Source organism: Erythranthe guttata, chromosome 1 (assembly GCF_056151865.1).
Source record: "Erythranthe guttata isolate IM_541 chromosome 1, IM_541, whole genome shotgun sequence".
Taxonomy (NCBI): Eukaryota; Viridiplantae; Streptophyta; class Magnoliopsida; order Lamiales; family Phrymaceae; genus Erythranthe; species Erythranthe guttata.
In genome coordinates this window covers 12,850,354-12,922,442 of record NC_142533.1, presented here as the reverse complement: position 1 = coordinate 12,922,442, position 72,089 = coordinate 12,850,354, and the positions used below count along the sequence as shown (strand labels likewise).

The 72,089-nt window shown below is 38.4% G+C and overlaps 2 protein-coding genes, 1 long non-coding RNA gene and 1 pseudogene across 3 annotated transcripts; 3 read left to right on the top strand and 1 right to left on the bottom strand.

The window, feature by feature from the left end:
* Positions 1–44,261: 44,261 nt before the first annotated feature.
* LOC148772866 (uncharacterized) lies at positions 44,262–48,170 on the bottom strand (annotated as a pseudogene).
* Positions 48,171–56,451: 8,281 nt separating this feature from the next.
* On the top strand, positions 56,452–59,794 carry LOC148772865 (uncharacterized). Its single transcript, XR_016031909.1, has 3 exons — positions 56,452–56,779; positions 57,985–58,069; positions 59,525–59,794. It is a non-coding gene; the product is annotated as an uncharacterized LOC148772865 (long non-coding RNA).
* A 983-nt stretch (positions 59,795–60,777) lies between these two features.
* LOC105955371 (PKS-NRPS hybrid synthetase cheA-like) lies at positions 60,778–63,049 on the top strand. Its single transcript, XM_088821526.1, has 4 exons — positions 60,778–60,804; positions 61,167–61,906; positions 61,995–62,501; positions 62,611–63,049. The coding sequence occupies exons 1-4, from the start codon at positions 60,778–60,780 to the stop codon at positions 63,047–63,049; spliced, it is 1,713 nt and encodes a 570-aa protein (XP_088677652.1).
* Positions 63,050–63,079: 30 nt separating this feature from the next.
* LOC105966248 (uncharacterized) lies at positions 63,080–63,982 on the top strand. The gene has a single exon (XM_088821494.1). The coding sequence runs from the start codon at positions 63,080–63,082 to the stop codon at positions 63,980–63,982; it is 903 nt and encodes a 300-aa protein (XP_088677620.1).
* Positions 63,983–72,089: the final 8,107 nt, after the last annotated feature.

Genomic DNA, 72,089 nt, shown 5'->3' with positions numbered 1-72,089 from the left:
CAAATTACAATTCCTGATTATTAACCCGATACACTCAATTACTCATAACCCGCTGTCGCGTGTATTATGAATCTATTATTTATAACCGATTGACTATATGTCTATGCAAACCAATTATGAATAAAGCATTAAATAACAAGTCTTGTAAACGGCTACCTAAGGTATTATCTATATGTCTACGATAATACATGCAATTATCACACTCATCTAGTGAAGACTACTCAGAGGCTCTTCTATCCTTGTTCTTATTAATAAGTACAATTCTGACATGGCCGTGTCAAATTCCGAAACTTTTTGCCCACGTTCAATAGTTTGCACGGCCGTGCCAAAAATAGGCTTATTTTCACATGGCCGTGCCAGGCCATTTTCAGCTTCCAATTGTTTTCTTCCTCTTTTGTCCGTTTTTTACCCTTTTTCGCTCGTTTCATCCTTAAAATTCCCAAATCTTCAAATTGTACCTAAACTACAACAAACCAAGAATTAAGTACCATAAACTCAATAAAATTATACAAAAATCCTCGTAAAAAGGTATATATCGAGTGTAAAATATACACTCAACAAACCCCTCGAGGGATCTTTGTAGTAAGAACATTTCATTTAATAATAATTAGAATTATGATTACCTCTTTTTGCCAAACTTCTATATAATGCTTATCGGTTAGTTATATACTGTGTTCTGCCCTATTGTTTCATAATATGTATTGAATATACCTTCTGTATGGAATTGCATGTAATCTTACAGTGTCATAGGTCTTGTTACGGTCATTTTGGTAGGTTTTTTTGCATCATTTGGATAAGCCATGATTTTATTATAAATTATTTTCCATAACTGTATACACACAGAGTAATTTTACGACATGCAACAATATATGAAGTTTTTCTTACTAAAATGAATACATTTAACTTGGAATATGTTCCTTACTCAATTTTCTATCTTAGTATAAAATTTGGTAGTGTTTAGAAAAGTAGGGAATTTATAAACAATTTTCAAAGTTTCCTCCCCTGTTCTGGATTTTCAAACTGTACAGTTGCATGTGTTTTATTATTTCTCTCAAATGGCTTACGATATTTTAAAACTATTTTCGAGGAGTGATCACAACCCATATTAGAGTATGTGGTTAAATGTTTATAGTCTTTTCACGAAGGGTTTAAGAGAAAATAATTTTTGAAGTTTATCTATCTAATCTGTCCGAAATTCCTCTCTTTACTCTTGAGAATTTAAATTACTAGTCATGCATGTCTCTTTTGTGATAATTGGTTAAGTGTATATGGTATGGTTATATGTGGACACTCTTCCTTTGATTTGAAAAGAAAAATTTATACGTAACTTTCTATTTGTAAAAGTCTTCTGCTAGCATATTCTAAATCACTAAGTAAGTGTAATTAGAAAAGGTTGTCACACATACGTGGTATTAGAGCAACATTCCCCGAAAACTTCCATATGAACATAAAGATCTCCGAGATTCTCGAAGTACGACATCGACTAATTAAACACTCGGGCAGGAATCTATGTATATATATGCTTATGCTTAAATTTTTATTATGTTATTAGGATATATACATCATAGATATATAACTATGTTTAAATATTTTTTTATATATGTTTTGAGTATTTATAAAAAATATATAGAAATATATTATATTAAATTTTAAAAATCGATTTATTTCTGATTTATCACCGATTAATCACCGCCGTACATATTAATCGTGAGTTGGTGCCTGTTGGCGCCAGATTTCTACCGAGAAAGAAATCCGCCTCTCTTGGGAAGTAAAGATTGGCAAAAGATTTGTTCCCATGTTTATTTTGGAAATTTAGAGTCCTACCTTTGTAATTCTTTAGGACTTAGATTTATTTCCTTGTACTTTACTCTTGTTAGGAATCTTTTATAGTTATCTAGATTAGAACTAGATATTGACTAGGATTCTGTTTCCTAGTTATTTGGTTCCTTTAGAAGACAGGTCTTTGAAGGCCGATCTCAAGCCTATATAAGGCTCCTCACCTCACAAAGACTGTGACACTTTAGTTGGGAGAAAAATCACTCCATAGCTTTGAAGAATCGCTGAAACGTTCTGCTGAACAGAACTGTGCCATCGTTGGATGTGTCAACATATACAAATTTGCTGTATAGATCTCTTGAGAGATCAACCGCGTCACTGAAGGGAGTTCAGGACAGAAAGGAGTTCTAGGCACGCAGTGTGGAACTGCTGTTGGAAGAAACACGAAGTTCGAGTTGTGTGCAAGAACGGCATACTACATAAAGAGGAAGTCTTTAGTGTTTTTATTAAGTCCTATTAATGTACACTATAAATCTGAACTAGTGAAATCGTGTTTGCAGGTCCACGTGGATGTAGGGCACAATTGTGTCTGAACCACATTAATTCTTGTGTTCTGTTTATTTACTTTAAGTAGAGTATAACTGTGTCAACACAAGATTTACAGTTGTAACTGAATACTGTTTCCACAACTTAACTGTTACAACATAGGTTAATTGATTTCTATAGGAGTATAAATCAACAATTGGCATCAAGAGCCTCTCACTAGATATACATAGAGTGTGATTTTGGTAATTTGATTTATTTGCCATTTATTGTTCATAGGTACTATGAGTTCTCATATGGAAGGAGGTTCCACTACTCGCCCACCACTGCTCACGGGAACCAACTACTCCTATTGGAAAAGTAAGATGAAGATGTTCATAAAGTCAATGGATGAAGATGCATGGCGAACAGTGTTGGCTGGATGGAAGCGACCCGTTGCCACATATGAGAAAGGGATTGAAACTGAGAAGCATGAGAAAGACTGGAGCAAAGCCGAACAAATTGCAGCAAATATGCATTCCAAAGCCCTGAATGCTATATTCAATGGAATTGATATCAATCAATTCAAGATAATCTCGGCGTGTGAGTGTGTTAAAGAAGCATGGGAAAAACTCCAAACAACTTACGAGGGAACTGCTTCAGTCAGACTATCCAAACTTCAAATGCTTGCCACCCGGTTTGAAGATCTTCGTATGGAAGAAAATGAGACCGTGGGCGAGTTTAACTCCAAATTATATGACATATCAAATGAAGCTCATGGCCTCGGTGAAACTTATCCTGAAGTTAAACTTGTACGAAAAGTGCTCAGATCCATGCCAGACCGATTCGCGTACAAGATCACTGCCATAGAGGAAGCCAGTGATGTGGATTCATTGCGACTTGAAGATCTGATTGGAAATCTACAAACTTTTGATAACAAGTTGAACATTAGCAGAATGGACAAGGAGAGAAAAATTGCTCTGCAAACTGTATCGGACACCACAACATATGTGTCTACTGTTCCTATGACAGCACTTGAAGTCAAGCTCACAAAATCCATGTCCTTAATAGCAAAAAACTTTGGAAAATTCATGAAGAGAAATGGACATCCTACAAACTCTGAGAGAAAACCCAGGACCTCTACAGATAAGCCAGAAATCAAGAAGGGAATTCGATGTAGAGAGTGTCATGGTTATGGTCATATCCAGGCAGAATGTGCTAACACTCTGAAAATACAAGGAAAATCATTTGCCACAACCTAGAGTGATGACACCTCAGAGTCTGATGATGAGAGTGAAGCTAGTGACGATGATACAAACAATGATTTCTGTGGAACTTGCAGAATCACAGAAGACACACTCGAAGACATCACGTGCACAGAACCGCCACATCTCAGGTATGTCACACAGGAAAATGAAAATTAAGAAAATCGCACTGCATTTCTTCCCTCAAATAGATTAGATGAAATCATAAATGCTCATCCTTCAAATTCCAAAAGAATTGGGTTAGGGTATACTGATGGACAATCTAATTCTAACACTGGTTCAAACCAGAAAATCAGATTTGTCAATCCCACATCTTCTCATGTGAACAACCAAACCTATCCTACTAAGTTTATTCCTATCTGTCACTTCTATCACAAAGTAGGGCATGTCAGGCCTAAATGCTTTAAAAGATGGAAATTGATAAATAAACAGTTAGCATATCAGACATCCAATTCCGCTGCGTGGGTTAGTTACCCTCAAAGTAACAACTCTTATAAACAAAGGATGGCAAAGGATAGTACTAACTGCTGATCAGCTATTTTATCTTTAAATACATGTACTACTAACTCTTGGTATTTTTACAGTGGATGCTCCAAACACATGACAGGTGAAAGGAATTTCTTGTCAAATATGCATAACATGTCTAGTGGACAGGTTACTTTTGGAGATGGAAATAAGGCTTATGTAAAAGGAAAAGGGGACTTGAATGTTGGAGGATTGCCAAACCTGAACAATGTTCTGTATGTGGAAGGTTTGAAATCAAATCTTCTGAGTGTAAGTCAATTGTGTGACCTATACGACTCAGTAGTGTTCACAAAGCGTAAGTGTGAGTATTTGATGAAAACAAAAATTGTGTTCTAATTGGATACAGGTCATCAGATAATTGCTACAAAATTGATCAGATTGATAAGTCGGATCAATGTCATCACACTTCTTCTGACCTCACTGATCTCTGGCATCGGAAACTAGGTCACCTAAATTTTCATGATCTAATCCGTCTTATTAATGCAGGATGCGTGAAAGGGGTACCACAACTGAAGACTGACACACCTGAGTCATGTGGTGACTGTCTATTGGGAAACCAAGTACGGACATCTCACAAGAACAAAGATCATGCAGGGACTAGCAGAACCTTGGAACTCATTCACATGGATTTAATGGGACCAATGCATACCAAGAGCATTGGTGGAAAAAGGTATGTACTAGTTTGTGTTGATGATTTCTCAAGGTTCACTTGGGTATGTTTCATTAGGGAAAAGTCAGAGACCTTTTATGAGTTCAAAACTCTGTGCAAAAAATTGCGAATTGAAAAATTCAGCAATATTGGAAGAATTCGAAGCGATCATGGAAGAGAGTCTGAAAACTCTTCATTCACAAAATTTTGTGATAAACATGGTATCTCTCACGAATTCTCAACACCAAAGACACCACAGCAGAATGGTGTGGTAGAAAGAAAGAACAGAACTCTCCAAGAAATGACTCGCGTAATGCTCATCTCAGCAAGAGTGGCCACAAAGTTCTGGGCTGAAGCTATGAGCACTGCCTGCTACACCATAAACCGTGTACACCTCAGACCAGGTACCAAGAAAACTCCATATGAAGTATGGAAAGGTAAGAAACCGAACTTAAGTTACTTTCATGTCTTTGGGTGTGAATGTTACATCTTGAACGATAGAGAACAACTCGGTAAGTTCTTTGCAAGAGGAGATAAAGGTATTTTTCTTGGTTACTCTCTAAACAGCAGGGCATATCGCGTTTATAATGAACGTACAATGACTGTCATGGAATCCATTAATGTAAGCTTTAACGAATTTTTATCTGCAGGAATGGATGAGGAAGACTCTAGTCTTGGAAAAACCATTGTACCAGTACAAACGCCAGAAATCAGCACAGAAGAAGTGACAACGGTGAAGGAAAACACTGAAGGAGTGACAGCAGTGAAGGAAAGCACAGAAGAAAGAAAAAGGCCATCAAAACGAGTTGTAAAAAATCATCCTTCTGAACAGGTGATAGGAGAATTTGATGAAGGTATGAAAACTCGAAATAAGCCCAAAGTTGATTACCAAGAAATGGTCAGGTATGTTTGCTATACTTCTACTATAGAACCAAAAAACATCAAAGAAGCAATTCTTGATGAGTATTGGGTACAAGCTATGCAAGAGGAACTTGAACAGTTCACTCGACATGAAGTGTGGGAACTTGTTCCACGACCCGACCAGGTAAACGTTATAGGTACAAAATGGGTGTTCAAAAACAAAACGGACGAACTTGGTAATATAACTCGCAACAAAGCCCGTCATGTTGCTCAAGGATACACCCAAATTGAAGGAGTAGATTTCGATGAAACATTCGCTTCGGTAGCACGACTTGAGTCAATACGACTTTTACTCTCGGTAGCTTCTGCTTTAAAGTTTAAAATTTTTCAAATGGATGTAAAAAGTGCGTTTTTAAATGGGCTCTTAAATGAAGAAGTGTATGTCGAACAACCAAAAGGTTTCCAAGATCCACTCAAACCTCAATATGTCTATAAACTTAAAAAGGCCCTATATGGTCTCAAACAAACTCCTCGGGCTTGGTATGAGCGACTTACGACTTTTTTAGTTGAAAAAGGATACAGAAGAGGTGGGGTAGATAAAACACTATTTGTCAAAAATTTTAAAAACGAAATTCTTTTGGCCCAAATCTATGTGGACGATATTGTCCTTGGGTCAACTTCTGACCACAAAAAAGGATGAATTTATCTCTCAAATGTCAAAAGAATTTGAAATGAGTATGGTTGGAGAACTAACATACTTTCTTGGCTTGCAGGTAAAGCAGATGAAGGATGGAATTTTCATCACACAAATCAAGTATGCTAAGAATCTGGTAAGTAAATTTGGGTTAGATAATGCGAAGCCTCTAAAAACTCCAATGAGCCCTACTGAAAAGTTGGGACGAGACTGTGACGGCACAGACGTGGATCCCACATTATACAGGAGTATGATTGGAAGTTTACTTTATCTCACTGCTAGTAGACCTGACATTTGTTTCAGTGTAGGAGTATGTGCTAGGTACCAATCAAATCCTAAAGAAAGTCATTTAAGTGCAGTCAAGCGCATCATACGATACGTGAATGGAACTCTTGAACTAGGTATATGGTACTCCAAAGATACTAACACTTGCCTTGCAGGATACAGTGATGCTGACTGGGCAGGAGATGTGGATGACAGAAAAAGTACTACAGGAGGCTGTTTCTACATGGGTAACAACTTAGTATCTTGGTACAGTAAGACACAAAACTGCATTTCTTTATCAACAGCTGAATCTGAGTACATAGCTGCAGGTAGTTGTTGCACTCAACTTCTTTGGATGCAACATATGTTAAATGACTATGGCTTTCATGAAAAACTCCTGCATATATTCTGTGATAATGAAAGTGCCATAAATATCTCAAAAAACCCTGTCCAACATTCTCGAACCAAACACATAGATCTTCGACACCATTTCATCAGGCAATTAGTTGAGCATAAACGAGTGACTATAGATTATGTGTCCATAGACAATCAACTAGTTGATATTTTCACAAAGCCCCTTGATTTCCTTAGGTTTGATTCCTTGCGTAAAGCGCTTGGAATTTTCCATGTGCAAAACTGAAATTTCTATGATAGTGCAATTAATGTTTATGTCCGGATTGCACTTGAATTTTTAATCGGACATTATATGTGTCACCTACGAATGTGACATCTTTGCTTTTGGAATAGGAATGATAGGAGGTTCATTTTGACTAATTGTTTGTGTGTTAGTTTTTGTGAATTAATTTTTGTTTCCACAGTTAGCCATCATAGAAGTGTGTTGCCCCCTCTATCGGGAGTGATCAATGTCTATGACCTCATTCATCTCAAAGATTATACCTCTATTGGGAGAATTATGCTACCGCATATGCATCTCTGACTTCTATTTAAAAGCTATGTGGATTCTTAAGGGGGTTGCCCTCCTAATGTTTGCTTGAACATCATATCAAAAAAAAAAAAAAAAAAGGAGAGGAATGAGAAGCAAAATAGTCTGAATTCAAAAAAAAAAGGGGAAAAGTTGGGATGATATTCAAGCATATATTAGGAAATTCTCTTTGAAGTCCACGATCGAATTGCTGTGCTAATCGCATACGCATTCATAACCCTAATAACATTACCTAAATTATGGTTTCTTGAGTATGGTCATGGGGTTATAGTTATATCGTGCATCCAAGAGTTTGCTCGTTGGCCTTCTATTGTGATTCTCTTTAAGATTATCAAATTAATTCATGAAAACCAAGCCCTCAACTTTTAATCTTGTGATCTTCTTGATTTTCTTTTCCTTAAAAGATGTGATTTTTTTTTCTTTTTTCTTTTAAAACTTTTTTCTTAAATTTTTTATATATGGGCTTTGTGAATTGTTTTGGCTACTAGTTGTCTGTGGCCACATGGTTATGGCCATGTCACCTGCCTTCTCTATTTTTTGATGTTTCGTGTGGAGAATATCTTGTTTGTTATTGGTCGCGGATTTTGTGGGATCTTCTTCTGATTTGAAAATATCAAGTATCTGAAGAGTCCTCTCTTTTTCTGCCTCTTTTCTCGGTCCTTGTGCTTTAAATATCTGCCCCTTCTAGGGTTTTCTTCTCACACTTTATTCTCTCTCTTCTGCTCTACCGCCGTTCTTTTTCTTTTCCTCTCGTTTTCTCTGTGTTCACTATTCACCATGGGCAAGAATCGATCTGCTGAGGGCTCCAAGAAACGATGCCACACTCCCTCTGCCTCGCCTGCTGACAAGAAGTCCAGAAAAACCTCGAAGAAAGTTCGCCCTACTGCTGTGGAAGTGTCTCCTGTTCCCGTCGTCACGGATCTGGACCCCATCTCTACTTCCGTGGTTTCACCATCACCGAGTCTCAAGACAAGTGATGTGCCTGACCCTGTTGACACCGGCGTGTGTTAAGTGTATATTTTTACACTTTATCGTACCTTTTTATTTGAGCTTTTGGTGTGTTTTAACGATAATTGGTGCTTAAAAAGTTGATTTATTGTATTTTAGGTACAAATTGAAGAATTGGAAAAGTATGGGGTCGAAACTGCAATTTTGGAGAAAATATGGGCCAAAAGTGAAAAAATCAAAATTCTGAAGATTTAAAGCTCGGACCCCCGTCCGAGGTTTAGTGCATATTGTGGGACCCCCGTCCGAGACTCAGAAGTTGCGCAGTAAAGGGATTTTAATTGCACAAGGAAACTGCCTTCTTCCCCAAGTTCTTCACCCTATATAAGACCAAGCCAATCACACAACTGAGGATCTTTTTTTACGAAATTGGACACCAAAAAATGCGAGGAACGAAGATCAACGAAGACTCAAGCATAGTTTTTCTTATTTAATTTATTTATTTTATTTTCTTTACCATAAGAATCACGAGTAGCTAAGTCTTATTTCTAGGATTTTATTTCGAACCCTATGTGGGATTTGTGAACCCAATTCTATGATTTTATGCAAATTTTAATTCCCGATTATTTCTTCTACTTGTTTTATTAAGTTCATGAAACTGGCCACTTTATGTGCTTTTCATGTTATTGTTAATCGCATGAATCGGAAGATCGGGTTAATAATTAGAACTGTGATAGAAGAGCCTTTGTAGTATTAACATAGGAATATAGTTACTCTCTTAGGTATCCATTATTGAGATTTGTGCTTAATGTTGTGTTCTAGAATTAATTGCATATGAATATAGTAATTCAATCTAGAGTATTAGAATCGTAATACACGCGGAAGCGGGTTATGATTATTTTAGCATCTCAGGTTAATAATCCGGGTTAATTGCTTGCATAATTGAAGGAATTGGGGGAGTAATAATCACATAGGGGGAAGAATAAAATCCTAGGCTTGTTTAATTTGATAAATTTCCGTGTTTAATTTGTTTTCTTGCTTTATCGTTTTAATTTGCATTTTAATTTATTTTAGTTAATTCTCTCTAAAGTCGACTGTGTAGGGTGGGCTTGATAATAATTGGTAGAATTTAGCGTCTAGGATTAGATAATTAAATATTCCCTGTGGGTTCGATATCCGGACTTGATTGTCCACTATATTACTTGTACGATACGTGCACTTGCGTGTAGGTTTTCGGCCAACAAGTTTTTGGCGCCGTTGCCGGGGAATATTTTAATTATTTATTTTATTCTAGCTATAGATTTGAACAATTTTCACGATTCACCCAAATTAATTTTTATTTTTTCGTTTTAATTTTAAATATTTTTCTCTTTGGTTACATGTCGGGTTACAATTTTCGCGCAACTCAAACGGGATATGAATGGCTTCCGTCTGGCGAATACCACCAAAATACCTATAATATGCCGTTACTTTGCTCAATATGTGGTGGAGATCATTACGCTAACCAATGTTGGTATGCACCGAAGGCGAATAATTTCATAGATAATACCAACAACAGTTATTGGAACACATACACCAACACGCCACGAGAACCCACTGTCCAGGAGTGTTATTTGAACTCCGTCCTTGAAGAGTTTATGAAATCCACTCAAGCATCTATCCGAAGACTGGAGTTACAGTTGGAAGAATTCAAGCGCCAAAGGTCTCTTGAAAATATTTCAGACGATATCGAGAATGCTTGCAACAAAGAAAATCCGTCTGAAATTTGTGGTGAAAAAAATCCTTTAGACCTAGAAAATAGTGTCGATGAGAGAGAAAAAAAAATAACGAAGACGCTTAAGGATGATGAATATGACAATGCAATCGAGCTAAACTCCAAATATGTCTCGGAACAAGAGAAGAAGGAGATGGATGTGGTTAGTACAAATACTCAAATTGAGAATATTATCGTTGTTCATGACGAGGCTTTGAAGGCATCGATAGAGGTTGAAAAGAAGGCGAATGTGTTTGAATTGGAGGTTATACGCGGACGTGAGGTTTTTGTGTACCAATTTGAGGGAGCGGGTGATGAAGATCCCATCTTGGCTTCGTACCGATTGATTACAACCAAGAAAGATTACAAGCTAAAGTGGACCCTGACATATTGCAATCCTATCCCTGTATCGGTTGCAATTGAAGTGACAAAGCTCATGGATGAATGCGCAATCTACAAGGCTTTGGATTGGACATAAAAATTTCAAGAAGCAAAGTCCGGTTGAAGACTTAAAATTTAGCGCTTCTCGGGAGGCAACCCGAGCATTTATCGTTTTTTTTTCTCTCAATTTTTTACCGTATTTTTAGTTGTTTTTAATTTTCTTAGAATATATATAAGCGTGCAATCTAATAATTTAATCATGTTTGTATTTTTAGGTCGAAAAACGGACACAAAAAGCCCAGACGGGCGTCCGAAAATCAAGCCAAAACCCCAGACGGCCGTCCGGAGAAGTTACGACGAGTTTTGAAACTACTGTTTGTGGGACGGCCGTCCCAAAAACAGTGCAAAATGTGGGACGGCCGTCCGAACACCCCTGAATTTTTTTTTTTTTTTTTCCAAAAAAAAAGAAAAAAAAAAAAAAAAAAAGGTGTTTGCTTCAAAGAGGAAGAGATGGAGGGGTGCAACACGTGGAGGATGTTTCGACTAATCAAGGTGTATTCTTTCCTTAAACTTCGTTTTAATTACATTGAGGACAATGTAAATTTTAAGTTTGGGGGTGGAAAAACACTTTTTATGTGCTTTATATGTCTTAGATTGCATGCTTTAGGATTTTTCTTTTCCTTTTTAGTCGTTTTCGTTTATTTATTGTTTTCTTTGAAAAAAAAAATATTTGCTTGAGTCGAACGCATCGATGAGTTATGATGATGAGAGATGATCAATGTTTGATGATGAAATTGCTTGTTTTGTGTGATAAGGATTAGATGTTTGTTTAGCTTTCGATTCAACGGAACTTAGAAGCGAATTATTGCTAGGAATCACACTTTGTGCATTGCTTTGGCTGAATGTTTTGTATCTTAAATTTGGAATTAATTTGTGCTAGATCATGCTATGTTCGGTTTTGGAACTCACCTTAGGAAATTTATGATACGAAGTATTGAGTACTGAGTGATTAGGGATATGACTTGGGCCTTCTTTGAACCGTTTGAGCCTTTCAAGCCGACATTTTTATCGAAATTATCCTTAGAACCTTGATTTGAGCCTCGGAGAAAAGGTGTTCTTTCTTTTAGCCAATGTGTAAGGTAGAATAGGTGGAGATTCTTGAAAATTACCCCTTGGAGTTCGGTCGAAATTTTTTATAAGGTCCTTCTTCTTCTTCGAAAAAAAAAAGAAAAGAAAAAAAAAGAAGTCAAAAATCTATGCTTCTATATATATATATATATATATATATATATATATAAAGAAGAAGAAGAGACTAGAAGGGAGAAATAAGGACTAGTTGTTGAATTATTTTTGAAAACTCGACCCATTGCCTCAAAAGCAAAAGTGGAGACTTTTGAACTTTTGAAAATCGAGTTTATTAAAGTCCGTAGAGGTGAATTCATTGTTTCAAACGCCTATCTTTCAAATTTTGGCGTAACCACCTAAATTCAAGAAGAATAGCCACACATACCCATATTTCCTACCTCGAACCAAAGAGCCTAACAATTGAAAGCCACAAAGCCCCAATGATCCCAATAGCTTAATGTTCGATATTAGTAGAGTAGAATAATTTGGGGAGTATTTGGAGTCAAGCATATGCATGTAAGTATAAATTCTTTCTATCTTTAATTTGCAAATATTGGATGCTTGAAGCAATTGTATGAATTGTGGTTTTTGGTAATGGTGAGTGACCAAGTGTTGTTGAATTTTGAGCTTGCGAATGCCTAAGAATTGTCATTATAATTACAAGTTCTGAAAACGTGAAGTTGATCATTGATCTATGTGATGAGATGTTATCGTTGAGTTATTTGCTTATTGGTAGATTTTGCTTGAGGACAAGCAAAAGTTCAAGTTTGGGGGTGTGTTAAGTGTATATTTTTACACTTTATCGTACCTTTTTATTTGAGCTTTTGGTGTGTTTTAACGATAATTGGTGCTTAAAAAGTTGATTTATTGTATTTTAGGTACAAATTGAAGAATTGGAAAAGTATGGGGTCAAAACTGCAATTTTGGAGAAAATATGGGCCAAAAGTGAAAAAATCAAAATTCAGAAGATTTAAAGCTCGGACCCCCGTCCGAGTTTTAGTGCAAATTGTGGGACACCTGTCCGAGACTCCGAAGTTGCGCAGTAAAGGGATTTTAATTGCACAAGGAAACTGCCTTCTTCCCCAAGTTCTTCACCCTATATAAGACCAAGCCAATCACACAATTGAGGATCTTTTTTTACGAAATTGGACACCACAAAACGCGTGGAACGAAGATCAACGAAGACTCAAGCATAGTTTTTCTTATTTAATTTATTTATTTTATTTTCTTTATCATAAGAATCACGAGTAGCTAAGTCTTATTTCTAGGATTTTATTTGGAACCCTATGTGGGATTTATGAACCCAATTCTATGATTTTATGCAAGTTTTAATTCCTGATTATTTCTTCTACTTGTTTTATTGAGTTCATGAAACTGGCCACTTTATGTGCTTTTTATGTTATTGTTAATCGCATGAATCGGAAGATCGGGTTAATAATTAGAACTGTGATAGAAGAGCCTTTGTAGTATTAACATAGGAATATAGTTACTCTCTTAGGTATCAATTATTGAGATTTGTGCTTAATGCTGTGTTCTAGAATTAATTGCATAGGAATATAGTAATTGAATCTAGAGTATTAGAATCGTAATACACGCGGAAGCGGGTTATGATTATTTTAGCATCTCAGGTTAATAATCCGGGTTAATTGCTTGCATAATTGAAGGAATTGGGGGAGTAATAATCACATAGGGGGGAGAATAAAATCCTAGGCTTGTTTAATTTGATAAATCTTTGTGTTTAATTTGTTTTCTTGCTTTATCGTTTTAATTTGCATTTTAATTTATTTTAGTTAATTCTCTCTAAAGTCGACTGTGTAGGGTGGGCTTGATAATAATTGGTAGAATTTAGCGTCTAGGATTAGATAATTAAATATTCCCTGTGGGTTCGATATCCGGACTTGATTGTCCACTATATTACTTGTACGATACGTGCACTTGCGTGTAGGTTTTCGGCCAACAGCGTGGCTGATCTTGACGGTGACAGCCTCTCTGCAACCCCACAAGATGATCTGCCCTCAGATCCAGAGGTTGCCCCCCGCAACGTTGTGTTTCCTGCTCAACTCCGTCGCTCTAATCGAAAACATGAAGGCCCATCCGTCTCCACTCCTCTCTCTGAGTCTGAAGGTCATCAATCCTCTTCTTCTGAGCCTATTCCTGAGGATGACCCTTTGCGTTATGAATCCTCTGATTCATCTGTGGGCTCTCAACTCTCCGCTGGTAATTGTTTCTCAATCCTCTTTTATTCCGCACTTGCTAAAGAAAACTGGGATAGTATGAGTAAGCGTGCGTGCTCTCCTGAGCGTGTTTCGTCTAGGGCTGTGTTACCTCTGTCTGGGATTTTCCGTCTTCTTAAATCTCAAGGGTTGCTTGGCACTATTGTGAGTGCACAACCTTTCGAACGGTCTGTCATTGTTGAGTTTTATGCCAATCTTTCTGATCGTTTTTCTGTTGAGGGGTCTCGTGGGTATGGGAAAGTGTATGTGAGGGGTTTCTTCTATTCTGTGACTCCTGTCTTGATTAATGAGTTTTATAAATGTCCACACGAAGTTTCTTCCAAACCCTCTGTTTCAAAAGATATTATGGCCTCTGTTCTCACTGCCAAAGTGTTAAAAAAATGGCCCGGTCCGAAGTTCTCTTTTCATGTTTCTAAACTGACTCAGCTGTATTCGGTCCTGTTTAAGATAAGCATTTCCAAATGGTTTCCCACTACTCACAATGCTACTCTCAATCCCACCCAAGCTGAGTTTTTATGGTGCATCACTCATGACCTCAAAATCAATATTGGTGAATTGATTTTCAATCAGATTGGTGCGTTAGCCAATTCCCGAACCGAACATGAGCATCTGCCGTTTCCTTCTCTGATCTATCAGCTTCTGATCAAACAAGGCCTGCCCACTCGTGATGCCACTCTGTTGGATCCTCCTGGCCGTCCAATTACTATCCATTGTAAGGTCCTTTCTAAACATTTTTCTGATCTGCCTCCTGTCGATCCTTCTGTTGTTCAGACGGTCCCTCGTGCGAAGAAGGCTCCCATTGTCTCTGCCTCTGTTCGGCCGCCAGTTGATGTGGTCACCAAGGATGAGCTCACTCGTTTTCAGGAGACTGTCCAGGCTCAGCTAGCTCAGGGTTTTGCGTCTATTCAGGATCAGCTGCTTAGGACTTTGGCCCATTCTGGTCAGAAAGGGGGAGTAGCAACAACTCCAACTCCTGCGGCTTCAACCAAGACCAAAGATAAAGGCAAAAAGCAGGCATCCCTCCTCACTCCTCCAAAGCCCAGCTCTCGTGATGAGGATGATCTTTTCTCTGGCTTTAGTTACTAAAGCAGAGATTTATTTTCTTTTTGTGTGTTTTTATGTCTTTCATCCTAAACTCTTTGCTATTACCTTTGGTCTGTAATAACTAGTATTGCTTTCTTTCTCTGCATCTTAGACTCTATTTTTTATCTTTTTATCTGCATTGATAACTATTTTTTGAGTTAATTTTGGAGTGATACTATATCTCTCTCTTATTTGTCTCACTGATGCTAATACTTCTCACTGCAGGAAATTTTTATGTAGCCACTTCTATTGTGCTAACAGTATGTGCTATTATGTGCTAACAGTATGTGATGCAGGGGGAGTTTTTCTCTTTCCGTCTTATCTGCAGGGGGAGTTCTTGTTAAACATGGGTTCTGACCAAATCTATGCCAAAGGGGGAGATTGTTGGCGCCAGATTTCTACCGAGAAAGAAATCCGCCTCACTTGGGAAGTAAAGATTGGCAAAAGATTTGTTCCCACGTTTATTTTGGAAATTTAGAGTCCTACCTTTGTAATTCTTTAGGACTTTGATTTATTTCCTTGTACTTTACTCTTGTTAGGAATCTTTTATAGTTATCTAGATTAGAACTAGATATTGACTAGGATTCTGTTTCCTAGTTATTCAGTTCCTTTAGAAGACAGGTCTTTGGAGGCCGATCTCAAGCCTATATAAGGCTCCTCACCTCACAAAGACCGTGACACTTTTGTTGGGAGAAAAATCACTCCATAGCTTTGAAGAATCGCTGAAACGCTCTGCTGAACAGAACTGTGCCATCGTTGCATGTGTCAACATATACAGATTTGCTGTATAGATCTCTTGAGAGATCAACCGCGTCACTGAAGGGAGTTCAGGCCAGAAAGGAGTTCGAGGCACGCGGTGTGGAACTGCTGTTGGAAGAAACACGAAGTTCGAGTTGTGTGCAAGAACGGAATATTAAGAGAATGCAACAAATTTGCGAAAAAAATGAAATGATAATCTGTGAAATTACATTACATCTTTCGACATATTTGTGGTTTGGTTCCATAACTGAACATATTTACTCAAGATAATTGTTGGTGGATGCCTCAATTGCTACAAACAACAAAGCACATTAGTATTAATTTAAAGAGGCAATTTGCTATATGTCCCTTTATATTATAATTTATAGGAGAAATATAATTGGAGAAAAGAGAGAATGATATCTCTTACGTATATTAATCATATATATAGTTACATGTAGGAAACCCTAACCTACTACACAAGGTAACCTAATATACAAGGTAACTATAATAAATAAGAATAATAATAAGTATACGTAATATATAGAATATATATACGCTAATGTTAGAGTAGGTGACCGGCAAGCCAACTTGTGGCTGTGGTCTTTCTCTTTTCTTTGTAATAAAACAATCGTTTTTCGTTCGTAATAATAAAATATCTTATTTGGCATTCTATATCTGTTATCCCATGCAAGCAGCATAGATATAGTCCTAACGAGTTACTCTATTACTGTGAGTTGATCTAGTAGAATCGTGAGATAACTCAGCAATGTAATGTAACTGTTAAACCTTGTTCCTAGTCGATGGGTTACGCCAATAATGAGGATACCGGCCTTTCCCTTTTTGAGACTAGCACTTAGTGTATGTGTACTGCGTCTCATCAGTCCTCGGTGTTGTGACATCGGCATACTTGAGTGGGTGCTCATACTGGATGAGTTCACTGAACTCCCTCGCCCTAGAAATCTATAAGTGGTTCTCATTCATCGAGTTATAGGTTTCTAAGATATAGTTGTACACCATTAGTCCTTAAGACCCAGACATCACCGTGACTTCACTAGAGGACCGATTGTATCGTGACCTGTCCCTGAGTCCCACCGCGGACCGCTCCAAGGGCCAACGTTCGTGCAATCCGAAATCTAGTGTGAAGTCTGTGCATTGTAGTAGGGGATTCGAGCGCTTGAGTAGTCATGGATGTCCTGTGTGTTCTGACGGTTTATAATCCATGGAATCTCTGGCCAGAGTTGATAGTGGGGTGATTAGGGAAATGTGTTTCCCTAAGTCGCACACGAACGGATTTATAATACCTAGAACGTTCGCACGGTTATTGAACTTTATAAGAGGTCTCGGTGAACCAATGCCTCTAGTTCAATCGGGACATGTGCTACGAAAGGATCGTACTGTACGCTAACTATATCATAAGGTTCTTGCAGGCACTTCATTTGTATCTAGGGAATCATGATGCGTAGTTGCTAGACGCCAATCTTGATTCGTTGGGCACCGATTTGATCGGGATTAGATAAAATGAGTTTTACTCTAATCGGGACTCTTGGGAGGAGTTCGTATAAGAACAATATGTTGTTCGAATCACAAAGAGTTGTGAGCCCACGGCTAGCATACACCTGAACCATTGAGGGTCACACTTCTCGTGTAACATGGATCCTTGATAACAATGAGCATAGATTAATATGTTAATCTTTGCAAAGTTGGAGGTCAATATGATTGAGTCCAAGATTCGTGATTGTGGATTACGAGTCGGAATAAACGTAGAGAAAGAGATATGCGGAAATTAGTGAACTTTCTAAATTAGGAAGTTTCCCGATTTAGCAAGTCCACTGAAGTGGAAGTTTCCAATTTTGGAAATTGGAAATTTCGAAGAGGCACTCGTATCGACGAGGACTTTGAGCTCGTCACAAATATAATTTTGTTATAATTTTGTGGACGATCGTTTATTAGAAACGAGGCCGTAAAGGGAATGGACTTAATGCATCAGTGGGTCAAGCCCAATGACTTAAGCCCGCTAGGGTTGAAAACCCTAGATATAAATAGACCTCAAAAGGAGTTTTGAGATCAGATTTTCAGCACCAAAACCCTAGCCGCTCAGCCCCCCTCTCGGCCGTTGCTGCCCCGCCGCACCGCCGCCGTCCGCCGCCGGAATCCGCCGGTTTTTCCCTCTCCTTTCTCTATCGTATTCCCTTGTTATCTAACCCCTTTGTATCTAGTGCTACAGTAGGGGGAGATCCGTTTATTCGAGGTGAAACCTAATTGGAGAGGAGCTGCTGCCCCGACGGAATTGCCACACCGCCGCACGCGCTGCTGCACCGCCCACGCGCCGCCGCCGTTGTCACGCACGCTCCGCCGTCGCTCCACCTTCGGACTAGCTGCCGTTCGGTGGTGTTCCTGCAGCCCCGAGGATTGGTAATCGCAGCTTGTACGTGACTCGTTCTTGATTTCGATTCGTCGAAATCTCACGCTACAAGAGGTAAACAAATCGAAACTTTCGTAAATTAATTCGAGCATGTTTGTATGAATTATAATTTACGATTATGAGTAATATGTGATTACGTGTTTCGATTTCATTAAATGATGAATAAGCATGTTTCGTGATTTTCGGTTTTATGTATTTTTAATTAAATCGAAAATTACCATATGTATGGCGGAAGCGTTAAGGTACGTTGACTATATGATAAGTTTTGCATGTAATCGAAACTAGTTCGATATAAAATTTTTAAATTCCGCTGCGTATACATGCACGATCCCCAACAGTGGTATCAGAGCCATGGGTTAATCGTTTATTTGTCAACGTGTTTATCGTTTTCGAAAGCATGCTTCGATTTGTTTAATTGTTAAATTTTTGGTGTTATCAAATTGGGTGGTTTAATATTAATTAAATATTTTGAATATTTCAGAAAATATAAAAAATTTTAATTTTTGAAAAAAATCGTTTTTGCTGCTGTTTTTTCCCAGCTGACCGAACCGGTCCGGTCGAACCGGTCCGACCGGTCCGGTCAGCGCAAAACAAAAAAAAAAAAAAAAAAAAAAAAAAAAAAAAAAAAAAATTATTTGATTTTTCTAAGAATTAATATTAAAATTAATTGATTTTTAATTTTTGAAATTATTTATCAATTAAACCCAATTAGATAATTGATCCATTAATTTAATTTGAATTCAAAGAATAGTGTTGGATTAATTATTTAATTTAATCGTTAAATTAGTTTAATTAATGGAACACAAATTGGATGGCAAATAATTAATGGACTTCATTCTTATTTGATTGATTTATGAATGAAGGGAGTCCGTTAATTATATTTGCAATTTATCGTATTAATTAATTAATTCATGAGATGAATAATTGTGATTAAGTACGATGATGATCGTATGTCTCTCTTAGGATCAATATGCGTTTCCACATACCTAGAGAACATAGTTGTAGGAATCACAAACGATCATAACCTAAAACTTCCGATGAGCTAATAAGATTTAATAAATAAAATCCCTCATTCTTAATCAAGAATAATTATCAAGCTATAAAGAAAAACCAAATTGTTGAATTTTTCTTTCCTTCTACCAACAATTAAATTATGTGTAGCCTCTCATAATAGTGCAGTAAGCCGTGTTAGCGGGGAGTGCTATTGTGGGATAAGCTGTAATTTAATTGACATTAGATGGAGATACGGTCATAGATAAAATTATGTTGGATTAATGTGGTCGGCTAGATTAACTAGGGATTGCATTAGTTTGATATAGTTGGATCTATGACATCTCGTATTGGTAGGCTAGACTTGACACACGAAGATTTTGATATTCGCTAGATTAACTTAGGTCATTATCAAGTGTGAGGTAAATCGATCTTTAGGGTCACATAGTGATGTGATTGATAGTACTCTACCTTTAGGCTTATGTAATCGGGATAGATTAACTACGGGTTACATTAGCGCTATTGGACCTAAAGCCCATTAAAGAAAAATAAGTTTTCTCGATTGTCTGCTAGAGGGTGGTGGAATTCGATAAAATTAGTGGGAGAACAATTAAAACATAAAAGTCCAAAATTTTAATTGTAACGATTATTACGAACTAAACTCTAATTATTGTCTTCTTAAAATTTTCTCAGCAACAATGTCCAAACATCCCCTTTCCTCAATCCTCGACCAAAACAAACTCACCGGTCCAAACTATTTGGATTGGCTTCGCAATCTGAAACTTGTGCTCCAAGTCGAGGAGCGTCTCTATGTGCTCAATGAACGTCCCCCCGCTGCTCTTCCTGCGACTGCTACTGCTGACGAGACTGCCACTTTCGAGGCATGGAAGAAGGACGACCTCCATGCGAGGTGCTACATGCTAGCATCCATGGTGCCAGAGCTCGCGAGGAAGTATGAGTCTCACGTGCATGCTTATGATATCAAGCACCATCTTGAAAGCATGTACAGTGAGAATACTAGGGCATCGAGATACTCAGCTACCAAGGAGTTGATCACCATGAGGCTGCGTGAAGGGGCTTCGGTCCACGAGCACGGTCTCAAGATGATCACTCTCCTTGAGAAGCTGGTGAGCCTTGATGTCACCCTCCCGGCCGAGCTCTCGGTGGATTTGATCCTACTGTCCCTTCCTAGTTCTTATGAATCGTTCATAGTGAACTTCAACATGAACAAGCTCGATCCACCATTGGATGAGTTGTTGAACATGTTGGTCAGCTATGAGTCCACAATCAAGAAGGAGAAATCTGTTCTCCTAGTTGCTCCTTCTGTGAAGAAAGGTTCTTTCCAGAAGAAAAGGAAAGAAAGGAGTTTCGGCCCGAGCAAGAAACTTGAGAAGGGCGAGTCGAGCGGAGTGAAGAATGACAAGGTCACCAAGCAAGTTGATGACGCTTGCCATCATTGTGGAAAGAAGGGCCATTGGCGACGCAACTGCAAGGCTTACCTCGATCAGAAACGTTCTGAAAAGGGTACGTATTTAGTTGAAGTTAACTTGTCCGTTAAATCTTCTGCTTGGGTATTGGATACTGGTTGTGGCTCACATCTTTGTAATGATTTGCAGCTCATGACAAGAAGTAGGAAGCTTAATGTGGGTGAGACCTACCTGAGAATGGGCAACGGAGCAAGGGTTGCTGCTGAAGCCATTGGGACAATTTATCTTTCTGTTTTGGATTCTAGTTTTTCCATTGTTTTGAACAATTGTTTATTTGTTCCGTCACTTATTCGAAACCTTATTTCTATTCCTGTTTTGGATAATGAAGGTTTTACTTTTGTTTTTGGAAATTCGATTTGCATTATACAAAAGGAACAAAATATGATTTGTAAGGGACAACTTATAAACAACTTATATGAACTGAATCCAAGTGAAATACCTATTAACGTTATATCAGCAAAACGAAAAGATATAAGTCTTAACCCCGCACAACTTTGGCACGCTCGACTAGGTCACATTTCCTTGAGAAGGATGAACAAGTTTGTTAGTGAAGGAATGTTCTCCTTGGAGGACGTTAAATCACTTCAAACTTGTGTATCCTGCCTTAAAGGAAAAATGACCAAGACTCCCTTCAAAGGGAAGATGGAACGGGCCGAGGGTCTTTTGGATTTGATCCATTCAGACGTGTGTGGTCCACTAAGCGTTAGTGCTAGGGGTGGTTTTAACTACTTCGTTACCTTTACCGATGATTATTCTAGGTATGGTTTCGTGTACTTAATGAAGTATAAGTCTGAAACTTTTGAAAAGTTCAAAGATTTTAGACACCAAGTAGAAAACCAACTCGGTAGACGTATTAAGAAACTGCGATCCGATCGTGGTGGCGAATACTTAAGTACTGAGTTTATAGACTATCTTAAAGAGAATGGGATTCTGTCTCAATGGACTCCTCCTGGAACTCCTCAACTTAATGGAGTTTCCGAACGTCGGAATCGAACACTGTTAGACATGGTTCGATCTATGATGGGGTTCACCGAGCTACCGGCATACCTGTGGGGTCATGCACTCCTAACTGCCGTGTATTTGCTGAATAGGGTTAATACCAAAGCAGTTAACTCCACACCTTATGAACTTTGGCACTCCAAGAAACCCACGTTTAAACATATTAGGATATGGGGTTGTCCCGCTTACGTGAAGCGGCTAGTGGGAGACAAGTTGGATGGAAAATCCGACCTATGCTATTTTGTGGGGTATCCCGAGGATTCCATGGGATACGAATTCTACTATGTTTCCGAGGCAAAGGTGTTCGTCTCGAGAAATGCCGTGTTCCTTGAGAAGGAATTTCTATCGGATAGAAAGGGCAGTGTAGTTGATCTCGAAGAAGTTCGAGAACCACAATCTGAAGTTCAAGCACAACAATCAGATAATGAACCAATTCAACAAACCACTAACATACCTCCTGAACCGTCGTTGCGTAGATCCGAAAGAGTTCGGAGAGCGCCCGATAGGTTATTCCTCGTTGATGAAGTTGACCAAGGATGTGATCCTAGAACTTTCAACGAAGCTGTATCGGATACAGACAAGGGACATTGGCTAAATGCCATGAAATCCGAAATGGACTCTATGTACTCCAACAAGGTATGGACCTTGGTAGATCCACCCGAGGGAATCGTTCCCATAGGCTGCAAGTGGATCTATAAGAAGAAAATTGGAGTAGATGGAAAGGTATCGACCTACAAGGCTAGATTGGTAGCGAAGGGTTATACTCAAAAGCAAGGAGTTGACTATGAGGAAACCTTCTCTCCAGTTGCTATGCTTAAGTCCATTAGGATTTTGCTGGCCATCTCTGCGTGGTATGACTACGAGATATGGCAAATGGATGTGAAGACCGCTTTCCTTAATGGGGACATTGAGGAAGAAATTTACATGGCGCAGCCGGAAGGCTTCATATCTTCTGGAGATGAGCAAAAGGTTTGCAAACTCCAGCGATCCATTTATGGATTGAAACAAGCATCCCGTAGTTGGAACAAAAGGTTCGACACAACTATCAAAGAGTTTGAATTTGTGAAAAACCCGGAGGAACCTTGTGTCTACAAGAAGGTTAGTGGGAGTGCAGTGACTTTCCTTGTACTTTATGTTGATGACATACTACTCATTGGGAATGATGTAGGGATGTTGCAGTCAACTAAAGTATGGTTATCCACACGTTTCTCGATGAAGGATTTGGGAGAAGCATCCTACGTATTGGGAATACGGATCTATAGAGATAGATCGAGGAGATTGCTTGGCTTGTCCCAATCCATGTACATAGACACCGTTCTCAAACGGTTTAACATGGAAGAATCCAAGAAGGGATTCTTGCCAATGTCCCATGGGGTTCGTCTCTCGAAATCCATGCGTCCACAAACGCAAATGGAAATCGAGGAGATGAAAAGGACACCTTATGCATCCGCTATAGGAAGCATAATGTATGGCATGCTATGTACACGACCTGATATTGCGTATGCTGTGAGCGTCACAAGCAGATATCAGTCCGACCCCGGCCCAGCCCATTGGAAGGCTGTGAAGGACATTCTCAAGTACTTGCGAAGAACTCGAGATTTGTTTTTGGTCTATGGGGATACCGAATTGAAAATAGAAGGCTTCACGGATTCTAGTTTTCAATCGGACGTGGATGACTCGAAGTCAAACTCGGGGTATATATTCAAAGTCAACGGAGGTGCCGTGTGTTGGAAGAGTTCCAAACAAGGCACGACGGCTGATTCCACCACCGAGGCTGAATATATTGCAGCATCAGATGCTTCAAAGGAAGGGTCATGGATTAGGAAATTCATCCAAGAGTTGGGTGTATTTCCGAACGCTAGCGATCCAGTACGGCTGTACTGCGATAACAACGGAGCCGTAGCACAAGCTAAGGAACCAAGAGCTCATCAGAAGTCGAAGCACGTGTTGAGAAAATACCATGTGATCCGAGAGATCATAGAGAGAGGTGAAGTCAAGCTGGACAGAGTCACCTCGGAGGACAATATTGCAGATCCCTTCACCAAGCCATTGTCAGGATCAGTCCACGAGAAACATCGAGAGTCGATGGGACTTAGATTTATGAGTAGTTGGCTTTAGGTCAAGTGGGAGATTGTTAGAGTAGGTGACCGGCAAGCCAACTTGTGGCTGTGGTCTTTCTCTTTTCTTTGTAATAAAACAATCGTTTTTCGTTCGTAATAATAAAATATCTTATTTGGCATTCTATATCTGTTATCCCATGCAAGCAGCATAGATATAGTCCTAACGAGTTACTCTATTACTGTGAGTTGATCTAGTAGAATCGTGAGATAACTCAGCAATGTAATGTAACTGTTAAACCTTGTTCCTAGTCGATGGGTTACGCCAATAATGAGGATACCGGCCTTTCCCTTTTTGAGACTAGCACTTAGTGTATGTGTACTGCGTCTCATCAGTCCTCGGTGTTGTGACATCGGCATACTTGAGTGGGTGCTCATACTGGATGAGTTCACTGAACTCCCTCGCCCTAGAAATCTATAAGTGGTTCTCATTCATCGAGTAATAGGTTTCTAAGATATAGTTGTACATCATTAGTCCTTAAGACCCAGACATCACCGTGACTTCACTAGAGGACCGATTGTATCGTGACCTGTCCCTGAGTCCCACCGCGGACCGCTCCAAGGGCCAACGTTCGTGCAATCCGAAATCTAGTGTGAAGTCTGTGCATTGTAGTAGGGGATTCGAGCGCTTGAGTAGTCATGGATGTCCTGTGTGTTCTGACGGTTTATAATCCATGGAATCTCTGGCCAGAGTTGATAGTGGGGTGATTAGGGAAATGTGTTTCCCTAAGTCGCACACGAACGGATTTATAATACCTAGAACGTTCGCACGGTTATTGAACTTTATAAGAGGTCTCGGTGAACCAATGCCTCTAGTTCAATCGGGACATGTGCTACGAAAGGATCGTACTGTACGCTAACTATATCATAAGGTTCTTGCAGGCACTTCATTTGTATCTAGGGAATCATGATGCGTAGTTGCTAGACGCCAATCTTGATTCGTTGGGCACCGATTTGATCGGGATTAGATAAAATGAGTTTTACTCTAATCGGGACTCTTGGGAGGAGTTCGTATAAGAACAATATGTTGTTCGAATCACAAAGAGTTGTGAGCCCACGGCTAGCATACACCTGAACCATTGAGGGTCACACTTCTCGTGTAACATGGATCCTTGATAACAATGAGCATAGATTAATATGTTAATCTTTGCAAAGTTGGAGGTCAATATGATTGAGTCCAAGATTCGTGATTGTGGATTACGAGTCGGAATAAACGTAGAGAAAGAGATATGCGGAAATTAGTGAACTTTCTAAATTAGGAAGTTTCCCGATTTAGCAAGTCCACTGAAGTGGAAGTTTCCAATTTTGGAAATTGGAAATTTCGAAGAGGCACTCGTATCGACGAGGACTTTGAGCTCGTCACAAATATAATTTGGTTATAATTTTGTGGACGATCGTTTATTAGAAACGAGGCCGTAAAGGGAATGGACTTAATGCATCAGTGGGTCAAGCCCAATGACTTAAGCCCGCTAGGGTTGAAAACCCTAGATATAAATAGACCTCAAAAGGAGTTTTGAGATCAGATTTTCAGCACCAAAACCCTAGCCGCTCAGCCCCCCTCTCGGCCGTTGCTGCCCCGCCGCACCGCCGCCGTCCGCCGCCGGAATCCGCCGGTTTTTCCCTCTCCTTTCTCTATCGTATTCCCTTGTTATCTAACCCCTTTGTATCTAGTGCTACAGTAGGGGGAGATCCGTTTATTCGAGGTGAAACCTAATTGGAGAGGAGCTGCTGCCCCGACGGAATTGCCACACCGCCGCACGCGCTGCTGCACCGCCCACGCGCCGCCGCCGTTGTCACGCACGCGCCGCCGTCGCTCCACCTTCGGACCAGCTGCCGTTCGGTGGTGTTCCTGCAGCCCCGAGGATTGGTAATCGCAGCTTGTACGTGACTCGTTCTTGATTTCGATTCGTCGAAATCTCACGCTACAAGAGGTAAACAAATCGAAACTTTCGTAAATTAATTCGAGCATGTTTGTATGAATTATAATTTACGATTATGAGTAATATGTGATTACGTGTTTCGATTTCATTAAATGATGAATAAGCATGTTTCGTGATTTTCGGTTTTATGTATTTTTAATTAAATCGAAAATTACCATATGTATGGCGGAAGCGTTAAGGTACGTTGACTATATGATTAGTTTTGCATGTAATCGAAACTAGTTCGATATAAAATTTTTAAATTCCGCTGCGTATACATGCACGATCCCCAACAGCTAATACACCCTCGCAGTCGAAACGGGAAAGGAGAGAACGTGGAGACTGGAGACAAACTGTTGGAACAGTTGAGTAGGGAGTCCTTTCGTGAAGATATCAGCAAACTGGTAGGCGGATGGGACGTGAATAACTCGAACGTGTCCCAAAGCAACTTTGTCTCGGACAAAGTGTATATCGATCTCCACATGTTTCGTACGAGAGTGTTGAATAGGATTGCTGGATAGGTAGACGGCACTAACGTTGTCACAGTAGACAATAGTGGCTTTCGAAAGTGGGCAGAGCAACTCAGAAAGTAGATTGCGTAACCAAGTCGTTTCGGCGACGGCATTTGCGACAGCTCGGTATTCGGCCTCCGCACTCGATCGAGAAGTAGTGACCTGTCGTTTGGAGGACCAAGAGATGAGGTTGTTGCCGAGGAAAACACAATAGCCCGATGTCGAACGACGAGTGTCAGGGCAGCCACCCCAATCGGCGTCGGAGTAAGCGATAAAGGAGCGGTCCGGGTTGGGGGAGAGCTGAAGGCCGTGATCGAGAGTCCCACGAATGTAGCGAAGGATACGCTTGAGAGCAGCCATATGAGGTTCCCTCGGATCATGCATGAATAGACATATTTGTTGCACAGCATAGCAGATGTCAGGACAAGTAAACGTGAGGTATTGCAGTGCACCGGCAAGGCTGCGATAAAGAGTAGGGTCAGCAACGGGGGGTCTAGTGGTCGAAGACAACTTGCTCTTTGTGTTAGCCGGCGTAAGACAAGGGTTGCAGGAAGCCATGTGTGCACGCTTTAGTATCTCGTCGGCGTACTTGCGTTGAGAGAGAAATAGCCCATTCGACGAGCGAGTGACTGAGATGCCGAGAAAGTAGTGAAGATCGCCAAGATCCTTCATTGCGAACTCTTGATTAAGGGCGGCGATGATAGAGCGGAGCAATTCAGGTGTGGAGGCCGTAAGTACAATGTCATCGACATACAACAGAAGGTAGGCGCATGAACTGTTGCGACAGTCGCGTGAACTGCTGCGACAGTACACAAAGAGTGAAGTGTCGGACTTGCATTCTCTGAACCCCATGGTAGTAATGTGAGATGCAAAACGCTTGTACCAAGCACGTGGTGCCTCCTTGAGACCGTAGAGTGCTTTGTTGAGACGACACACGTGAGTGGGGCGAGATGTGGATCGACGAATCCAGGAGGTTGCTCGCAGTAGACTGTTTCAGAGAGATTGCCATGTAAGAAGGCATTTTTCACGTCAAGCTGGTGGATTGGCCATGATCGCGAGAGAGCAATACTGAGAACTGTTCGAACAGTGGCTGGTTTGACAACTGGGCTGAAAGTCTCGTCAAAGTCGATGCCAGCCTGCTGGTGAAACCCACGAACAACCCATCGTGCTTTTGTATCGCTCAAGGGAGCCATCAGACTTGAGTTTCTGTTTGTATATCCACTCACCAGAAATAGCATTAGTGGACGGGGGGCGGGGCACAACATTCCAAGTATTGTTTTTAATTAAAGCAGTATATTCCTCAATCATGGCGTTTCGCCAGTTTTGGTCAAGAAGAGCTTGGCGATAGTTGGTGGGAATGGAAGAGGCAGAGGATGCAACGAGAGAGAAAGGGACTTTGGGTTTGTGGATGCCCACTTTACTGCGAGTCACCATAGGGTGAGCAGTGGGAGGTGGGGGAGGTGTGGGAGTAGGAGAAGGAGATGTGGAAGTATGAGAAAGGGTTGTGAGTTGGTCGTGGTCGACAGGTGGTGCTGCAGGAGAAACAGTTGTTGGCTGTGTTATAGGACTGTTGGACGGACTTTTGGAACAGGGTGGTTCACTGTTGGAACAGTTGGAGGAACGGTTGCAACAGTTAGACGAAGTCTGAGGGAGGAGGAACAGAGAGGGTGTGTTTTCGTCCAAGGCAGAGGTAGGAAATGTGTTTTGGGGGGGAGTGGACTCAACAAAAGGAAAGTGAGTTTCGTCGAAGGTAACATGACGAGAAATTATGATTCGGCCAGTGGATCGATCAAGGCAACGATAGCCTTTGTAAGAGGAAGGGTGACCGAGATAGACACAAGGAGTAGAACGGGGGGCGAGTTTATGTGGTGTGGTGGCGGTGAGGTTGGGATAACAGAGACAGCCGAACACTCGAAGATGAGAGTATGTAGGTTTGATGAAGTAAAGAGCTTCGTGAGGAGTCCGATTTTGGGTGGTTTTGGTAGGTAAGATATTGAGTAGGTGTGTGGCCATATGAAGGGCTTCGACCCAATAGGTAAGAGAAAGGTGAGCTTGAAAGATGAGGGATTGAATCATGTTAGTTATAGTGCGGATCATTCGTTCTGCGTGTCCGTTTTGAGGGGAGGTGTGGGGACACGAAAAACGATTTAGGATGCCGTGTTTAGTGAAATAGGTTTAAAAATACGCATTTTTGAAATCACGACCATTATCACTTTTTAAGTCTTAAAGGGGATGTTGGAATTGAGTTTTGAGAAGCGTATGAAAATTGATAAAGGTTGTAAAAACGTCAGATTTATTTCGAAGAGGAAAAGTCCATAAATAATGGGTAAAATCATCAACTAACACAAGATAATATTTGAAACCCGTAAGACTAGAAACAGGAGAAGTCCATAAATCAGCATGAATAATTTGAAATGGAGCAACAGTAGTAGATTTTTGAGAAAAAAATGGTAGACGAAAATGTTTGCCTAATTGACAAGCATTACAAAGAGACTCCCTAAGGTCTTTATTATGGGAAAGAAAAGTGCTAGAAAATAAACGGGACATGACGTGTTTGCCGGGATGGCCTAGACGCCGATGCCAAAGAGTGCGAGACGAAGGTGTTGCGACAGTGAGGAAAGCAGCGGGAGGTGAGGTGGGGGGAGGGAAGCCAAATGGATATAGGTCACCGGAGCTATTGCACCTGAAAATCTGGACTCGACTCCGAAGATCCTTCACAGAAAAACCAAACGGGTCAAATTCAACCGAACATGAGTTATCGCGGGTGAACTTTCGAACAGATATAAGGTGTTTGACGATCTTGGGTGTGACATAGACATTTGTGAGGCGGAAATGAGTGGTGGGAAGAAATGTGTGGCCTATGCGGGTTATGGGGAGGGTGGAACCATTACCGACGACGACATGTTTGGGGAAATTACTGCCAGGATTAAATACAAAATTGAAATTACCTGAGTGTGGTGCCATATGAGAGGTCGCCCCGCTGTCCATGAACCACTGTGACTCGGTAGGCTGCTGAAGTGTCACCGTATTCAAACGGTTTGCGAGATCCACCACGTTGGCACTGTTGCAGGAGCTGTTGCAACTGTTGATGGAACTGTTAGAGGTGTGGCATGGTTGCTGCTGCGGATGAACCTTTGTAGGAGCCGAGTGACCGGTGTAGGGTTCAGGTGGTCCAGTAAAGTAGGCTTGAGCCGCTAGGTGGCCCGATGTATTTGGAGCGGATCCCAAAATTGACGGTTGTCGGTAAGGTGCGCGCCATAGTTGAGATGCGCCATGAGCACTATGGTAGCCGTAGTGCTGCATGGGGTGACGGTTGGTGCTGCGACCTCCGCGACGGTTGGATCGGCCACCCCTGCGCTGATAGCGCGAAGAACTACCTCCGCGGGAACTGTTGCAGGAACCGTTGCAACTGTTGAATGGACAGTTCGCGTTGGAGGCGTAGAAAAAAGCAGCGGTCTGCTCCGGATCAGAAATTCTTGTTTCTTCCAGCTGAAGGAGCGAACGAGTCTGTAGAAAGGTGGGAAGGGGATTCTGAAAGGAGATGAGATTGGCGACGGTCCCGTAATTTTTCGGAAGGCCGTGTAGGGTTTGTAGAACGAGTTGTTTGTCGGAGATTGGATTTCCGACATCGACCAAGCTATCCGACGTGGTCTTGATTATTTGGCAATAATCGTGAATGGAGAGAGTGCCTTTCTTGAGGGACTTGATTTTTTCTTCAAGTTGAATGGCTCGATAATCCTTATTGTCAGTGAAGAGAGAAGAGATAGCCGTCCATAGATCACTGGCGGTAGAGGTTTTGGAGAGAACCATGCTGGACAAATCATCGGAGATGGTACCGTAGATCCAAGATTGGAGGAGATAGTCGGCGCGTTGCCATTCATCGGCGCAGATTGAGTCTGGTCGGGGTTTTCCATGGAGAAGATCGGTGAGGCAGAAACGACTGACAGTAATTATAAAAAAATGGCTCCACTTTTGATAGTTGGGATTTTTCAGATCGAGGATAACGGGGATTAGAGATTTGATATTGGAGATGGCATGAGCGAGGTGGAAAGGATTGAGAGAGTCGGTGGAGGAAGAAGAAGTGTCGCCGGCCATGGAGAAGAGGAAGGGCGACGGCCGAGAAGGGGGGGGGGGGAGAGAGGTGGTGACGGCTAGGTTAACCTAGTGTCTGATACCATATAGGAGAAATATAATTGGAGAAAAGAGAGAATGATATCTCTTACGTATATTAATCATATATATGGTTACATGTAGGAAACCCTAACCTACTACACAAGGTAACCTAATATACAAGATAACCTAATATACAAGGTAACTATAATAAATAAAAATAATAATAAGTATACATAATATATAGAATATATATACGCTAATATAATTACTAGCATTTTCCCCCGTGCGATACACGGGATATTACTTAAATAGTGAAATTATAAGAAAATATAGTACACTAATATAGTAAAATTTAATAATGTAGTATAATTCATATTGAAATATAACCTAGTGTATGATACCATATAGGAGAAATATAATTGGAGAAAAGAGAGAATGATATCTCTTACGTATATTAATCATATATATGGTTACATGTAGGAAACCCTAACCTACTACACAAGGTAGCCTAATATACAAGGTAATCTAATATACAAGGTAACTATAATAAATAAAAATAATAATAAGTAGACATAATATATAGAATATATATACGCTAATATATTTACTAGCATTTTTCCCCCGTGCGATACACGGGATATTACTTAAATAGTGAAATTATAAGAAAATATAGTACACTAATATAGTAAAATTTGATAATGTAGTATAATTCATATTGAATTTCTAGCTTTATCTCTTAAGATTTGAGATATATTGATGAAAATTAGGAGATCAATAATTGTTGAAAATTATAGTTATAAAATTAGTACAGAAAAAAATATTAAAAATAAATAATTTCATAAGTAGCAATAAGGTAGGATTCTTCGTGGGTTAGTTTTAATTTTTGATAATTATTAAAAATTATAGTTAGAAATTAGTAGAGAAAAAATATTAAAAATAAATAATTACAGAAATACTATTAGGATACTTAGAAATTAGTAGAGAAAAAATATTAAAAATAAATAATTATAGAAATACCATTAGGGTTTTTTAGGGTTGCCAACGTTTCTTTCTTTTATATATAAGATGTGTGTAAGTCTAAATTTTCAAGTTTTAATAAATTAATAATATTTATTATGGCAAAATACCCTTAGTTAAATCAAATCAAATCCCAAAAAATATCTCAATCAAAACGACTGCCCTATTAACTAAAAATTAAATTAATTCATAAAAAATGACACTTTACAAATAAGCTCATCAATGGGTACTTAATTATTCATAAACGTGTTCAAACAAAAAACTAGTTTACAAAAAAGTCCACACATGGTCCAGAGGTTTGTAAAAAACTAAAATAGCCCCTCACTTTTTAATATGCTTTAATTTCATCCTTTAATTTAATATAACCTCAATTTGACCCCAAATTTCACCAATTATTCAATTTTGACCCGAAACATAATTTATGGTCAATTTCGTCCGCCGTCGCCGTTGATCGCCGTCTCCGGCGTTGACTTTTTTTTTTCCTGATTTTTCTGCCGGTTTCCGGCGCTGACTTTTTCGATTTTTTTTTCTTTAACATCCTTTTGCCCCCCGTTTAAACAATAATATTGTTGTGGTTGACAGTAATATTAACAATATTACTGTTAAACACAGTAAAATTAACTATACTACAGTTTAACACGGTAATTTTGCTATATTAATCTCTAGAACAGTAATATTAACACAACAAAAGTCATTATTATTGTGTAATAGAGTAATATTAATATGTTGACTGTTCAACAAAGGTAAACATAATAAAAAACCAAAAGAATTAGTATTATTGTGGTTGACCATAATATTATTGTAAGAAAAGTAATATTCGTTACTCTCTTAATAACTCAAACTAAACAAAAAAGCCAAAAGAATAATAATATTGATGTGGTTGACAATAATATTATTTTGTTTATAGTTATTTTATTGTCAACGACACTAATATATAATTACGTTGACTTGTCAACAAATCAAACAAAATGAACAAAAAAATAACCAAAAAAATAATAATAATGTCGTTGAATCTAATTGTACTGTCAACGACAGTACAATTACATAAATATACTGTCAACAACACTACAATTAAAAACAAATTCGAAAAGTCAACTCCAGAGACCGGCGTTGACCGCCGGTCAACGTCGGAAACCGGGGGCAAAAAAATAATTTATGAAAAAAAAAGTTTAAAAAAAAAGTCAAAATTGGACTTTTGTGGTCAAATTGATTAAATTGGGGGGTTACAATTAAGAATTTGGTGTAAAGGGTTGGGGGTAATTTTCTCATATACATTAATTTTTCCTTTATGTATAATATATATTAAATGGATGGGCTTATTGGTGAAAGAGATATAGCCCATGAACCTAAAATAATAAAGATGGTTGGTTAGGGACTTGTGCACAAAAACGCCAAAAAATATACAATTTATTTTAAAAATTCATTCTCTAAAAACGCCACCGCCCCCGCGCCTCTGCCGATGACTCCGTGAACTGCGACGCCTATGACACCGTGAACTGCAAATAGCAAATTGAAAATTATATTTTGTATTATTGAATTGCAAACAACAAAATATCTATGATTTCGACAAATGTAAACAACAAACTGGTTTTTTTTTTTTCCAGAATTGGTATTATTAAATTGCAAACAAAAAATTATGTATGACTTCGCCAAATGCAAACAACAAACTGAAGAAAAAAAATGCAACTTGCATTATTAAATTGCAAGCAATAAACTACCTATGACTTCACCAAATGCTAGCAACAAACTAAAAAAAAAATCGACATCATTAAAAACATCAACAAAAAAATTGTTTATGGAACACGTTGCAAACATCAAAAACATTAAATAAAGTATTTTTAAAATGTAGCTTAAGACATACCTTGCAAATTGTAAACCAGAAGAATCGAATCTCAACACCAAATGCAATTCTTCAAACAACAAATGAAGTTAAACCAACCTGCAAACAGAAATTGCTAACAACAAACGATGGGAAAGTTCTACATACGGAAGACACAATGCGAATTTTTGCCTAGGATTTTGGATTTCTGAAAAAAAAAATGGGAGAGGGGAGGGGATGTCAGTTGTCCTCTTTTATTCTTTCACTAAGAAATCATCTCATAATCTAAAAAGATCCTTTTTTTTTCCTTCTCTATACTATTTCTTCATAAAAAAATAAGAAGAAAATAATACAGAGAAGCACGAGAGAGAGAGAGAGAGAGAGAGAGAGAGAGAGAGAGAGAGAGAGAGAGAGAGAGAGAGAGAGAGAGAGAGAGAGAGAGAGAGAGAGAGAGAGAGAGAGAGAGAGAGAGAGAGAGAGAGAGAGAGAGAGAGAGGGAGGGAGGGAGGGAGGGAGGGAGGGAGGGAGGGAGGAGAGAGAGAGAGAGAGAGAGAGAGAGAGAGAGAGAGAGAGAGAGAGAGAGAGAGAGAGAGAGAGAGAGAGAGAGAGAGAGAGAGAGAGAGAGAGAGAGAGAGAGAGAGAGAGAGAGAGAGAGAGAGAGAGAGAGAGAGAGAGAGAGAGAGAGAGAGAGAGAGGGATTAAATATAGGCAGAGAAAAAACGTGAGATTGGACAGAGATGAATAAATAAAATGATGACCTTTACTACCAACGGCGACGGCATGTCGTTATTAATGGGTCTAAATCTCGGTATCCAAATCGCAAAAAACCTAATTACCGCAAGATTTAAAGCATTGTTTGCAAGAAGAAGACCTCATCTGCCGCTTGAGTTTTTTACTACCGCACAAAGATCGCACAACGAGCGGTGGAGGCAAAGGAAAGGGCATGGCGGCGATGGAGATGGAAGAGAAGGGGAGCCGATGGTAGATAGAGAAGAGAGGCAGCAGTAATTATGGAGAAATTAGAATTTGAGATTAAAAAAAATAAGGAAGAAAAGAACCAGAGAGACGGCTATGACGAGAGTTTGGCTAGGTTCAAAGAAATTGAGAAAGAACGAAATAGATTATTAATAATATAATTTACTCAATAAAATACAATTGGATTTATCTAAAAAAGGAGAAGTAAAAAAGAATTTATCCAAATGATACAATGCATATGAGGGTTTTTCTCAAATAATCCCTAATATTTAATATTTAATGAAGGTTACTTTAATCAATTAACTAATTTATGTTAACGGTGTTAGCTAAAAGTTATAAAGAAATAATATAACTAGAAACCTGGGCTGAACGTTTAAGAGGCAAGGTGCCCCCACCTTATTTTAAATTATTTTTTTCTTATTTATATTTTTCATGTTCTTCATTTTGATATTTTAAAAACTGGTTTTATTTTTATTTTTTATTTTTTTTTCTTAATTCCAATTTATTTAATTGGTTTTTTTTTTTAATTTTTTCCCATTTTTTTTAATAAACAAATGTTTTGTTCAAATTGAAATCCGCTACATATTATCGAAATCTGCTACGTATTATTAAAATCCACTAAATATTTATCGAAATCCGCTACATATTATTGAAATCAACTACATATTTATCGAAATCCACTATAAATTTATCGAAATCACGGTCTCTAAAATTAACTCGAAATCAACTATAAATTTATTGAAATCCACTCTGAAATTAAAGTACTCCAAAAATAAAATTAAAGTAATCCACTACACTATATCATTAACATAACCAACTACGAAAAAGGTAATCCGCTACGCAATTGACATAAACCACTGTAAAATAAACGCAAATCCACTATTAAAAAAAAATAATCACTACTTAATAAATGTAATTCATTATAAAGTGTTTTGCCAGAAAAAATAAAACGACTACAAAATTTAACAAAGACAACAAAAATACCCATTTCCATAAAAAACCACCATGAATTCTAACAAAGAAACATTAATAAAACAAAGTCCCGAGGGAATAACATTGAGAGTGAATGCCATTGTTTACTGTGTAAAGCAGTTGCCCGAAAAAAATGTGTTCAAACAACAGCATAACCAAGCAAAAGCACAACAATTGGGCATATTAAATATTGTAACCGATTTGTACTTAGAGGAAGATAAATGTTTATAGTAAGTTAATGGAAAAGCTATTGAGATCCATAACTTCCTTGGCCAGAAGAAGGTGAGGAAGGTGAACAAGCAACATCTTAAAGAACTCACTTTCCAGCCACTCGCCGGAATCCACCATTTTTCTATATCTATAATCCCCGAAAAGCAAAACCTCCATTTTCGGGTGCACCAAATTCAAATACTTTGATTTCAAGAAAACCCCAAATAAACAATTTGTCTTTCTCTTGAGAAAGCGAACCCTATTCACCGAACCCATCTTATTAAACTCCTCAAATAAGAAAATTCGACGTTGATTTCTCTCTCCGGGCAAACAATGACCAACTTGAAGACCAGTCTCTCCCACCGCACGACCCTTCGCAATACCGAAATCGAGCAGCCCCTCATCCGTGCCACCACCCACCATGGCTCCTCCTTCGACTACCGCAATTATTGTCGATGCAAGGCCTCCACTGTCGTGGGGTGGTAGCAGATGGCGGCATCCGCCTAGAACTGAACCCTACCACTGCCTCACCTCTCACCATAGAGGACGCCCACTGTCTCACCTCTCGCCATAGAGGACGCCGATTCCACCGAATTCGAATCGAATGCCTCGGGTCTGAAACCCCAGTCACCATCTTCAGCCTATCGTAATGCTACAGTAGAGGCTAAATTGCAAGAAGAATCGTCGAAGAGAATAGAGAGGCGGAAGAGATATTTGTGGGTTGATTGGGACCCCTAATATACGTTCAATTAAAATAAGGGTATAATGGTGATATTTAGTTATCTTATTAATAAAAGTAAAGTTGCTCCTGGTAAACCCTAGCAAGTTTTTCCCGCTCTTTTGATAGTTTAACTGTAATTTATTTAATTAATTATTATTATTTTGATTTTATTTTATATAATCAAGTTTAATAAATCCATTAAGTATCCATATTTTTTGGCCCTAAAGCTACGTATTTTTTTCTCACTAAAATTATCATTTTACTTAATATTATTTTTATGAAAATATTATTTAATAATTTAGAAAACATTTGGTTCTTTTCTTAAATTACATCTTATTAATAAAAGTAAAGTTACTCCTGGTAACTCCTAGGAAATTCTTTCTGCTCATCTGAGAGTTACAATTGCCATTTATTTAAGTAGCTAAATTTATTGCTTTATTTCATTTATATAATCAAGTTTAATAAATCTATTAAGTATCCTCATTTCTTGGCCTCACATCTATGTATCTTTGCCCACTAAAACTATCGTTTTACTTAATATTAGTTTTATGGGAAAGTTATTTAATTATTTAAAAAAAATATTTGGATCTTATCTTATATTATTAAATTACTCCTGACAAATCCTTAAGATTTAATGACATCATTGATTTACAGTTTACTGAAACTCTATTATGGGTGATGAAGAAGAAGATTAATTAGACTTCTACCTTAACTGAAATAAGATAAACATCCAACTATATTACATGAAAAACATAAAGTTAAATTAATAAATATGGCAAAAATAGCTTATGGATGAGGGATTATCATCAATACATATAGTAAACATCAAAATGAACTGAAAACTCAATTTTGTCGCTTAAATTGAACTTTACATTGTATTAGTTTTACACCAATCACGTGAATCGCATGGGCCAAAAATTTAGTATTTTTATTAATAAAAGGTGTTTTGGATTTACCTTTAAACGGCAATGTAAATTTGGATTCATTGTAACTACACATATGTGATGGGGGGTTTTTATCAAATAATCCCAGCTTTTATTTAGTATTATTTATCGGATTTTTTTTATTTACAAATGTTTATGTATGGGCCCACATTAAAAAGTAAATTAATATTTCCACCTTTTAATATAACTTTCTAGTACAATTAATTGTATAAAATATTTTTCACAATCCTAATCCCTAGTCGCTTTTAAAATCACGAGAACAAAAATTATATAACATAAAAAAGAAAGTAGTTTTTTTCTTTCTTCTCAATGTTTAAACTTTTCAATCTATCGAATTTCTATGTATACTATTTAGTTGAATAAATTGTGAAGCCAATGAGCCAATGGAAATTCGTATGAGGTTCCAAATTAGCCGGTTTTATTTTTAAATAGCATGCATAGATTTGATTTAGTTAAAGCAGAATAAATCTAATTTCTAGACTTGCGTTTCCGAGAGCAGATCCAAACTATATTTGGCGCACGAACGAGGACCTCCCACCACTCCTTGCTTCTCGAAAATTGCAGAGTTTAAAACCCCTAATCTTTTATTGTATATTCCGGATTTATTTTTCTACGATTGTGGGATCGTGCCTAGATAAATATATAACTCTTCAATCTAAGAAAACAACGAAAAAGAAGAGAGCATATTTTTTCTTATTTTCTTGCAAAAAATCGGGCACAACTATGTTATGGAACAAGATATTTTTTTTCTTCAATCCTTCTCCTTGGTCCAACTCTAGCTTAGGGGGCGGAAATTTGAGACCTAAAGGACCAATTTCCTTCATCTTATCTCTAAAGATTCTAGAAGAGTTGAAGTAGGAAAAAAAATCCAAGGAAAAATTCCTTCTCTTAACTCTCTTGCTTTGGCCGAAAATTATAGGCTAAGAATAACCAAGTAATTTCCGATTTATCCTTCACCTCATTTACTTGATTTTATTCTATTTTCTCAATTAATAAGAATTATCCATTTGGGCTACAATAGGGACTAAAGGAGAAAATGCAATAAGGGAATTCAATAATTAATTAAATCCAAATTATAAAAAGAATGCATTTAATTAAATATTAAATAATTATTTATTTTCCACTATCAAATAATAATTGACTCCCAATTATATTCTCAAAATTATATTTCGAGCTCCCGTTTATCATTACTTATTTTTTCCTCGCATTAAGATAATCAAATGACTACTGATATGCGTTTTCCTCACGTATAAATTACCGCAAGTATACAGTATCGCATTTTGCAGAACAGTGGTTCCGGATATCGATCCACAGGGACCTTGTAGATTCACATGCTGAGTAGTGTAATTATATCATCGTTATATTATCTAGCCGATCGTAAATATTTGGAAAGTTGAGAAACCCTAATTTAAAAGCATGCAAGATCGTAAACATCCAAATATAGAATGTACGTAAATAAAGTAACGACAACTCAACGCGGGGGAACTTCGATTTAAAGGGGACTTCTAGGGCCAAATCCACCTTTGTATAATCAACAACGATCGACAAATCCGCTATCTAAAATCATGTTCCTATTCGTTAACCCAGACGCTAATGTACTCTAACCCCCGTCTCCAGTGTAGTTAGAGTCTACCCACAGGTCCGACGTCTCCGTTCAGAACCTGCTATTAAGAGAGCATTTAGGTCAAGTCCTTAAGGGCTACCCGAAGTGCATCACGTCTCCGTTTCCACACCCCGAGCTATGTTTTCCTAACTTCAAACAAGAAATCCTCTCTCGAGTTCATTCCTATTTAATATCAATCCGAGAGCTGATCAACACAATCAGAAGCATTTAATACAGTAAAACATAAACAAACTCAAAACACGACAAATAGATAACAGAAATAACGATCGAAATCAATATATACAAGGCTTCATTGCCCTAGAAGAAAATGTTCTTAGTTCATAACAAACATAGTATCAAAAGAATGTACAAAGGAAATGAAGAACAAAACTTAAAGAAATTGCGTAAGAAAAACCCAAGTCGGAACCCCCGTTGATGATTCCCGCGAAGAACTGTCGAAAACCGTAAAAAGTCCAAAAAGAACGAAGAGTGAGGGCTTGCTTTTATTTATAGTAAATTGCAAAGCTTCCTCAAGAAGCTTTGCTTTTTAAAATATCTGCCCTCGAAAATCGTGCCAGATCGCGATCCAATAAAGTCAGATCGCGATCTGGCTTCTTGAAAACACGTGAACCGCCATCCCAGATCGCGATCCAGGAAGTGCGGATCGCGATCTGCCCCAAAATCACGGTGCTACTGGAATTTGTCACCAGATCGCGATCCGACATTCCTAGATCGCGATCTGGGTCTGAACTTGCTTGCTACTGGAATTTGCATCCAGATCGCGATCCGACTTTCCTGGATCGCGATCTGGGTCTTGATGACCACTTTCTCGGCTTGAAAAATCGGTTTCGCTTCCAAATGGCTTCGACTTGGCAACAAAAGCTAACAAAACCTAAAAAAGGAAATAAAACAAGAAACGCAATAATATATACAAATAAAGCCGAAACTCGGACGAACGAAGACCAAAACTCGAAGATTTGATAAGCAAAAATCGTGCAAAAGGAACACTTATCACACCCTCAAACTTAGATCTTTACTCGTCCCGAGTAAATCAAAACGAAACTACAACGAAAATGAAATAAAAACAACAAACTAAACTAGGCCACTAACGTAGGGAAACACGATTGCATTTAGCGTATGCAACAAGCCATTGAACCCCTGGGTACCCCCAAAGGACGAGTTGTGTCTCGTGAGGGTTTTCAGACAACACACCCACAAAGTTGCCGGATTGTTCAAAGCATTGCAATTAATTCCAAAGATAAAATGAGCTAGATAACCTAAAATCTCAGAATGGCCCACGGCTTTAAGGTATTCGACTTTCCTACCAACACCAAAATGAAAGATAGACTCAAGAATCCGTAATTAAACAATAAACACAATCATCGAGGGTTTTGAGTAGAAATGTGGGTGAAAAGTAAGTTTTGATTCTGAAATTCAAAAACTCGAGTTGGGCATAAGTAGGTCTATTTATTCAATAAGAAATAACAACTACAATATATTGTGATTTTCATCACCATTTTTTTTTCTTTTTTCTATTTTTTTTTATCGACAATAAACGTAAAGACCATAGATAGACTTTTTTGCCAACAACTGGAAATCGTGAACACATAATTCAATTCTAACTCGCCCCCCAAACCTCAGGCTATTATACCCCTCAGAAAAATGCGCTCAAGCTTAATCGGAAAGGATTCGAAAGGCTATCCACACAAGTTGCAAAAACGCAGTCGGAAGGTTCATCTATAATTAGCCGGTGATCCATAATTTCAATTTTAAAATCAACTAGCCCATATACTAATTCATTAATTGCTTTGCTTCAATAGAACCCGGAAATGCAAATTACACTCGATCCTAAATGAAATGCATGTGACAAACAAAACACAATAACGGAAATCAAAATACATAAACGAAACTTAATTATATGATATGCATGCAAAAGACCAAATCAAAATAAGATAAATAAAATAAAATAAAAACAAAGTCTAGCAAAGATACATCGTAAACGAAATATCAATCCAACGACTTATCCCAAAACAAACGAACTAAAAACAAACAGGTTCAACACGCACCACCCTCAAACTTAAACTCTAGCATAGTCCCTATGCTCAAAAGCAGAATAAAAAATAAAAGGAATAGAAAACACAACGTCCCCTAGTTGTCTTGATCGTCCTCGTTGGCTCCTCCCTCCTCTTCCTGTCGTCCCCGCTCGTGCTCCTCCCAGGCCTGTGCCACTAGTGTAGTGGCTGCCGCTTGTGCTGGTTCGTCGGCAGCGGAGGTTGATGCTCCGTCATATCGAGGCCGTGGTGGGAACGGCCGTGGCTCGACAATGTCATCGGTCCTGCACTGAAGCGCTCCAGCCATGGCCTTCATCATTTTCTTGAACCATCCCACATTTTCCTCCATAACATCCATCCATTGGCCGACATACTCCGGGAGCTGTGGTTCTGCTTCTTGTCTGCCTCTTATGCCCCTTTGTTCTGGTCGAGCTGCATGAACACCTGAGGGACCCGCATCTGGTAAGTCTGAGTCGCTCTCGCCCAGGAGTCCACTCGCTGGCTGGAGCTTGTGGTAAGGGAAGATAGGTTGTGGTGACCTGGTGAGCCGGTCATTAGCGTATGTGGGGACCCCTGCACAATCACACAGTGTAGTGATGAGGGAAGGGAACATCAGACCTAGAGAGGTATCACCTAAGCATCGTCGGATCTCAGCGTGTATTATCGCGCCCACATTCACAGGTGTCCTCTTCATAATGGCATACATCATTGTAAGACATGGGGCATAGGTCTTGGCCGTCGACTTTGTGGGCATGAGCCTGCTACTGACGAAGTACATCCATACCTTCGCTTCTCTTGAAAGTTCCCCACGACGGAACCAGGGCTCTCATTTTTTCCACCTCGAGCCCCTAGGGCAAAGAGTCTGAATCAGCTCCTCATAGGTCGTTGCCATCTTCAGTTGTTGAAACGGCTCGGTCGGGACTTCGAGTATGTGGAAAAACTTGTTGATTGTAGCAGCGTCATAGTGCACCTCTTTGTCTCGAAGAACGACCACCGACCCCGCGTGAAAACCGCCATTGGCATAGAAAAGCCTCACTAGATTCTCGTTGTAGTCCTCCGGTCGTTTGGCCAAGTACTCCCATTTTCGACGATCAAAGTTTGTTCTGATCGATTCTTTTTCCATGGCATAGATATCTAATTCTCTTTCTGGAACAAACGGTCGGCTATGGCGACGTATAAATTCTCTCTTGGCCTCGACGTTCACGTACAAAAACTCATCGCCCGGTTCGAGGACTACGTGGTCAAGGATGGTGTGTTGATTAGCACGGGAGCCCATCTCAAGTTGCACGTTTCCCGTGCGTGGGGTTTGTTGCTCTTCCGGCACCTCAGATGGTGGTGGTGCGCTCGAAGTGCCTTCTTGGCTTCCCGTGCCTCGGGAAGTTGCCTTTTTCTTCGGTGCGGCTTTTCCCTTTGCCGGAGCCTTCTCCTTGACATTTGGTTGGGCTTTTTTTGTGGTTTCGCCCGTCTTTAAGAGTTTCTTGGCCGGCGATGTCATTTCGTTCGAATTTGTGCGAGATGGAGGGTCAAAAGATTTTGGAAGTTCGTTCGGGAATTTTGTCGAACACTTGGCGTGCCCAACTTGGTAAGCCTTTTGGTTTCCACTGGTTGTTCGGTACCTATCCCTCCTTTTCTTGAAGATTCACCCACAAATTCTTGGAGTAAATGTGCAAATCGTGAATTTGGGATGATCAAGTGTGTGATTGATGTGCTTTTTATGAAAGAAATTGAAGATTTTGAAGTTGGGGAGGGGTTAGGGTTTGGAATTAGAAAAAGGGGGAATAAGAAAATGAAGGGGGGTTTGTGACTTTTGAACTGTTTTTCGACCCCAGATCGCGATCCAAAATACCCGGATCGCGACCTGGAGACTTACCTTGCAGCTTCTGGAAAAAGGCCACAGATCGCGATCCAACTTACCTGGATCGCGATCCGGCCCTTAAAATCGCAGTTTCTGGAAAAACGTCCCAGATCGCGATCCGACTTACCTGGATCGCGATCCGGTCCCAAAATTGGTGGCTACTGGAAAAACACCCCAGATCGCGATCCGACCTACCTGGATCGCGATCCGGGCCCAAAACTCGCTGCTACTGGAAAAACACCCCATATCGCGATCCGACTTACCTGGATCGCGATCCGGGACACCTAAAACCTGCCAAAACGAAAATTTAAATGGGTGAGATAGAGATGTTGAACCCTAAAATATAAAAATGCATGAAAAAGCTAAAAAAATAAAAACGAAAACGAGAACAAAATGAAAATGACAGATAATGAGCAACAATGGGTTGCCTCCCATTTAGCGCCTGTTTTACAGTCGACGGCTCGACTTCTTTTGGATTTATTGGGAGAAAATTAGTGCGACACGCTCCACTTCCTCGGGAGCACCATTCGGGTAGTAATGCTTAACTCGTTGCCCATTCACTTTGAACGACGGACCGTCTCGTCCTCGTATTTCGATAACTCCTTGTGGGGTTGCGCTCAGGACTACGAATGGTCCCGACCAACGGGACTTGAGCTTTCCCGGAAATAGTCGTAGCCGAGAATTGAATAGCAGGACTTGGTCACCTGCCCGGAACTCTCGCTTTGTAATTCTTTTGTCATGCCACTTTTTCGTCTTTTCTTTGTAAATCTTGGCATTTTCGTAAGCATCATTTCTGAACTCCTCCATTTCGTTGAGTTGAAGCAATCGACGATCGCCGGTAGTTGTTTGATCGAAATTGAGCTTTTTGACTGCCCAATAAGCTCGGTGCTCCAATTCCACTGGCAGGTGGCACGCTTTCCCATACACGAGTTTGTACGGAGGCATCCCAATCAGTGTCTTGAATGCGGTTCGATAGGCCCAAAGTGCATCATCGAGCTTCAATGCCCAATCTTTTAGGTTCGTGCTCACGGTCTTCTCCAGAATCTGTTTGATTTCTCGGTTTGACAACTCAGCAAGGCCATTTGTCTGTGGTTGATAGGCTAACGCAATTTTGTGTCGGATCCCCAACTTATTCGTGAGATTAGTGAGCATTTTGTTGCAGAAGTGAGATCCTTCATCGCTAATGATTGCCCTGGGTGTCCCAAACCTTGAGAATATGTTCTTGTGGAAGAATTTGAGGACCGTACGAGCATCGTTGGCTGTGGTGGCAATTGCTTCGACCCATTTGGACACGTAGTCCACGGCAAGCAGAATGTATAACTTCCCGTTCGAAGAAGGGAATGGTCCCATGAAGTCTATGCCCCAAACATCGAAAAGCTCCACCTCTTGCATGTTGTTCAAAGGCATTTGTCTTTTGTTGGATAGGTTCCCTGTTCGTTGGCATCGATCACATCGTTTCACGAACTCGTAACTATCTCGGAATAGGGTTGGCCAAAAGAAGCCTGACTGCAAAACCTTGGCGGCTGTGCGAGATTCCCCGTGATGCCCGCCACAAGGTGAAGAGTGGCAATGGGTGAGAATCTCACGTACTTCTGTTTCCGGAACACATCTTCGGATGACACGATCGGGGCCGGTTCTGAAAAGCAACGGCTCGTCCTAAAGATAGAAACGACTGTCGTGAAGGAATTTTTTCTTTTGGTGATAAGATAGATCGTCAGGAATAATTCCACTGGCCAAGAAGTTGGCCACATCAGCATACCACGGAGTGTGAGTACTAATGGCGAGCAGTTGCTCGTCTGGGAATGATTCCTGAATATTTCCTTCGGCTGGAACTTCTTCTAGTATGATCTGCTACCACATTCTCGCTCCCTTTTTTGTCTCTGATTTCCAAGTCGAACTCCTGGAGTAGGAGTACCCATCTGATGAGTCAGGGCTTGGCGTCCTTCTTTGCGAACAAGTATCGAATAGCTGCGTGGTCGGTGTAAATGATCACCTGAGACCCCAAAATATACGGTCTGAACTTGTCAACGGCATAAACGACAACAAGCATTTCCTTTTCGGTCGTTGAATAGTTCTTATGTGCCTGGTCAAGTGTACGACTCGAATAGTAGATGGCTTTGAAGATTTTGTCTTTGTCCCAATACTGCACCTACGGCATAGTCGCTCGCATCGCACATGATCTCGAATGGTTCTTCCCAATTGGGAGTAATCATAATCGGTGATTGGGTTAGCTTCTCCTTAAGAAACGTGAAAGCCTGCAAACAAGCAGAATCAAAATCAAAGACAGCTTCCTTCTCAAGCAAATGACATAATGGTTTTACTATTTTCGAAAAATCTTTAATGAATCTACGGTAAAACCCAGCATGCCCTAAAAAACTTCTAACTCCCTTGACATCCTTCGGTGGAGGCAATTTTTCAATCGTTTCGATTTTTGCCCTATCCACCTCAAGACCCTTTTTCGAGACCTTGTGACCTTGAAAAATACCTTCACGAACCATAAAATGACATTTTTCCCAATTTAAAACAAGGTTCGTTTATGTACATCTTTTCAAAACAAGTTCTAGATTGTGCACACAATGATCGAAAGACGATCCAAACACAAAAAAATCATCCATAAACACCTCAAGAAACTCTTCTACCATATCGTGAAATATAGACATCATACATCATTGATAGGTAGCAGGCGCATTACACAAACCGAAAGGCATCCTACAAAATGCAAAAGTACCGTAGGGGCAAGTAAAAGTAGTTTTCTCTTGGTCTTCCGGGGCGATTGAAATTTGATTGTACCCAGAATAACCATCAAGAAAACAGTAGTACTCGAAACCTCCTAGCCTATCTAGCATTTGATCGATAAAGGGAAGTGGGAAATGGTCTTTTCTAGTGGCTGCATTCAATAATCGGTAATCGAAGCTACACGCCACCCAGTGACTGTTCTAGACGGAATAAGTTCATTTTTGTCATTCACAATAACCGTCATCCCACCCCTTTTTGGCACAACCTGCACCGGACTGACCCACGGACTGTCAGAAATTGCATAAATCATACCAGCGCCTAACAGTTTTAAGACTTCTTTTTTGATTACCTCTTTTATTGACAGGTTTAACCGCCTCTGAGGTTGGACTCTCGGTTTATAGACGTCTTCCATTAGAATTTTGTGTTGAACAATAGACGGGCTAATTCCCTTAATATCCTCAATAGACCAACCTATAGCTGACCTATATTCTCTAAGGACCTCCAGCAGTGTGTTTGTTTCGGACTCGCTCAAACTAGAAGAAATAATCACCGGATAAGTCTTGTCTGCTCCAAGAAAAGCATAACAAAGATAATCCAGTAATTGCTTCAATTCCAGTACGGGGGCCGTTTTCACACTAACTGGTATCTCGGGGACGTTTTCTACCTCGTCTATGCCTAAAATCTCGGCACACTCAAGAAACAACACACAATCAAGCATATCATTTTCAATAGGAGTTTCAGGGGAGGCAGAATGCAAATCAATAGAGTTAACAATGCAGTGCTCAACAGAATCACATAATTCATACAAATCAAAAAAGGAGGAAACACAGTCCTCGATCACGTCTATTCTACTGCAATGCTCAACATGCTCAGAGTGTTTAAATGCATCTGTCAAATTAAAAACAACTTCTTCCCCATTTACCCTAAGCATTAAAGATCCTAATTCCATATCAATCATCGCCTTACCAGTGGCTAAGAATGGACGACCTAAAATGATTGGTGCTTCATCATCTTCAGGCATTTCAAGTACCACAAAATCAACAGGCAAAATGAATTTATCTACTTTAACTAGCACATCTTCTACAATCCCATCGGGATATTTCAATGAACGATCAGCTAGTTGTAAAGTCATGCGAGTGCGGTTCAAATTTCCTAAGCCCAGTTTTAGAAACACAGACATAGGCATCAAATTAATACTTGCCCCCAAATCACATAAAGCTTTATCGAAAGTAGAATTGCCAATAATACAAGGAATAGTGTAACTCCCTGGATCTTTCATTTTCGGTGGTAGATTCGACTGAAGAATGGCATTGCAAGTTGCCGTGAGTGTCACTGGTATGTCTTCTTCGATCCGAATTTTCTTGGATAGGACTTCCTTCATGAACTTGGTGTAGTTTGGCATTACCTCCAAGGCTTCTGCAAAAAGGATGTTGATTCGAATCTGCTTGATCTTTTCAATGAACTTCTTCAATTGATCCTTGAACTTCTTCTTCTTCTGTCTTTCTGGAAAAGGAATAGGAGTTACCATAAGAGGGGGATTATCAGGAAAAGAAATGTTATTGGGCTTACTAGCCTCTTTTGTACCACTCCCTGAGATGGTGATTTCTGGCTCGACCGGGGTCGGTTGTACAGCTGGCCTTGGTGACTCGTCTGTCGGATAATGAGGATCGGTCATTTGCAAACCACTTCGGGTGGTTATGGCTTGACAACTTTCTTTTGGATTGACTTCGGTATTGCTCGGAAATCCACCCTTTGCCATTGTGGACATGGATTGGGCGATTTGCCCTATTTGCTTCTCCATGTTCTTCATTGTTGATTTCAGGCCCTCCATTTCATGTTCTTGTCGGTGAAGACGCTCGTCATACGTTGGCCCTCGTTGCTCTCTTTGATGGTTGAAATCGGGAGGTGGTTGTAGAGCATTCTTTGGATTGGCATAGGAGAAGTTCTCGTGATTCCGAATTCCCGGGTGGTAATGAGTAGGTTTTTGGTTCTGATTGTTGGTTCCCCGGAAATTGTTGAATCGGTGGTTCATAAAGTGTGCCTGCTCCCAATCGTCGTTGGTGGCTTGTGAAGTACTTGCTGCTGCTACTCGTTCGGTCTGTGGCCCTAGAACTGATAATTGGGCGACCTGATTTGATAGAGTAGCTAATTGTGCTGAAACTGCGGCTAAAGGATCGAGTTGGTGGACTCCGGCCACCTTTTGTACACCACTCCATTCGGACGGCCAATGGTAAGCATTCTCACACATTCGCTCGACAATGTCTCGAGCGTCTATGGGAGTCTTGTTTTGCAATGATCCACCTGAGGCAGCATCGACTAGAGATCGGGATGGTTGATCGAGCCCATTGTAGAATAACTCCATTTGATCCCACGGGTTGAATCCGTGTTGAGGGCATTGTCGTAATAAGTCCTTGAATCTCTCCCAAGACTCGTGCATCGGCTCTTGGCTCATCTGTCTGAAGTTGCCTACATCTCTTCGTAGTTGTGCGGTCTTCGAGGGTGGAAAGAATCGTGCCAGAAAGGCTTGTGATAATTCTTCCCAACAGGTGAGTGATCCTGGATTAAGACTCAGAAGCCAACTCTTCGCTTTGTCTCTGACAGAAAATGAGAATAGCTTCAACCGAATGGCATCATCAGAAACGCCGTTAACTTTGATCGTGTCACAAATCTCCAAGAAATTGGCAAGATGGAGATTCGGATCCGCAGTGGCTGCTCCGGAGAATTGGTTCGCCATGACCATGTTGATTAGCCCCGTCTTCAGCTCGAAGTTGTTTGCGGCTATCGTCGGTTTCCTGATTCCCGAATAATTCTCATTCACAGCTGGAGTTCGGTATTCTCGCATTGTTCGCTCGGGTGGCAGGTTCGGTCTTGGCTGCTCGTGATCTCGTCCTGGCTCTCGATCGTACTCAAAGGCCAGGTGCTCTGGATTTCCTTGATCGTTGGCCATTGGTTCACTTTTTTGGTTGCGCGTGGCCCTTAGTCTACGAAATGTCCTTTCAATCTCGGGATCGTAAGGTATGATTTCTAAATTTCGACGCATGGGCATAAACAAAGTGATCGGTTAAAATCAATTCAAAAATCGAAAATAAAGCAGGTAAATAGCTAAAGTAATAGTCAGATAATTGGTAACACTATCAACAAAGATAAAATCAAATTGGTCCCCGGCAGCGGCGCCAAAAACTTGATACGCGTTTTCCTCACGTATAAATTACTGCAAGTATACAGTATCGCATTTTGCAGAACAGTGGTTCCGGATATCGATCCACAGGGACCTTGTAGATTCACATGCTGAGTAGTGTAATTATATTATCGTTATATTATCTAGCCGATCGTAAATATTTGGAAAGGTGAGAAACCCTAATTTAAAAGCATGCAAGATCGTAAACATGCAAATATAGAATGTACGTAAATAAAGTAACGACAACTCAACGCGGGGGGACTTCGATTTAAAGGGGACTTCTAGGGCCAAATCCACCTATGTATAATCAACAACGATCGACAAATCCGCTATCTAAAATCACGTTCCTATTCGTTAACCCAGACGCTAATGTACTCTAACCCCCGTCTCCAGTGTAGTTAGAGTCTACCCACAGGTCCGACGTCTCCGTTCAGAACCTGCTATTAAGAGAGCATTTAGGTCAAGTCCTTAAGGGCTACCCGAAGTGCATCACGTCTCTGTTTCCACACCCCGAGCTATGTTTTCCTAACTTCAAACAAGAAATCCTCTCTCGAGTTCATTCCTATTTAATATCAATCCGAGAGCTGATCAACACAATCAGAAGCATTTAATACAGGAAAACATAAACGAACTCAAAACACGACAAATAGATAACAGAAATGACGATCGAAATCAATTTATACAAGGCTTCATTGCCCTAGAAGAAAATGTTCTTAGTTCATAACAAACATAGTATCAAAAGAATGTACAAAGGAAATAAAGAACAAAACGTAAAGAAATTGCGTAAGAAAAACCCAAGTCGGAACCCCCGTTGACGATTCCCGCGAAGAACTGTCGAAAACCGTAAAAAGTCCAAAAAGAACGAAGAGTGAGGGCTTGCGTCTATTTATAGTAAATTGCAAAGCTTCCTCAAGAAGCTTTGCTTTTTAAAATATCTGCCCTCGAAAATCGTGCCAGATCGCGATCCAATAAAGTCAGATCGCGATCTGGCTTCTTGAAAAAACGTGAACCGCCATCCCAGATCGCGATCTAGGAAGTGCGGATCGCGATCTGCCCCAAAATCACGATGCTACTGGAATTTGTCACCAGATCGCGATCCGACATTCCTGGATCGCGATCTGGGTCTGAACTTGCTTGCTACTGGAATTTGCATCCAGATCGCGATCCGACTTTCCTGGATCGCGATCTGGGTCTTGATGACCACTTTCTCGGCTTCAAAAATCGGTTTCGCTTCCAAATGGCTTCGACTTGGCAACAAAAGCTAACAAAACCTAAAAAAAGAAATAAAACAAGAAACACAATAATATATACAAATAAAGCCGAAACTCGGACGAACGAAGACCAAAACTCGAAGATTTGATAAGCAAAAATCGTGCAAAACGAACACTTATCGACTACCAATTAATTTATTTTCTGAAAAATAAAATAACTTGGCATATTATCTGGAGTCTTTTCCGCTTAACTTATTTGTGTATGTTGGATACGAAATCCACTCGGCCAAGAATCTGACATAAACAAAACTCATACGCTACTCAAGGGCTGTTAATCAATCTCATACTTCAGAGATGCGAATTCCTTTCGACAATTCATTTCCACCTATTAATTCTTAGTGACTTCACCCAACGCATTGGGGCTCATTTGACTTAATATAGGAATCTCTTCCATTGTGACATCAAAGTGGAGATCACCAATTAAATGTGTACGTTGATTATGTAGGGATTCAAAGGTTAAGTAATTTCTTGTAAACCTAGAAATAATACAGTTTCATATTTAATCAGTGATGTAAGAATTATTTCACTTTGTCTTGTTCAACACATGCCGTGTGTGCTAGCACAATAAATCAAAATGATAAGTACAAAAGTTATTCTTTGTTTACCGTGATCAAGACCAATCATTAAAATATTGTGCTACAATCATTAACCAATGGTTAGTCCAATTCCATCAAGATCGTGAACGTTTAATCTTTATATTCTAAACGAACTTTCGAAATGATCTTTCTATGCGTCGTACCATTTCGAATTCTATTAGCATAATAGACTCGTATGTTTAATTTATTGACAATTAATCAATACCTTATTAAAGGTACTCAAAACACACATACATGCATTGATAAATAGTTCATATAGATAAAATCGAGGCTTTCAATCTACAAACCTAACAAAATGAACACCCGCGACCTACACGCAAAAGGTAGTAAGTCCATGTGTAAACAAAAAATGAAAACCAACAACCTGCACGCAAAAGGTAGCAGGTTCATGGGTAAACAAAAAAAGAAAACCCGTGACCTGCATGCCAAAGGTAGTAGGTACACGCCAAAGGTAGTAGGACCATGTGATAGCAAAAAATGAAAACCCACGACCCGCACGCAAAAGGTAGCAGGTCCATGGGTGAACAAAAAATGATCACCCGCGACCTACAAACAAAAGGTAGTAGGTCCATGGGTAAACAAAATGAAAACCAGCAACATGCACAGAAAAGGTAGCAGGTCCATGGGTAAACAAAAAATGTACACCCGCGACCTACATGCAAAAGGTAGTAGGTCAATGGGTAAACAAAAATGAATATCCGCAAACTACACGGAAAATGTATTCGATCAATGGGTTAAAAAAATGAATATTTGCAACCAGCAAGCACACAAAAGGTAGTAGGTCCATTGGTAAACAAAATAATAAAAACCCACGAAATGCACGCAAAAAAAAAAAGCAGTACCATGGGTGAACAAAAAATAAAAACCTGCGACCTGCAAGTAAAATTTAGTAGGTCCATCGGGAAACAAAAACTGAAAACCCCTGACCTGCACGGGAAAGGTAGTTGGTCCACGGGTAAACAAAAAATTAAAATCGGCGACCTGCACGCAAAAGTTAGCAGGTCCATGAGAAAACAAAAAATGAACACCATCGACCTACACGCAAAAAGTAGTAGGTCCATGCGTATACAAAAAAAAAAAAAAAAAACCGCGACCTACACGCAAAAGATAGTAGGTCCATGATTGGAAAAAAAAAAAGCGGCGACCTGCACCCAAAAGGTAGTAGATCCATGTGTATAAAAAATGAAAAAATCCGCGACATACAAGCACACAAACGGTAGCAGGTCTATGGGTAAACAAGACAATGAAAACCCGCAACACGCGAGCAAAATCTAGCAGGACCATGGGTAAACAAAAAATAAAAACCAGCGACTTACACGCAAAATTTAGTAGGTCCGGGGAAAAAAAAAGTGAAAACCCGTGACAAATGGTAGTAGGTCCATGGGTAAACAAGAAATCGAAACCGGCTGCGTGCACGCAAAAGTTATCAGATCCTTGTGTAAACGAAAAAATGAAAGCCCTCGACCTACACGAATAAAGTAGTAGGTCCATGGGTATACAAAAACTGAAAACCCGCAACCTACCCGCAAAATGTAGTAGGTCCATGAGTGAAAGAAAATGAAAATCCACGACCAGAACGCAAATATTAGTAGGTGCATGAGTTAATAAAAAATTTAAATCCGCGACTTGCACGCAAAAGTTAGCAGGTCCATGGGTAAACAAAAAATGAAAACCCTCGACTACGCGCAAAAAGTAGTAGGTCCATGGGTATACAAAAAATGAAAATCCGCGACCTACACTCAAAAGGCAGTAGGTCCATGGGTGAAAAAAAAAATGAAAACCCACGACCTACACGCAAAAGGTAGTAAGTCCATGGGTTAACAAAAAATGAAAACCGACGACCTGCACGTAAAAGGTAGCAGGTCCATGGGTATACAAAACCTAAACATCCGCGACCTACATGTAAAAGGTAGTAGGTCCATGGGTAAACAAAAATGAAAACCCGCGAGCTACACGCAAAATGTAATAGATCCATGGGTGAAAAAAAAAATCCGCGACCTGCAAGCACGCAAACGGTAGGAGGTCCATGGGTAAACAAAAAATGAAAACCCGCGACCTACATGCAAAACTTAGTAGGTCCATTGGGAAAGAAAAAATGAAAACGCGTGACTTGCACGAAAAAGCTAACAGGTCAATGGGTAAACACAAAATGAAAACCGACGACCAGTACGAAAAAGTTAGCAGGTCCATGGTAAACGAAAAATGAAAACACTCAACATACACGCAAGAAGTAGTAGGTCCATGGGTATACAAAAAATGAAAACCCACGACCTACCCGCAAAAGGTAGTAATTCGCGACCTGAATACAAAAGGTAGTAATTGAATGGGTTAACAAGAAAAGGAAACCCGCGATCTGCATACAAAAAGTAGCAAGTCCATTGGTAAACAAAAAATGAACACCCACGACCTACACGCAAAAGGTAGTAGGTTCATGTGTAAGCAAAAAATTAAAACCAGCGACCTGCAAGCGAAAGGTGTCAGGTTCATGGGTAAACAAAAAATGAACATCCGTGACCTGCACGCCAAATGTAGTAGAACCATAGGATGACAAAAAATAAAAACTTGCGACCTGCACGCAAAAGGTAGCATCTCTATGGGTAAACAAAAAATGAACACTCGCGACCTACACACAAAAGGTAGTAGGTCCATGGGTAAACAAAATGAAAACCAGCGAACTACACGCAAAAGGTAGTAGATCCATGGGTATAAACAATGAAAATCAGCGATATGCATGCACACAAATGGTACCAGGTCCATGGGTAAATAAAAAAATGAAAACCCGCAATATGCACGCAAAAGATAGCAGGACCATGGGTAAACAAAAAATAAAAACCCGCGACCTACACACAAAATTTAGTAGCTCCATGGGGAAGCAAAAAGTGAAAACACGTGACCTACACGAAAAAGGTAGCAGGTCCATGGGTAAACAAAAAATTAAAACTTGCAACCTGCGTGCAAAAGTTAGTAGGTCCATGGTTGAACAAAAAATGAAAACCCTCGACATACACACGCAAAAAGTAGTAGATCCATAGGTATACAAAAACTGAAAATCCGCGACCTACACGCAAAAGGTAGTAGGTCCATGGGAAAAAAAAATGAAAACATGCGACCTGCACGCAAAAGGTAGTAGGCCCATGGGTTAACAAAAAATGAAAACCTGCGACATGCACGCAACAGGTAGCAGGTCATGGGTAAACAGAAAATGGACACCCGTGACCTACAGACAAAAGGTAACAGGTCCATGTGTAAAAAAACATGAAAACGAGTGACTTGCCTGCAAAAGGTAGGAGGTCTATGGATAAAACAACATGAAAACCAGCGGCCTACAAGCAAAAGGCAGGACCATGGGTAAACAAAAAATAAAAACCCGAACATGCACGCAAAAGGTAGAAGTTAGTGGGTAAACAAAAACTGAACAGTCACGACCTACACCAGAAAGCTAGTAGGTCCATGGTAAATAAAAAATAAAAACTAGCGACATGCACGCAAAAGGTAACAGATACATGAGGAAACAAAAAATGAACACACGCGATGATCTGCACGCAAAATGTAGTTTGTCCACGGGTAAACAAAAAATTAAAAACTCGCGACTTGCATGCAAAAGTTAGCAGGTCATGGGCTAAACAAAAATTGAAAATCCGCGACCTACACACAAAAGGTAGTATGTCCATGGGTGAGAAAAAATGAAAACCTACGACCTGCATGCAAAAGATTGTAGGTCCTTCGGTTAACAAGAAATGAAAATCCGCGACCTTCACGCAAGAGGTAGCAGGTCCATCGGTAAACAAAAAATGAACACCAGTGAAATACACGCAAAAGATAGTAAGTCCATGCGTAAACAAAAAATGAAAACCAGCAACATGCACACAAAATGTAGCAGGTCCATCGGTAAACAAAAAATAAACACCCGCGACCTGCAAGCAAAATGTAGGAGGTCCATGGGTAAACCAAAAGAAAAAGCCGCGACCTGCAAGCAAAAGGTTGGACCATGGGTAATAAAAAAAAAAACCCACTACCTGCACGCAAAAGGTACCAGGTCCATGGGTTAACAAAAAATTAACACCCACGACCTACACCCAAAAGGTTATAGGTTCATGGGTAAACAAAAAATGAAAACCAGCGACCTGCACGCTAAAGGTAGCAGGTACATGGGTAAACAAAAAATGAACAACCTGCGCACAAAAGATAATAAGTCAAGGGTAAACAAAAAATGAAAACCCGCAACCTGCACGCAAAAGTTAGCAGGTCCATCGATAACAAATATTGAAAACCTGGGACCTACATGCAAAAAATAGTAGGTCCATGGATGAATAAAAAATGAAAGCCCGCGACCTACACGCCAAACGTCGTAGGTCCATGGGTGAAAAAAAAAACGAAAAATCCGGGACATGCACGCAAAAGGTAGTAGGTCCATGGGTAAGAAAAAAATGAAAACTCAAGACCTGCACACAAAAGGTAGCAGGTCCATTGGTAATCAAATAATGAAAAGCCCCGGATTACACGCGAAAGGTAGCAGGTCCATGGATAATAAAAAAATAAACCCCCGATTTACACGCAAAAGGTAGCAGGTCCATGGGTAAACAAAAAATGACAACCCACGACGTAAATGCAAAAGATAGCAGTTCCATGGTTAAATAAAAAATAGAAGGCCGCGACTTACACGTTAAGGTTGAAAACCCTAGGAATCCTCGCGACGAAAATAATGGTAGCGGGTCCGCGAGGTAAACCTCAAAAGCACTCGCTTGAAAATATTTGTACGTCAAACTGAAATACTTGAAACAAATCGAGACGGAATAAAAAATAAAAAGTATGACACGTATCGCCAAAGTCACATGTGCGATTAATCAAAATGCGTGTTACAAAATGAAAAAGAAAGACAACATATATATATATATATATATATATATATATATATATATATATATATATATATATATATATATATATATATATATATATATATATATCACATGGATTTTCTAGCGGTCAAGGGAGTTAGGCTTGGAATGAGGTCTTGAGGGTGTAGATCCTACACCATCATCATCAGGCAACTCTCTTTTCACAACTCCGGCTGCGAAGAGATAGATTTTGCGTCATGTCGCTAGCGACATTAGGGGGTACGATTCGGCGAAAGAAGCAATTTGGATCAATTGTGGTGGACTCCGCTGTTGTGCGATGGAATTTCCGGTGAGATGGGGTAAGGGGGATAGGTCGGCGGCTTATTTGGGGGAAAAACTGTGTTGGTTACAGATTCCTTTTGGAATTAATTAGGTTTAAGGCTTTTGGAAAATAGCAATTCGACCTTCTTTCGTTTCCGTGATTTTGAAGACATATTCAAATTCATTTTTTTTTTCGAGTTTTTAAATGCTGAGTCGGGGCATATTTTTTTAGGCTAATTTGTGTTCAATAATTAGTATAATCGATGCTCGTTTTTTTGAAATTGTGTTGGTGTGTTATTTACAGAGTTGCAGTTGTTTTCGCTATTGTTGTAGTTGATTTCATTAATCAACTAAATTTTATAGTTATTTTCGATATTTTGTTGTTGATATTGATTATTTTATAATTGATTTCAATTTTTTTTGTTAATTTCATTCATTTGTAGTTGTTTTATTTTTTGTAAACATGCTCTTGTAAACTACTATTTTTTTCGTAATTGCTTTACAGTATAATTGATTTTTGATAAAACTTGAACGAAAAAATAGTTGGTTTTCCGTAATTTTGTAGTTGATTATGAATAAAAAAAAAGGCAAGAAAAAATTGGAGAATTAAAATAAATAAAAATACGAAAAAAATGAAATTAAAAAAAAAAACGAAATTATAGTTTGTTTCGTTAGTTGGTTTCATATTTTATGTAGTTGTTTTTTGGGTCCATTACAAATAAGCCCACCATGAGATACTTATTCATAAGGGGATCCAGGTAAAAAAACTCTTTTACCAGTAAAGTCTAGACATTGTGCAGAGGTTTGTAAAACACTAAAATACCCCCTCACATTTTAATATGCTCTAGTTTCATCCTTTAATTCAATTTAATCTTTTGAGTACAATTTCGCCTGTCGCCGCCCTTGACTGTTGGTGTAATACCCCGTAATTTATTCTTATGAAATTCCTTGAAGAGTTTATTGTACTTAATAATGAGGTTGGGGCTAATGTGTTATTATGAGATAATATTGGGGCATGAGCGTAAATAATAATACTATAATTGAAAACTTGGCAATCAAGTTTATGAAATAGGCAGATAACTGAGAAAGTCTTGGTCATCTTCATCCGATTAATAGCATCTTCCAACTTCACTTCTGCCTAAAAATTACCCATTCTCGTTGATAGAATCATCATCCACAAATCACGTAGAACTCCAAGAAATTGAGTGATTAATCAGAGGAATAGTTTGAGAGAGAAATCAACAATATGAGAAATGAGCTATGGAGTTTCAACGATCGGGATTTATCATTGGAAAGCCCTCGACTCGATGAGAAGTCCAGCCTGCCGCTGAAGTTTTAAGAGCCGATTTGAGGTACTTAGGCTTCGAATTTCGTATTTATTTCTCCCGGGAACTTTAGAACAGACTAAATACTATAGGAATATCGATTTTCCCCGAATTTATACCTCTGTACAAAGTTGATTTTTATCTGACAACTGTGACAACAATTTCTGAAATTTCTGCAATTAATAAACCTTATGCCGCTCCTGTTTTCGGGGCAGATTTTGGGGGTTTTGGGATTTGAATTTTAAAGCAGTTCCTTCTTATAAATCGTAGATAGTATGGAGAAATTTAAGGATAATCTGAATCTTGCCTGGTTTGATCGAGTTTTAAGGTTTTTTTGAAGGGGGGAAACAGGGTAGTTCCATCTGCAAATTCTGGCAGTTCAGATGACTTATCTTTCGAGACTCTTTCCTATGTATTCGAGTCATAATTGGAGGTCAGTGTCTTCTGTTCAGTTGTAGGTGAATACGTTATGTTCGATTTGGTATATGATTTGTCAAAATTGGATAATATTTCGAATTATTATGATTTTTCAAAACATACTGCCAAAATGAATTTGTCAAATCCTGGCAGTTTCTGTTATCATTTTCTTGGGCTGTTTTAGCTATGTTTCACTCATAATTTGAAAGTGGTGTCTTCAGTGAACTTGTAGATCTTGTTGTTAAGCTTTATATTGGCATATCAATTGGTCTGTTTTGATATACGTGCAGTTTGTTATGGTTTTTCAAATAAGCTGTACCAGAATTAATCTTTCCGAAATCCTGGCAATTCTGTAATGATGGTTTGAGGCTGTTTCTACTATTTTTGGTTCAGAATTGGGACTAAAGCCTTCTGTGAACTCGTAGGATTTTCTGTTAGCTTTCATTTGACGTATCGTGTGATCAATTTGGATTAGCGTGCTAATTGTTATGATTTTTCAAACAAACTGTGCCAACAACGAATTTTCCGAAAACATGGCAGTTTCATGTACTCATCTTCCGGGGCTGTTATTGATGTGTTTTGTTGATGATTTGGTCTCAGGGTCCAAAGTGAACCTGTAGATATAGATGTTAGCTTTAATATGATATATCATTTAGGTTATTCGGATAAGTAAGGTGATCGTAACGATTGTTCGAATAAGCTGTGGCAGCAAGACATTCGTAATAAATGTTTCAAGAAATTGACTATGTGATATAGTGGAATAATACGGTTATATTAGTATTTGGAATCTTGTTAAGTGATGAATATTTTTATAGGTGTCGAGCGTACTAAAGCTCTCATTCAAGACTTGAGCATGACTCGAGAGTAAGGTGTTTTTATAGCACTTGCATTGGACTTCACGTGAGGATCCCTATCCCTTGCCTATTCTTTATGAAAAACAGGATATTTGCCGAGCACTCGTATCGTTCGGTTTATTATTGTTATTGTTCGTCGTTTAAATTCAATATATATTTATTGTCGCCTATCTTGTGAACTAATTTGATTTCCGAGAATTGTTGATTCTTGAGCTATTACAATCTTTGATCGATTCGAAATCCTTTTCCTGGAACTTAATAAGTTCTCATCTTGATTCGGGAATTATTCCAATAATTTCTCTTCTCGATTCCTTGACTACTCAATTGAGTTCATTTATCGACCTTGAATAATTCAACGAGTTTCAATATGATTCTCTATCAATTTTGAGTCGTTTGACATCTTGACTTGTATACTAGTTGGAACCACTTCTTCTATTATGATTCAATATGATTTGTTTCTACAGTAGTTCATTGAACGCAAATCATTATTTTCCCGACTCTTGGACCATTTCGGATTATTGTTATTATCCATTAAATCATTCGTTTCGTACCTACTGTGAATTGATGGATCGTTCATATCTTGACTTCTCATTGATCCATACAACTACGGATTGAATTTTAACCGTAGACTATTGTTGATTGAGATCCATCTTCATCAATTGTTGTACGATCTTGAATTGTTGCCACTCTCTTATTGAAACCATTGATCGTACATTTCTCAACTTGTGATTTCGTGACCAAAAATATTGATTCATTCCAAAGTGGAATTCATTATTGGAATTCAAACGGTAAATTGAGATAGTCGGAAGCATATCCGATATCTATATATAATTGATTCCTTTGGGGACGCCCTAAGGATAATTGACCAGTTGGGTCCGGAGCTGTTTGAAAAGCACTACTGGGCGGTATTGGGCCGACGGTGGATGGTCTCTTCGACAGTACCCATATTGGATCTAGACCATTGGCATAGTTGGAGGTTAACTATGCTAATGGATGGATCGACATGCGCCCGTGCATGCCTATTGATTGATTAGCAGGGTCATTCCCTGATCGGTGTATAAGGTAGTAATGGCTAAAGGGAGTCATAAGGCAGGTACATGTACATGAACAAATTGTTACCATTGGAATCTCCATGGTCTTCCTATTTGATATCCAAAATTATTACCATGGGAATCTCCGTGGAATTCTTATGTGATATCTAGAAATGTAACCGTGAGAATCTCCACGAAGTTCATAATTGATATCCGAGAATTTTCCGTTGAAATTGTTCTCTACGGGTACACATTGATTGTATTGCTTACTCTGATCAGATTGTTGTGCTCTTATACTTTGGCTTTGTATCTTACGAAATGATCCTTCTCTAGATGGTCCAATTCCAATATCATGTCCGACTTGTCCATTGTTTTGTTATTGTCCTTATTATCTGTTTCCACTGTTTTTTCCTTGGACTCCTCACTAAGTCCACATGGACTTACTCCTTTATTTTCCTTCTTATTCTCAGCAACAAGTGCATTCGTGGACGATTATGTTGATGGCTCTTAGGATTAGAAGTTATTCAGAGATTTTAGAGAGTTTAATCTAGTGTTGTGTTTAAGAATGATTGTAATTCGAGAACTATGAATCCGAGATTAGTTGTGGCATTTGGTTGTCACGTGTATTTGATTTTATTGTTGAGAAATTAAGTGAGAGACATTGTATTTATCGGAAGTCATTGTATTTATTTATTATAAAAAAAAAAGTATAGTGTATTTCGACAGTGGGCGTCACAGTTGGCCTCCACCATTGACTTTTTTTTTTCTTCAACATCTTTTTGCTCGTTTAAATATTAATATTGTTGTGGTTAACGATCAAATTAACTATATTACTGTTTAATACAGTAATATTAATTATACTGCAATTTAACACGGTAATATTGTTGTACTACTCTCGATTACAGTAATTTAACACAACAAAAAATCTTATTATTGTGTAATAGGGTAGGTAATATTGATATATTGACGTTGAACAAAGACAAACATAATAAAAAAAAGTCAAAAACAAATAATATTGATGTGGTTGATAAGTAATATTACTGTCATCCATAGTAATATTATTGTAACGATAGTAATATTACCCTCAACCACATTAATATTATTGTGTTTACATTAATATTACAAAAGTCGACAATAATATTATTACGTTAATCGGTTAATAAAACAAAAAGGCCAAATAAAAAATTGATGTGGTTGACAGTAATATTATTGTGTTTATAGTATTTTTATCGTCAACGATAGTAATATAATTAGAGCTAATTGCAAATACCACCCCTGTGTTATCTCTAATTGCCAGACACCCCCCTGTGAAAAAAAAACTCACCAACACCCCCTTGTGTTAACAAAGTCAAGGCATCGACACCCCTGGACGCAAATCGTGTCACTCAATCGCGGGTTGTGCGATTTTTAATGGTATTTTTAGGGTGAAATGTCATAAATACCCCTTTATAAAAATAAAAAATAATCTTGTTGGTTAAATTATGAATAACCTAAATTTATAGGACAAAATTGTAATTTCAAGAATTGCAAAATAAAATAACAATGCAGAAAAATAGGGGCTTGCTATTATCAGTGCGGTTTTTTCCAGCTACAGTGCGAAATAATTCATTTGTCAAAAAACACTTTAACCTTTTACAAAATCCTCTCAACCTCCAAATATTTCGACTTTCGTAGATCGTGATTTGTTTTCGTAGAAATCAGTTAAAACCCAACGATTATCAAGATGGCCAACATCGATCCCGTAAATGAGGTAAAAAAATACGTTTTAGTGTGATTTTTTTCGATTTTCAGTCGTTTCGTGTAGAATATCACGAAATTATTCAAGTCATTTCGTGGTGTTGTGCACGAAATGAACACTTTATTCGTGTTTTCCAGTCATTTCGTGTACAATACTACGAAATTATACCTAGTATTTCGTGTAAAGTCACACGAAATATCAGTAAAACTGTTTTGTTATTCATTTCGTGCAGTACTATACGAAATGTATGCATATACTTCGTGTAATTTTACACGAAATGTATACATATACTTCGTGTAATTTTACACGAAATACCTAGTGTGTTATTAATTTTTTTTGTGCAAGTATCTAACCTTTTTTTTGTATTTACGCAGCCATATGACGACAATTTGTATTTTGATCCCTCGGTTTTGGATAAAAATGAATATGAAGATTTCTCTCACTTCTTCCTAGTTGATATTGTGTTCGGCAGTAGGGAAGAATTAATCAACTGGGCGAAAGAAACTGCAGTTAGTCATTGTCACCGTTTGATTTGTCAGTCTAGAAGGGAGAATGCACAGTACATGACGTGTGACAAATACGGACATGGCCGACAAACGAATATCGATGTGGAAGATCCTAGAAACTCAGGAACAAAAAAATGTGGTTGTCCGTTCAAATTGATTGGCAAAAGGTTAAGGTTTGATGAATTATGGCGGTTGACTGTCAGCGATGGCAGGCATAGTCATCGTCCGACTTTGTTTCCTCACGGACAAGGTACGACTAGTCGTATAACTCCACAACAGAAAGCAAGAATTAAAGAATTGCGAAATTCTCACGTGAAGCCAATGCTGATCATGGATAGACTGAGAAAAGATGATCCGACGATACAAACCTCTATGAAGCATGTTTACAATGAGTTGGCCAAGATTAAATCTGAGGAAATGGAGGGCATGACTGTTATTCAGTTTATGATGCATAACTTTCAAAAAGGCGAGTATCGATATTGGCATCGCGTCGATAGTGAAACGAGCAACACGATTACAGATATTATGTTTGCATGTCCCGAATCTATTAAGTTATTACGGTTGTTCCCGTATGTTATATTGATGGACTGCACATACAAAACCAATAAGTAAGTAAAAATTACGATTGTTCAAATTATGATTATTGTGTTTTAATGTCTTGTATTGTTTAAATATGTAAAAACAACATTGTTGTAGGTATGAAATGCCTCTTTTGGAAATAATTGGGATAACTCCAGTTGGGAGGAATTATACAATTGCTGTTGCATTTATGTCGCATGAAGATGCAGACACCTACGAGTGGACTTTGAATTGTTTGAAAGAGTTGCTAGATGGTGTCGAACCTGATGCGATCTTGACAGACAGAGAGTTGGGTCTTTTGAAAGCACTGCCAAATGTCTTCCCATTTTCGTATCATATGTTGTGTATATTCCATATAAACAGAAATGTTGAGGCAAATGCGACGAAATTTATGGGAGGCAACAAGGACCAAGGTCTAATATTCCGACGTGTGCTGTGGGCTAAGCTGGTGAAATCAGAAACCGAAGAAGAGTATCATTACAATTACAATGAAATTGTTGGACGGTATGCAGGGTATCTTAGGCTGATACAGTATTTGAATGATACGTGGTTGATATACAAGGAGAAGTTTGTTCGAGCATATACTCGCAATGTGTATCATTTTGGCAACACGAGCACCAACAGGTATTACATGTTTTAGTTATTTAAATGATAAAAGATATTATATTAAAATAATATTTATTTTGTAATTTGATTGTCGTTGTATGCTCTGATTGTTGTTGTAATTGGATAGGGTGGAGAGCGCTCATTCTTCAGCGAATGGTTGGTTAAATGCTTCGACCGGAGGTCTGGATAACGTGCAAGGCAAACTTCGGGACCAAGTTTATATCCAAATTAGTGAGCTGAAGTGCGATTTTTCATTATCATCCAAGATAAGGAAGCATACTACAGCATGGCCGTGTTTTCAGGGTTTGATTTGTTATGTTACGCATCTGGCATTAGAGAAATTGGATGAAGAGATGGAGTCCCCGGCGATGCAAGATCCGAGTATTTGCACACACTATCTTTGGAATACTCATGGGCTCCCATGCGCGTGCAAAATTGTGCAGAAAATGGAAGATAATGACACGTTCGTCATTTCAGACTTGCATCCATTCTGGAGTACCATGGCAGTTGAGCCTTCGGAGCTACCTGAGTATCAAGTAAACCGCGAGGAGATTGTGGATAGATAGATTGATGACCTGAATTGCAATTTGAAGAAGATGAATTACACGAGTAAGATAAATGCCGTGGCCTCATTGCGTGGCATCGTTTATCCGTCTACGTCGCATCTGTCCGAGCCATCATTTGTTAAGACCAAAGGACGACCAAAGAATAACTCGACAAAGAGAGACCCTTCTGGATGGCAGTATCATATTGATGAGGAGACAATTAAGTCGTCTTGTGGTTCCAAGGGTCGCCAAACCTCATCTGGTGCAAAGATTCCTAAAACAAAGGTTGAGAGAAGCACTGATGGAACGCCTCAATCGAAGATGAAAGGTCGTGGTTCTCGTATTCCCACACAAGAATCTGCTGCCCCTACAATACCTGCACATGAAGGAATCGACTTTTATTCTTTCGTGCCCAGATTTATGGTCCGTCTTATTCAAGATTATGTTAACGTGATGGCGGATGGCAACTGTGGGTACCGGTGCGTTGCTCAAGCCGTGTACGGGGATCAAGAAAGATGGCCGCAAGTGAGAGGGGAGTTGCTTATTGAGTTATACGAGCATGCTAGTGTCTACACGGCGATGTTTGGCAGTACCGGATACGTTGAGGTCATACGCAAGTGTGACTGGACCTCAGGGCCTTGTCCACAAGCTTATTGGATGGACATGAATGAAATGGGATTGGCCGTTGCTACCAGATACAGTGCATTAGTGGTACTTTTGACTCAAGTAGGGAGTATGACTTACCTTCCTATGTTTGGCAGTGGTCACTTATCATGTATGATTGTTGTGACATTGCACAACAATCATTTCATGTTTGTTAATTTGGTCGCAAATAGTCCACTACCACCAATCCATCCGGCATGGGTACACCATAGAGCTAAAAACTTGAGGCACTTACTCAAAACGTACAAACCCCGACTACTCTTGTACGAACAATTAAAGTCTGGTCGGTAGTTCAATTTGTAGTTGTATCTCAAATCTAGTTGAATTTGTATTTGTATTTGAAATTTAGATCAATTTGTAGTTGTATTTGAATTCTAGTTCAATTTGTAGTTGTATTTGAATTCTAGTTCAATTTGTATTTGTATTTGAATTTTTAGGTCAATTTTGTATTTGAAATTTAGATCAATTTGTAGTTGTATTTGAATTCTAGTTCAATTTGTATTTGTATTTGAATTTTTATGTCAATTTGAGTGTCTGAAATAAATTGGTTAATTAAAAAATAAATCAATTAGTTATTTCGTACTGAATTTCACGAAATGTCACTTCATATTTCGTGGAAAAATCTACGAAATATGGTCTTCCATTTCGTAGAAAACTCCACGAAATATGGTCTTCCATTTCGTAGAAAACTCCACGAAATAGGATGTCACATTTCGTGTACGTTTACACGAAATACACGATTTTTTTTAATCTAACAGTTTCGTCCTTCGTGTTCTATAACAATAAACACTTATATTTCTTGTGAAAAGACACGAAATTATTGAGTGGATTTCGTGTAATAATACACGAAATAGCGGGCGAATTTGGTTTTTTTTTAGGAAAGTTACAAATGAAATAAATCGCACTGCAAGCCGGTAAAAACCGCACTACGAATAGCATTTCAGAGAAAAATATTATAAGAAAAAAAAAAAAAAAAGACAGAACATTGTCTTCTTCCCCGTTCCCCACCCCCAAACCCCAACCCTAACAAGAGAAGAAAAGTTCAGCAAAACCACCGCATCTTCTACAATTCCCATACTAGACTCGAATTCGTACAACCCGAAGCTAATTAAGCCCCAATTACAGCAATGGTTATCTAGAATCTCCAAACAATTTCTCTCGACGGCGACGACTTTGACAACGGCCGAACTTGCTAGGTCAAAATTGCGTCTTTTGGTTCTTTTCTCTTCTCTTGCTCTTTCTTATCGCCACCACCGCCGTCAAAATAAGAGATTGGGGGAAGGTTTGAGGCTCGTGTAAAGTAATTTGTTGGTGGAAACTAAAGTTTCAATAAATTAAAATTTATTGGTGGGCGGCGGATCTAGAGAAGATGGTGGTGTTGGTGAAGGAGAGGTGAGATAGTGGTGAGCTGCGGCGGAGCCGGAGCGGCAACCCGGTGGAGATATGGTGGATGAGTGCTGAGAGTTGGGTGGGAGGGTGGGGAAGAAGAACGTCTTTTTTTTTTTCGTCTTTTCTTTTCTTTTCTTTATTTAATATATAATGTAAAACTAAAAAAATAAAATAAAAAACATATTAAAACTTTTAATGTTATAATATATATTTCATTCTCGTTTAAATATATTTTTTACTTTTAGTATTTACAAAATAAAAAACTATATAATCTCTATAAAATTATAATATATTTTATTAATTGCTGAAAAATTCACAAGGGCATTTTTGTCACTTTACCTTCAGTCAAAGCCTAAAATCACTAAGGGTGCAGTGTGCTTCGAAAATGTTAACACAAGGGGGTGTTGGTGAGTTTTTTTTTCACAGGGGGGTATTTGGCAATTCGAGATAACACAGGGGTAGTATTTGAAATAAACTCAATATAATTACGTTGACTTGGTAACAAATCAAAAAAAATAAAAAAAGGCCAAAAAAAATAATAACTGTCACCGATAGTATAATTACTGTTAATGACAGTACAATTACTGTCACCGACAATATAATTACTGTTAATCACAGTACAATTACGGTAAACGTTCAAGCGGCGCATAAAAAAAACGGACAAATTTTTTTCGAAAAAAAAATCAACTCTGAAAACCGGCGGCATAAAAAAAAAAGTCAACGCAGAAATCGGCGCAAAAAAAAACAATCAGAAAAAAAAAAGAAAAAAAAAGTAAAAATTGGATTTTTGTGGTCCAAATTGATTAAATTGAAATTAAATTGGGGTTTCATTAGGAGTTGGGTTTAAAGGGTTGGGGGTAGTTTTGTCATATATATTAATTTTGCCTTCATTTATAATACATATTAAATGGATGAGCTTATTGGCGAAATAAATATAACTATAGAACAGAGAATATTACAGATGGTTGGTCAGGCACTTATGCATAAAAACCCCTTGCTTTTTACGAAAAACAAAACCTGGAAATTAAAACAAAATAAAAGTTGTTTTATTTAAAGTTATCATTATTTTTTCAAGATAAATAATAAAAAAAATGAATTTTAGAATCACATAAAAAGAAAAGAAGAAAAAGAATCAAAGTACTCGGTAATGTGTAGTGAATAGTGGGAAGGATAAATTTATAATAAAGAAAGAGATGGGTCTACCACTAATACATGAAAAGTGGTTAGACCTATCCTTATTAAACAAAATCTAAAGGATATTCTCACTAATAGCCCCTATTAATAATTATTAAATTACTGTTTAAACCTATATAAATTAAGGGGACCATCAAAATTCTATTAATTTAGTGAAATATTAATTTATCCATAAAATAATAATGATTAATTTATACATTAATTAATAACTTATTAATTTAGAGATTATTTTTATTATTATTTTTAACAAACACATTTTTTTTGGTATATATATTATTCATTATACCAATAGTTCAATGTATTATAGAGTACGTTTCTTGAACGGAAGCTCTTAAAGCAGCAATATATTGAACAATTTTATGTTGAGTTATGTGAAAATTTTACTAAAAGTTCTAAGCATGTTAAGAAAAATGAGGGACACGATTGATGGTGATGTGAACTTCAATAAGAAATAAACGATTATTAAATATATTTTATTCAGCCTTCATAGATTTATAAAATATGTATTGTCCTGTGTAATTTTGAGAATTTTTTTTATGCATTATTAATTTCTATATTAAATTGGGCTTCTTAAAAACTTTCGAATGCGTATTATCTTAGTAATTTAACGAATTATTAATTTAGAATGTTGTCCCCAAGTCCGGACCGAGAAAACATATTAATTAAGTAAGATTATTGATTTATCGAGGTTTTATTATAACAGAAAATTAATGTAACAACTCTCCTTAAAGATTCAAAATAAAAATAAGGTGATTTGAAATAAACAACTATCTCACATACTAAAAGAATTCCTGGTAGTATGAGGGTAGCCAAACCAAAAGCTGTAAAACCTAACATTAAACAGTACATCAGCAGTTAAGTAGTTTAAAGGCGACATCATCAAATATTATTAACTACAAGGTGTCCCAATGGATGCATTTCACCATAGAATACATGTGTTCAACTATAGGAGCGTTATTTAAAAAAAAAAAAAAAAAAAAAAAAAAAAAAACAACTCACTTCTTCCCTAGAGATCTGAGCTTATATCAAGTTCCACCAGTAACACTACTAGAAACCCATTCGTCACTAAACTAATGTACACAACCGACAAACATTCAAACAAATACGTAAAGAAGAAAATTAAGTTCAATGGTTTTCTGTCCTAGTAGGACCGGACCGGCGTATTTGGAGGCTCGGACATAAATACAAATTGTACTCTTAATAATATGTGGTTCGGGGCAATGCCTCATGATTTTTTTTCAGGCCATCATGTTTAATGACATAATATAAACAAATATTTATTACTAGAATCATCCTTATCAATAAAATATTTAAAATATTAATGTCTATCTAAAAACAATTTGTAAAACAAAGGAAAAAAATACAAAAAACTCAAAGTCAGAGAAATCTTCAGTCCAAAAAGTCCGATTCGCATAACATTCATACCGATTTGCCCAAGCGCTCAACTTTTAGCTAACACCGTTAACATAATTTAGGTGGTGTTTGCAAATGCTTTTTGAAAGTGATTATGCAGTTTTTTTTGCTCATAATCTGTTTTTAGGTGTTTGCAAAATCAACTTTTGCTTTTACTTCTCTTAAAATAATCTGCTTTAAGCTATTTTTTTAAAAGCACCCATAACCCTGCTTTTTCAATTTTAGTTCATTTTCCGAAATATTTGCAAACACCCCCAACTTTTAGAAATAAGCACTTAAAACTAACTTAAATCACAATCACTAACTTCTGCTTTTAAATAATCATTTGCAAACACCACCTTAGTTAATTGATTAAAGTAAGCTTCATTAAATATTAAATACTAGGGATTATTTGAGAAAAACCCTCATATACATTGTATCATTAGACTAAATCTTTTTTTACTCCCCTTTTTGAGATAAATCCAATTGTATTTTATTTAGCAAATTATATTATTAATAATTTATTTTGCCCATTCTCAATTTCTTTTAACCTAGCCAAACTTTCGTCATAGCCGTCTCCCTGGTTCATTTCTTCTTCTTTTTTTTTTCTTAATCTCAAATTCTAATTTCTCCATAATTACTGCAGCATCTCTTCTCTATCTACCGTCGGCGTCCCTTCTCTTCCATCTCCATAGCCGCTGCGCCATTTCCTCTGCCCCCACCGCTCACTGCCCGATCTTTGTGCGGTAGTAAAAAACTCAAGCGGCAGATGAGGTCTTCTTCTTGCAAAGAAGGCATCATATCATGCGGTAATTAGGTTTTTTGCGATTTGGATACCGAGATTTCGACTCCATTAATAATGGCATGCCGTCGTCGTTGGTGGTAAACGTCATCATTTTATTTATTCATTTTTTTAAAATGATGTCTTTTTATTTTTTGGAATTGGAAATTGGAGGTTGAAGTTAATTCAAATGCTACAAAATTATATCTAATTCGTCTTCAATTAAAATTGTTAAGGTCATCATTTATTTATTCATTTTTTTAAATGATGTCTTTTTATTATTTGGACTCGGAAATTGGAGGTTGAAGTTAATTCAAATTCTACAAAATTATATCTGATTCATCTTCAATTAAAATTGTTGTAATTAATTAATAACGAGTTTCAATATTCCTATTGTATGCCGCACATTTGTTCTTCATATAAAATTGTTGTAATTCGTCTTCATTTTTTTAATATTTTTCAATATTCTATGATCTACAGATTTATAGAGAATATGGCACCATCTCTTCAAGAAGGCTTTCTTTTAAGGGGGCTTAAGATATAGGTCCCTGGTGACAAAACTAATTAGAACTAAATGACAAGTCAAACTAAACATTTGCTTCACATCCTTTATTAAATTCATTCCGAAAATGCCCTTCCACTCACAAATTCGAAATTTGCATTTAGTAAAATTCAAACTGCATTTATCATTTTTATTATACATTTAATATCTTATTTTTTCATCTAACATATTTTTATCATTTTTATTATACATTTAATATCTTATTTTTTCATCTAACATATTTTATTGTATTATTATAGACTTTGTCGTCTTTATTTTTTCGTTTTTCACTCTAGCATTTTTTACATTATTATAAACAACTTTATTTTTTTTTATTTTTTTTTAATGTTTTTCTGAAAATTACGTTATTTCCTTCTCGTTTTTGTTAAATAAAACAACAGATTTTAAAATACTATGGTGTACTATGGTATACTATGGTGTACTATGGTATACTATAATTTACGATATTGAAAATTGTGGACGTTTAAAAAAAAAATCGGTCGTAGTCGACTATAGACACCTATAGGAACCATAGTAATCCGTAGTCACATTCTCTCATTTGAACCCTAGTCGCTATCCATTCGTATACACTCATAGTAATTCATAGACACCCGTAGTCATTCGCACTCCCGCCACCACCACCACCTCCACCTCCGTCCTCTTCATCTATTTTTCACTTTCGATCTTAATTAGCCTTCCTCTTCTCCAAAACCCAACATCAAATTCTAACAAAAAAATTACTGTCGTCATCGAAGAAAACCACCACCGACGCCACCGACCAAAACCGTTGCCACCCCAACCGACCAAAACCACCATCGCTCGCCGCCCCAGCAACGGAAACCGTTGTCGCACCGAACGGCCAAAACCACCGCCACCCCTAGCGACGAAAACCACCGCCGCCCCCAACAACCAAAACCACCACCGCCCGCCGCCTGCCGCGATCAAAACCATCGCCGCCCCCAGCAACCAAAACCACGGCTGCTCGCCGCCCCTAGCGACCAAAACCACTGCCACCGCTTGCGACCACCGCTGCCCACCGCCTACCGCGCCGACACCAAGCCGATCTAAAAAACTCCTGCAACTAATACCTCCATGTCAATGAAAATAGAGAAAGAGAGAGTTAGAGAGGAAGAGAGAGGAAGGGCTGGGTCAATGAAGAAAGAGAAAAAAAGGCTATGGTGAAGGTGATGTAAAATTGAAAAAAATGAGAAAGATGATGGTGACGGCGGATGAGAGAGGGAGAGATAGAGAGAGAGAAATAGAGAAATAAAAAAAAGAAGAAAATGCTGATTTTTATTAGGTTAATAAGGGTATTTTTCGGTTTAATAAAAATAGAAGGATGTTGGTCAAATTTTATTTTCAATTAAAGATTTAATTAAAATGTTCTATTTGAGGTTGTCCCTCACATCTAATTAGGCTTGGTTTGAGGGGTGGCTCCAATATTAACCCTTCTTTTAATGCAACTCAAGGTAACTAACTTTTCCTGAGGTTGCTTTCGACAATTTTATTTTTTTGCAATTGTTATCTCTTTTTTAAAGCGATTTCTTCCTGATAAATGAAATTTAAAGTTTATTGTAGTTATATTTGTTGTTTTCGTAGTTTTTTTCGCTATATGTAATTGGTTTTGTAGTGGATTAAGATGATTTCGTAGTGAATGACGTTAACTTCCTGGACTTTTATAATTTTGTAGTGGATTTTGATGAGATTATAGTAGGTTTTCAAATTCTTGCTTTTGGAAAAGAAAATTTTTGAATTAATAGAACTGATATTTTGTTGCCTTTTTTTTTCTTCGGTTCATGTCCTTAGCAAGCAGAGGGGGTGACTAAGTCGGGTGATGCTTGGGTAACTCTCCTACTTCGGTGGCGGCAACGGCGTTGTTTTGGTGTCAAGTTCCTTGCCATTGTTTGAAAATATACAAAGAGATAGTAGTAGTTTTATTAAAATTGTTAAAGTCGTTCTCTATTTCTCCTTGCAAAGAAAATTGTATTTTTTTTAGTACCGATGATTTGTTTGTCTATCTATTTATTAAAGTTGTACTAAAGGTTGTAGCCAAATTACATTAATTTAGTGGATAACGTCAATATTGCCGTTCTTGCCGACAAATATACCTGATGCAGGCCCGGGTAATAGAGGAGTGGAGAACGACGACGTTTACAGTGAGTAGTGGATTTCGAAAGCAGTAAATATTGGATTTCGAATTCTCATGCGCAATGTATAGCAGATTATGTTAGAATGGTGGGTCGGTGATAACACTTACAATGCATTTCAGTGAATAGTGAATTTTGAATAATAGATTACGTTTAGTGAATGTCAATAAATTTTGACAAGTGTGTACTCGATTTCAATTTTCGGTGAACCCGGTGGAAAAAAGAAACAAGAAATTATATATTAAAAAAAACATAATGGATTAAGTTAATTATATAGTGAATTTTGTTAATTAAGTATGTAGTAGATTTAAATTTGCTAAATCTGCAGGAAAAAAAATTTATATTTAAAAAACTATTTAAACAAAAAAAAAGTAAAAATTAATTTTTTCTTTAAATATATATAGATCAAAACTAAAAAGGAAAAAAATATTGTTTTGCAAATCAAAGAAGTATATTTACAGAATTTTTAATTGATTTTTCATTTAATTTAATTGATGATTAATCTTTAATGTTTTTATGAATATCATATGGGTAAATGTGGTATTATGCCAAGTGAGGGGTTATCCCTAATAGTGGATTTATGACTCTAAAGGGAAATTGTATGAGGGGTTATGTCATATAACCCTAAAATACTATTAGTGATACGGGCACAAATGCCGAGAGGCCCGTTAAGCAAACAAACCCGTTAGAAAGCCTAAGTGGACCATAAGAAGACATGATTACCAAGTACCCCACATGCGGAGCAGATGGCAGTTCACTGACAAGACCACACATGTGGCTACGGCAGCGATGAAAAACCTGCACTGATATTGACATGAAGAATGCGACGAGAGGAACAACATACCTGACTCAAAGCCATGGCAGCATGCTACAAATCCCCACACTCAGATGAATTCTGAAGGAGCTCTCGATCTCTTGAAGTACTAAAACCGGCATAAAAATTGTTGAGTTCAA

Bases quoted from the DNA above. Each gene is read 5' to 3' on its own strand.
- LOC105955371 (XM_088821526.1), top strand. From the start codon at position 60,778: ATGGCCAACATCGATCCCGTAAATGAG. The intron at 60,805-61,166 runs GTAAAAAAATAC...GTATTTACGCAG, and splicing joins ACATCGATCCCGTAAATGAG to CCATATGACGACAATTTGTA. The intron at 61,907-61,994 runs GTAAGTAAAAAT...ACATTGTTGTAG, and splicing joins TGCACATACAAAACCAATAA to GTATGAAATGCCTCTTTTGG.
- LOC105966248 (XM_088821494.1), top strand. From the start codon at position 63,080: ATGAATTACACGAGTAAGATAAATGCCGTGGCCTCATTGCGTGGCATC.